The sequence below is a fragment of the Notothenia rossii genome (assembly GCF_949606895.1).
Source record: "Notothenia rossii genome assembly, chromosome: 2".
Classification (NCBI taxonomy): domain Eukaryota; kingdom Metazoa; phylum Chordata; class Actinopteri; order Perciformes; family Nototheniidae; genus Notothenia; species Notothenia rossii.
Window position 1 is genome coordinate 94977822 of NC_136904.1, and position 60000 is coordinate 95037821.

The following is a 60000-nucleotide window of genomic DNA, read 5'->3' on the forward strand; positions in this document are numbered from 1 at the left end:
GTCTTCTTTTATTGTATACACTACTCGTGTGCTGCTGTGCTCTGCTGTTGATTATTTACCACGGAGATAGAGACCGCAGCTCTAATCACTCTCTCAGGCTTTTCTGGTGTTTCTAAAGTAGATGACGGTGTATGTGAGTCGTTTAAGAGGAAAAGATGGTTTTGTTGTTCTTATTACTGTCAGGAAATGTCCTACCTAACCCTGGTCCGCCCAGTAGCAGTAGTCAGATCTCTACTCCTGCTGATTTTAAAGCTAGGTCTGGGCTGGGTTTCATCCACTTGAATGTACGCAGTCTGTTAGGTAAACTAGATTTTGTCCGCATCTGGGCGAGCTCGACTGAGGCTAACCTCATTGTTTTATCAGAAACATGGCTAGATGAATCTATGTTGGCCTCTGACATCGCCTCAAATGGTTATAATGTGCTCTGACATCGCCTCAAATGGTTATAATGTGCTCTGACATCTCCTCAAATGGTTATAATGTGCTCTGACATCTCCTCAAATGGTTATAATGTGCTCTGACATCTCCTCAAATGGTTATAATGTGCTCTGACATCTCCTCAAATGGTTATAATGTGCTCTGACATCTCCTCAAATGGTTATAATGTGCTCTGACATCTCCTCAAATGGTTATAATGTGCTCTGACATCTCCTCAAATGGTTATAATGTGCTCTGACATCTCCTCAAATGGTTATAATGTGCTCTGACATCTCCTCAAATGGTTATAACGTGCTCTGACATCTCCTCAAATGGTTATAATGTGCTCTGACATCTCCTCAAATGGTTATAATGTGCTCTGACATCGCCTCAAATGGTTATAATGTGTATCGTACCGACCGGCCTAATGAAGGTGGTGGCGTTGCCATTTATGTTAAGAATAAGTTCAGTGTAACCACATTGGTTTCCAAATCCCTCTGTAAGCAATTTGAATTTTTAGCCTTAAATATAGAAGTGGCAAAGGGTCAACAGGTCATGGTTGTGGGCTGTTACAGACCCCCCTCAGCTGGCAAGGACTCCTTGTCTTCACTAGCAAATCTTTTATCACAACTAGACTAAAGGTCATAGTGCTACTTGGAGATTTGAACTGGGACTGGTTAACTGCAGTGTCAGAGGATTTAAAATCCTTTGTATCTCTCTGAATGTTACTCAGATTGTTGACAGTCCTACTCGCCCTAACATTAAGTCACCTAATAAATCCTCCTGCATGGTCTTATTGTTATCTTGGTGTTATGGAGATCATTGATAGACATGCACCCCTGCGTACATTTAGAGTGAAGGGACGAGACAATCCTTGGTTTCCTGCTGAACTGTCCAGTCTCCTTCATGAGAGAAACAAGGCCTGGGCAAAGGCTAGGAAATCAGGCTGAGAGGAAGAATGGCTGCGTTTCAGGCAGCTAAGGAATAGCTTCACTTCACAAATCAAAAGTGCTAAGTCAAAGTACTATCTGTCAGTAAACACAGAAAACCTGAATAACCCTATGACATTTTGGAAAGCCATAAAATTGGAGGGGCGTGATTAGTGCTGCGTGCCGGTACGCCGAACCGGTACTAGACTTGTAAAAGGTTTCGGTTCAATTCCGGTTAAAACCGGAACGTTGGGAACCGGTACTTGCACTCGCAAAAAAACTAGCACTTACGTATATTCTCCTTTTTGTTCTAAACCATCTAAAACCTTCCATAGATCGAGAAATTTGCGCTGAGAAAAGACGAAAAACATTATGTCGGCTTCTGATATGGCGGCCATTACTGAACTCACGAAGTCTCGCAAAATATCGCAACTGCTCGCGAGATCTGTGTGACGTCAAGGGAAGCTAGCGATGTGATTGGCTTAGACATAGTGGACAGCGTAAAATAGATGATAGATGCTTAAGTTAACTATGTATGTATGTACATCACTATGTATGTACTGTATAATGTACACATGTAGAGTTGTAGAAAAGACATGGTGTACAGACAGTACACTCTGACTGTACTGTCACTACAGTGTATACTGTATAGTAGGTGTGTAGCAGTGTAATGCCTATAGTCTACTCTACCTTTCAGCAACGTCTTAGGGATTTAGGCTCAGTCAGCTCAGGGACTGTTTGGTTACTTTAGTTTGGTAAATGAAATAAATGTTTGAACTTTGTAGTAGTTCACTGTAGTTGCTGTCATAAGTCATTTGTAGACTAAGTGGCAAAAAGTGTTTTTTTTACATTTGTACTTTGTAGAGAAATGTAGACCCAAGTTGGAAGGGAGCACAATAAACCTGACGAGTTTGAATTTGAGTTGATTCTGAGTTTATTTTCAATTAATAATTAGCTCACAATAAGTTCACTTTAGTTTTAGCTCACACAACTTGACACAAGCCATGGGTTCAGGTCCGGACTTATAAGTACTTCAGTAAAGTCGACGGGAGGGGGCTAGTGGAGTACTGTTTTAACGCAGTTCTCCAGTGAAAGGGGCGGGGGTCTCCCTCCGCAGCCGTTTGGCGTAGTTTTGGCACAATTCCGTTGTACAGAACGACGTTAACAGCAGCCCTGTCTGTGCACACGGAGACCGACTCTGTCGTCCGGTGATCTAACCGCCTTCTGGAAAAGCTTCACAAGTACGTCGGTACGCAAATGCGCTTTGTGACACAAGTGACGGTACACATTTCAGATTGTTCCCGCACATGCGTGCCTGTGTATTAGTTATGTGCACCCCTGTCTATATGAATGCACCTGATCAAGTTAGATGCCGCCTATCACAGTGCACTGAGATTTGTTACTAACTGTAGAGCACTTACTCATCACTGTACCACTGTACACACACACACACACACACACACACACACACACACACACACACACACACACACACACACACACACACACACACACACACACACACACACACACACACACACACACACACACACACACACACACACACACACACACACACACACACACACACACACACACACAGACCTGTGATATGGAGAGTGTGTGTGACGGTGTGTGTGATACTGCAGTAAATAACCCCCTCACTTCCTCCTGTGTGTTCATCACATATTCTATAAAACAGATATTCCTCAAATGTTCTGACCACCGTTTATCTAGATTCTAAATAACGCAAACACTGTCTTGTGATACTCCAGCTACAAGCAGCAGACACGGCACACAACAACAGCTTTGTTGGTCTAGAGTCATGCAGAATATTCTGAGTATTCTGGACATATAATAAATACAAAGTTCACAAATTTTCAATGTTAACAGAATCAGTGTTCTCCGTAGTGATTGAGCAGGGTATTTTCACACTCATGACATCTATTGTATTCATTTGGACCATCTTCCAGTACACAAGTCGTTTCTTAGGCCCTGTCCACACGGAGACGATATCAGTTGTATCCGCGCATTTCCACTGCAGCACGGAGCTCGCTTTAAGCGTGCCGTGCCCGGCCCGTTTTTGGTTGCGTTTCCACTTGGCGTAGTTCCGGCTAGCGGGCAGTATTTCACAGTTTTTCTGGCCCCATAAAATCGAGGTTCTTTCCGGGCCAAAAACCGGGCTGAGTCGCGCTGAGTATGCTAAACTAGAGAGAGAATCGCTGGCAAGGGGGCTATAACTACAACAAGATGAACATATTTGACCGTGATATAATTGTAATACACGTTTCTAAATGATGCTGAAGTAACAACATACTAATACCGGTTAGTAAAAACCATGAATTAAGGCTTTGACAAGTCTTTAGACAGACAGCGGGCGAAACACCTTTTAAAATGCGTGTTGTCTAAATGGAGCTTGGCTAAGCTAACGCAGTATATGCTCCGACCGTCCACACTCACAACAACGGCCTACAGACAAAAATAAAGCAGCGACTGTATTCTCCATGACACAGACAGTCTGTGGTTTGGACTATATGAGTGAGCTCTGAGGGCTTACAGCTAACGGCTGATGTTGGTTTTGTGGTTCTCATTGAAGATGACGTCACGGCTCCGCCTACACTGCGTTACTATAGTTACTACCCCAGCTACTAAACTGTAATGGAAACGCAGCATAAAGTAAGCCAGGCCTAACGAGGCCTAACTATACCGTACTAAGCCGAGCGAGGCCCTGCATGGAAATGCGCCATATGTATAGACGGCTCGTCCACACGAGGCCGAAGCAGAGCCGCGGCTTCGGAGCCCGAATCCGATGAACTACATGAACTACCTTGTTGGTTTTTTTATGCCTTATGTCCATGCTCAGGGGTGACAATTACTGTTGGTATTCACTGCTTTTGGTGTATTTTGTGGCGGAAGTACAGCGCCACTTACAGGCCCGGCATCTGTACTACAGCGTCTCCAGCGTTTCCTGAGCCGGTTCCGTGTGGACGGGAGACTTTTTGGAAAACTGTTTCGGTTTGTTTTCGTCTCCGTGTGGACGGGGCCTTAGTCTTTTCTAAATGGCAGTCTCTCCATCTGATGAATTTCTGAATTGATTTTAATCCAATGAGTTGGAGGATCGGCTTGTGTCCACTCATCAGTGATTGCTCACTCCTCCTCTGGTCGCCCACACAGAGGACAACCTGAGAAAGGGATCTGAGAGCCCAACATGGTTCTCCTACTGTCAATCCAAAACTGGTTTATTTTTGGGCAAAACATTTCCAAAAAACAGTGAGGTGACTTCTAGATATTCTGATGATCTTTGTCAGATATTGAGACCTTTCTCCTGGTGTTCCAGCTTTTATCTGAACATGTTCGGGCTTTTTTCTCCTCACATCTTGTTTTCCAAAAAATACAGTTTTGTGATATTTCCAATATTTTTTCTACGTGTTTTTGTGATGAATCAGCATTTATTTTGTACATGTTCTGCCTTATATTCCTAACTCCCGCTGCTCTCATATCAACAGTACCCTGTATCTGAGCATTATAATACCCCCCCCTCCATGTCTCTCTCTCTCTCTATTAGCTCCCGGTTCAATACCCCCCCCCCCCCCAAGTGGATTAATTCGATGTGAAACTGGAGCCTCAAATAGCATTGACTTAAAGCAATGCATGCTGGATTGATACACACACACACACACACACACACGCACACGCACACACACACACACACACACACACACACACACACACACACACACACACACACACACACACACACACACAATGAAAAACCACAAACAATTAGCTAAAAACAGCCAACATATATTTATTTTTCCAGGATTTCACAAACCACCATGAATGCCATAAAGTAAGCTTTACAGATCAATAAAGAGTAATAAATGTAATCAGTGGTGAGTAAACAAGCTCCTGACTGACGGACAGTAATGTGCGTTTTGGTCTCTGTTAATCACCGCTTGTCTGCAGCCTCTTTAGAAAACGGCTAATTATGAGTCTTTTTGAGGGGGGGGGGGGGAGTAGAAAACAGAAAACAAACACTGAGGCGTCCAGAGGAACAGCTGGAGAAATAAATAATAATATCTGTCAGGTGTTCATTCAGCGCAGACTCTCAGGCCCCGTCCACACGGAGACGATATCAGTTGTATCCGTTAAAGTATAGACGGTTCGTCCACACGAGGCCGACACGGAGGATGCACTTTGATAACGGCTCCCAAAGTGGGTAAGTCTGGGGACGAAACACTTGCGGCTCCGTGTGTACGCACAAACGATCATAGCCCCGCCTCTCCTGCTCACCCCCGCGTCACCCGGGTCATTGCTTATAAGTTTCGACAACAACAACAACAACAACAACAACGACAACAACAACAACAACAACAACAACAACGGTGGATCACAGGGTTGCGTTCGTGCTCCAGACGCTACTGACCATGATACAGATGTTAATGAAAACTATACAGCTCCTCGACCACAACCATCAGAGAACTACATGAACTACATACGTGGGGGTTTTCCTTCTCTGGAAGTTTTTCCTTGTACGATGTGAGGGTCTAAGGACAGAGGGTCTAAGGACAGAGGGTCTGAGGACAGAGGGTCTAAGGACAGAGGGTCTGAGGACAGAGGGTCTAAGGACAGAGGGTCTAAGGACAGAGGGTCTGAGGACAGAGGGTCTAAGGACAGAGGGTCTAAGGACAGAGGGTCTGAGGACAGAGGGTCTGAGGACAGAGGGTCTAAGGACAGAGGGTCTAAGGACAGAGGGTCTAAGGGCAGAGGGTCTAAGGACAGAGGGTGTCGTATTGTCATACTGATATTCTGTACAAACTGTGAATTCCACTGAGACAGATGTAACGTTTGTGATATTGGGCTATATAAATAAACATTGATTGATTGAAGTGGACATGGAGAACTACGTGAACTACATGTTGCTAAATCCACTCGGAGAATAAACAGAAGGGCAACCGGGGGGTCTTCTTTGCTGCTTTTGGTGTATTTTGTGGCGGAAGTACAGCGCCCCTTACAGGCCCGGCATATGTACTACAGCGTTTCCAGCGATTCCGTGTGGACGGAAGACTTTTTTTAAAACGGCTACGGTTCGAAATCAGTTTTGTCTCCGTGTGGACGGGGCCTTAGTCTGTAGAGCTGAGAGTAATTATGTACTTTTGTAAAAGTAGAAGTACTCAGATCTTGTTCTTGAGTAAAAGTAGAAGTACTCAGATCTTGTACTTGAGTAAAAGTAGAAGTACTCAGATCTTGTACTTGAGTAAAAGTAGAAGTACTCAGATCTTGTTCTTGAGTAAAAGTAGAAGTACTCAGATCTTGTACTTGAGTAAAAGTAGAAGTACTCAGATCTTGTTCTTGAGTAAAAGTAGAAGTACTCAGATCTGGTACTTGAGTAAAAGTAGAAGTACTCAGATCTTGTACTTGAGTAAAAGTAGAAGTACTCAGATCTTGTACTTGAGTAAAAGTAGAAGCTCCCTAGAGATGTTTCACATTAAAAGCCTGATAAGGAAGAAATGGATTGGGCTTTTATTGTGAAAAACAGCACATTTTCTTAGACTGATTTAAACGGGAAACTAAACTTTTGGCACCAAAGCTTTGCAGGTTTTTCAATCCAATTACAACTCCAATCAATACGACTTCCTGCAGATGTTTCACAATGAAAGCATGATTGAAACAACATCGATTAACCCTTTCTAAGACTTCTTGTCTTAGCACATTGTGAAGAGCTGCTGCTGTTCTCCCTTTCATTCTTGTTCTTTTTAAACCGTCCAGAAGCTGCCAGCATGTTCTCTGTTGCAGCCGTTCCTATGCTAAGTGCTATTCAGATGCTAAATGCTAAAGCCCCTGTGAGACCTTGGGGGTCCCGGGTGTTCCTCTGCAGCTGATTGGCTCTCGTCCGCTCCTCGTTGTGTGTAATGGCGCCGCTCCGAAGGCTTTATTAGCAGTCATTTGCTGCTCGGCGCTGAGCGATCTCCGGGCCGCGACCCTGTCTCTCAGCCGAGGAGAAACAGACCGCTCAGCTGATTGCTCTCTACTCTGATTACTCTGCTCAGACAGGAAGTGACAGGCCCACTGAGCGGAGTCAGAGAGCTGAACCAGAACGACTTCAGACGTGACGGCCGTCCAATCAGAGTGAAGGGTTTCATCCGCGTCTATGAGGCAAATGAGACCCCTAAATACCTGCATTGTAACTGTGAGTGTCTGCAGGTAAAACTGTTTGAAGAAGCAGCGTGGGCTTTAAGTAAAGACCAGATATACAATTATCAGTGTCTCTTCAGTGTCTCCGTCCCTTCAGTGTCTCTTCAGTGTTACCGTCTCTTCAGTGTCTCCGTCTCTTCAGTGTGTCTTCAGTGTCTCCGTCTCTTCAGTGTGTCTTCAGTGTCTCTTCAGTGTCTCCGTCTCTTCAGTGTCTCCGTCTCTTCAGTGTGTCTTCAGTGTCTCCGTCTCTTCAGTGTGTCTTCAGTGTCTCTTCAGTGTCTCCGTCTCTTCAGTGTCTCTTCAGTGTCTCTTCAATGTCTCCGTCTCTTCAGTGTCTCTTCAGTGTCTCTTCAGTGTCTCTTCAATTTCTCAGTCTCTTCAGTGTGTCTTCAGTGTCTCTTCAGTGTCTCTTCAATGTCTCCGTCTCTTCAGTGTCTCTTCAATGTCTCCGTCTCTTCATTGTCTCTTCAGTGTCTCTTCAATGTCTCCGTCTCTTCAGTGTCCCTTCAGTGTCTCTTCAGTGTCTCCGTCTCTTCAGCGTCTCTTCGATGTCTCTTCGATGTCTCTTCAGTGTCTTTTCAGTGTCTCTTCAGTGTCTCCGTCTCTTCAGTGTCTCTTCAATGTCTCCGTCTCTTCAGTGTCTCTTCGATGTCTCTTCAGTAACTCTTCAGTGTCTCCGTCTCTTCAGTGTCTCTTCAATGTCTCCGTCTCTTCAGTGTCCCTTCAATGTCTCAGTCTCTTCAGTGTCTCTTTAGTGTCTCTTCAGTGTCTCTTCAGTGTCTCCGTCTCTTCAGTGTCTCCGTCTCTTCAGTGTCTCTTCAGTGTGTTTTCAGTGTCTCTTCAGTGTCTCCGTCTCTTCAGTGTCTCTTCAGTGTGCCTTCAGTGTCTTCATCCCTGGTGTTTTTGTCCCCTCAGCGCCTCCAGAGACGCTGCTATATAAGGAGGTCATGCATATTCATGAGGAATTATAAAAAGGTCTGCAGCTGAATGTGAGAAGAGAGCGCGGCACGCTGTTCAGTTTCCAGAGACACACGCAGGACACTGAGAGGAGGACACAGAGACACACGCAGGACACTGAGAGGAGGACACAGAGACACACGCAGGGACACTGAGAGGAGAACACAGAGACACACGCAGGGACACTGAGAGGAGAATACAGAGACACACGCAGGACACTGAGAGGAGAATACAGAGACACACGCAGGACACTGAGAGAACACAGAGACACACGCAGGACACTGAGAGGACAACACAGAGACACACGCAGGACACTGAGAGGAGAACACAGAGACACAAGCAGGGACACTGAGAGGAGAACACAGAGACACACGCAGGGACACTGAGAGGAGAACACAGAGACACAAGCAGGGACACTGAGAGGAGAACACAGAGACACACGCAGGGACACTGAGAGGAGGACACAGAGACACACGCAGGACACTGAGAGGAGAACACAGAGACACACGCAGGGACACAGAGGAGAACACAGAGACACACGCAGGGACACTGAGAGGAGAACACAGAGACACATGCAGGGACACTGAGAGGAGGACACAGAGACACACACAGGACACTGAGAGGAGAACACAGAGACACACGCAGGACACTGAGAGGAGAACACAGAGACACACGCAGGGACACAGAGGAGAACACAGAGACACACGCAGGGACACTGAGAGGAGAACACAGAGACACATGCAGGGACACTGAGAGGAGGACACAGAGACACACACAGGACACTGAGAGGAGAACACAGAGACACACACAGGGACACTGAGAGGAGAACACAGAGACACACGCAGGGACACTGAGAGGAGGACACAGAGACACACGCAGGGACACGGAGAGGAGAACACAGAGACACACACAGGACACTGAGAGGAGAATACAGAGACACACGCAGGACACTGAGAGAACACAGAGACACACGCAGGACACTGAGAGGACAACACAGAGACACACGCAGGACACTGAGAGGAGAACACAGAGACACAAGCAGGGACACTGAGAGGAGAACACAGAGACACACGCAGGACACTGAGAGGAGAACACAGAGACACACGCAGCACACTGAGAGAACACAGAGACACAAGCAGGGACACTGAGAGGAGAACACAGAGACACACGCAGGGACACTGAGAGGAGGACACAGAGACACACGCAGGACACTGAGAGGAGAACACAGAGACACACGCAGGACACTGAGAGGAGAACACAGAGACACACGCAGGACACTGAGAGGAGAACACAGAGACACAAGCAGGGACACTGAGAGGAGAACACAGAGACACACGCAGGGACACTGAGAGGAGGACACAGAGACACACGCAGGACACTGAGAGGAGAACACAGAGACACACGCAGGACACTGAGAGGAGAACACAGAGACACACGCAGGGACACAGAGGAGAACACAGAGACACACGCAGGGACACTGAGAGGAGAACACAGAGACACACGCAGGGACACTGAGAGGAGGACACAGAGACACACGCAGGGACACTGAGAGGAGGACACAGAGACACACACAGGACACTGAGAGGAGAACACAGAGACACACACAGGGACACTGAGAGGAGAACACAGAGACACATGCAGGGACACTGAGAGGAGGACACAGAGACACACACAGGACACTGAGAGGAGAACACAGAGACACACACAGGGACACTGAGAGGAGAACACAGAGACACACGCAGGGACACTGAGAGGAGGACACAGAGACACACGCAGGGACACGGAGAGGAGAACACAGAGACACACACAGGACACTGAGAGGAGAACACAGAGACACACGCAGGACACTGAGAGGAGGACACAGAGACACACACAGGACACTGAGAGGAGAACACAGAGACACACTCAGGACACTGAGAGAACACAGAGACAAACTCAGGACACTGAGAGGAGAACACAGAGACACATGCAGGGACACTGAGAGGAGAACACAGAGACACACACAGGGACACTGAGAGGAGAACACAGAGACACATGCAGGGACACTGAGAGGAGAACACAGAGACACACACAGGACACTGAGAGGAGAACACAGAGACACACGCAGGACACTGAGAGAACACAGAGACACATGCAGGGACACTGAGAGGAGAACACAGAGACACACGCAGGACACTGAGAGGAGAACACAGAGACACACGCAGGACACTGAGAGAACACAGAGACACATGCAGGGACACTGAGAGGAGAACACAGAGACACACGCAGGACACTGAGAGAACACAGAGACACATGCAGGGACACTGAGAGGAGAACACAGAGACACACGCAGGACACTGAGAGAACACAGAGACACACGCAGGGACACTGAGAGGAGAACACAGAGACACACGCAGGACACTGAGAGAACACAGAGACACACGCAGGGACACTGAGAGGAGAACACAGAGACACATGCAGGACACTGAGAGGAGAACACAGAGACACACGCAGGGACACTGAGAGGAGAACACAGAGACACACGCAGGACACTGAGAGGAGAACACAGAGACACATGCAGGGACACTGAGAGGAGAACACAGAGACACACGCAGGACACTGAGAGGAGGACACAGAGACACACGCAGGACACTGAGAGGAGAACACAGAGACACACGCAGGACACTGAGAGGAGAACACAGAGACACATGCAGGGACACTGAGAGGAGAACACAGAGACACACGCAGGACACTGAGAGGGGAACACAGAGACACACGCAGGACACTGAGAGGAGAACACTTGAGCGTTTGGGAAACACGTCCTGAGCGTTTGGGAAACACGTCCTGAGCGTTTGGGAAACACGTCCTGAGCGTTTGGGAAACACGTCCTGAGCGTTTGGGAAACACGTTCTGAGCATTTGGGAAACACGTCCTGAACGTTTGGGAAACACGTCCTGAGCGTTTGGGAAACACGTCCTGAGCGTTTGGGAAACACGTCCTGAGCGTTTGGGAAACACGTTCTGAGCATTTGGGAAACACGTCCTGAACGTTTGGGAAACACGTCCTGAGCGTTTGGGAAACACGTCCTGAGCGTTTGGGAAACACGTCCTGAGCGTTTGGGAAACACGTTCTGAGCATTTGGGAAACACGTCCTGAACGTTTGGGAAACACGTTCTGAGCGTTTGGGAAACACGTCCTGAGCGTTTGGGAAACACGTCCTGAGCGTTTGGGAAACACATCCTGAGCGTTTGGGAAACACATCCTGAGCGTTTGGGAAACACGTTCTGAGCGTTTGGGAAACACATCCTGAGCGTTTGGGAAACACGTCCTGAGCGTTTGGGAAACACATCCTGAGCGTTTGGGAAACACGTCCTGAGCGTTTGGGAAACACGTCCTGAGCGTTTGGGAAACACGTTCTGAGCGTTTGGGAAACACGTCCTGAGCGTTTGGGAAACACGTCCTGAGCGTTTGGGAAACACGTTCTGAGCGTTTGGGAAACACGTTCTGAGCGTTTGGGAAACACGTCCTGAGCATTTGGGAAACACGTCCTGAGCGTTTGGGAAACACGTTCTGAGCGTTTGGGAAACACGTCCTGAGCGTTTGGGAAACACGTCCTGAGCGTTTGGGAAACACGTCCTGAGCGTTTGGGAAACACGTCCTGAGCGTTTGGGAAACACGTCCTGAGCGTTTGGGAAACACGTCCTGAGTGTTTGGGAAACACGTGTCCGACTCTAGAGAAGCACTGGCTGTTATTCTGATTGGTCCCCGGCCTTCAGATGAAACCATTCAAAAGGAACTCCTGCTGCTTTCTGAGAAGACTTTTTCCACATTGTTCCTCGGCTACTATCTCTGAAGTCCATCTCTGGTGATATCCTTCTGGTAGTATTTACTTTTTTATAATCTTTAAAGATACAAATGACGATTATGGATCTTTTAATTTTTCAAGACTCTGGACATCCTGAGTATAAGTTGTGACTCACTAGAAACCCGTGTGTCAGACTTTAAAGAGCTCCAGCCTGTTTCAGCGCCTCAGAAGCGCCTCACTCACGCTGTTGCAAACACGATATCACAAACTGACTTTTTGCTCCACGGATTCTCTGAAGTCCCTCCTTAACGTTCTCCTTCAATGTCACAATCCTAGTTTTCTGTCACATCTTAGTTTTTTCTGTCTTGTCATGATTTTCTGTTGAAATTCTGTTCTCCACGTGTCTGGCCTTCCTTCCTGTGTTCTCCCTCCTGTGTCTGATTGTCTGATTGTGTTCACCTGTTGCCCTTGTGTGTCTGCCTCTCCTGCCCAGCTGTGTCTTGTCCAGTGATTACCCCTCTCTGTATTTAGTCTTGTCTTCCCCTGTGCTCCGTGTCGGTTCATTGTCTTTCCTGTCTCCCTCCATCTTGTCACGGTCAGTTTTGTCTGGATGCTACCTCGTGTTACCTACTCTTTGGATTCATGGTTTTGTTTCAGTATTTTTCATTCTCAACAGCTTTTTTTGTAAATGAAGCTCGCTTTTTGTTACATTTTGAAACCCGCTTCCCTTTTTAAATTTGGGTCCAACCTTTTCCCGAATCATAACATTCAAGGCATTATGACTCACATTCATTTTGATCTTTAAAGATACAAATGACGATTATGGATGAACCAGTGAAACCTGGGTTATACTTGGCCTGCGTTGATGCACCTGTCTTTGTTTACTTCGCACTAACACTCCAACACATTGTACGTGATAGGCTAAGGGGGCGGGACATCTTTAAGCTGGATAACCAATCACAACAGAGCCGGCCAGCTAACCAATCAGAGCAGACTGACTGTTTCTGCTCACTTTCACCGACATTAAATATTCACAGCTGAACGATGTCCTGTTTATTATTCATGAGATCACTTGAGATCTCTGAATCATCCACACACACACACACACGCACGCACGCACGCACGCACGCACACACACACACACACACACACACACTTGTTAATCATGATTCCAGTAAAGGGTGGGCATCTGGAATGTTTAAGAGTTTCTTCTCTAACATGACTCAGCATATATTACCATGAAGTCAAACACTGCATTTAGCGTGTGCATAATGCTCTGAGACCCTCTGAGACCCTCTGTGCTCTCGTGCGTCTGCAGAACACTATCATCATGTGGATGTGATACTGGAGAAGAGAAGTTCTGCTGCTGCCTCTCATTTCTATCGACTGGAGGCAGCACAGGGATCTCAGCCTCTGCAGACCATTTACTGAAACCAATAGAACCAAGGAATGAGTTTTGATATTGCACCAGTCCATATTGTGTTTGGAGATAGATGTGATATCTTATGGCTGCACACAAAGATCATTAAATGAGCCAAATAAGAAAGACAAAAAGCACCAAAGATGTATCTATAGAGTCAGGTAAGATCTACAGAGAGGAGGAACAGCAGCTGTTCAGCTCCGAGCCGCTGCACAGAGAACACTCTTTATATCTGTGATGGTACATTACACACACACACACACACACACACACACACACACACACACACACACACACACACACACACACACACACACACACACACACACACACACACACACACACACACACACACACACACACACACACACACACACACTCAGAAAGCGGCAGGATGCGAGCAGTTGAGCAGGTTCAGCTGCAGGTGTTTCTGTTTGTTCAGATTTCAGGCCTGCTGAGGCCCATTACACTCTTACCAGTGTGTGTGAGAGAGTGTGTGTGTGTGTGTGTGTGTGTGTGTGTGTGTGTGTGTGTGTGTGTGTGTGTGTGAGTCTGTGTGTCTGTGTGTGTGTGTGTGTGTGTGTGTCTGTGTGTGTGTGTGTGTGTGTGTGTGTGTGTGTGTGTGTGTGTGTGTGTGTGAGTCTGTGTGTGTGTGTGTGTGTGTGTGTGTGTGTGTGTGTGTGTGTGTGAGTCTGTGTGTGTGTGTGTGTGTGTGTGTGTGTGTGTGTGTCTGTGTGTGTGTGTATGTGTGTGTGAGTCTGTGTGTCTGCTCTTTGAAAGCTGCCATGGTTTCAGAGCTATTGTAGGAAAGAACGTAATAATGAGAGATGACGATGCTGCATCTAAGAGCAAAAGCAGTCTGTTGTGAGATGAGTTTCATCCAGTTTAGAGTCGATTGGTTTTATTGTATATACCCCAAATTAGGTATAAATCTTCGCATATCAAAATATAATAAAACAAATATAATATATAAACATTTTATAAAACGGGCAAGTCAAATCAAGCACTCTGATTGGTTCTTAGCCGTGATATACTGAGCGTATCTCACGGGTAGAATAGTAGTTACTTTTCTCAACAAGTCAGTATCCCTCCGCGTCTGAGAAACAGCTACAACCGTTACAGCTGTTACATTACGTCCTTTACGAAACTAACTAACTAACTAACGATGGAAGATGGAAATGGGTTAGCTTGGACCTCCGGGGGGGTCTCACTATGGAGGAGTGGATTGAGCAGTGCCTATCTCCAGAGAGCACCTAAACGACGACATGCAGAGCTACGTGAAGAGCAGGTAGACCAACTGGGAAAGTAGCACCATTCAAAAGCTTTCTGATGCGGGTCTTGAAACAAAGCAGAGACATGATGAGCGTTAGTGGCCACAGGTGCGAGTGGAGCAATATCCTCGCCACGTGTTTTCTTGCATGTTTTTTATTTAAACTGCGTTGACTTGTGGTATCTTAAAAAATGTATCACAAAATAATTTCCTGTTTTCTTTTTCCGCTACATGATGACTTGATATCTCAGAGTATGACCATTTCTTCTGGTAAATATCCACACACACACACACACACACACACACACACACACACACACACACACACACACACACACACACACACACACACACACACACACACACACACACACACACACACACACCCACGCTCTCAGACGTGTCGCCCTGTGTGACCTCGGGCTGCAGAATAATTGACGCTGCCGCAGCTGAGCTCAGAGCCCCGTCACTTTGTGCTCTGATGTTTTCCAGCAGCGGGGTGGGAACTGGTAATGAGCAGAACAGCCTACACACACACACAGACACACACACACACACACACACACACACACACACACACACACACACACACACACACACACACACACACACACACACACACACACACACACACACACACACACACACAGCTGTGTGTTGTCGAAGATTAAAAATTGCTGCTGCAAAGTTGAGACAGTGTGCAGGATGCAATGTGTGTGTGTGTGTGTGTGTGTGTGTGTGTGTGTGTGTGTGTGTGTGTGTGTGTGTCTGTGTGTGTGTGTGTGTGTGTGTGTGTGTGTGAGTGTGCATGTGTGTGTGTGTGTGTGTGTGTGTGTGTGTGTGTGTGTGTGTGTGTGTGTGTGTGTGTGTGTGTGTGTGTGGACTTCTTAATTACCTTCATATTTCTCTGGTTTCTGCTCCATGAATCATGGTCGCTCTGAGGGATTTGGATCATCTCATCTTTTTAACTCTCTCCCTCTCTGTTTCTTCCTCAGGCGCAGTGTATGTGTGTGAGATTTTGTGTGTGTGTGTGTGTGTGTGTGTGTGTGTTGCTGAGACTGGATGAAGGTGTGTGTTCACACGTCCATCGCTCCGTCGGCCCTCCATCTCCCCAGCAGCCAGAGGAAGGATCTGATGAGAGAGGAGGAGACGCCCTGCTATGGCCAGCGGTAAGAAAATACTTAAATATCCTCAGGAGATATTACACAGTCCTGTCAGGGCGTAATGATGATACAAGCTTGGAGAGAAATACAAAAAATTGATAAAACGAATCAATTCAAGGTTAAATATATAGTTTGTATGATAGAAAATTAACAGTAAAGTAACCTGTACATAATTCTAAATCTGTCTATGTGTACTTTACTTCCTATTTCTGCTTCTTTTTACGTCTACTTCCCCAAATCTCAGAGGTAAATATTCTACATTTTACGTAAAAAATATAGTTATCCTGTGTGATGCATTACAATGTGAAATAAAAAACCTACTTTATTGCCATTGCACAGTAAAAGTATTTGCAGAAAATACTTTAGTTTAGTTCAGCACGATAATCACCACATATTAACAACACGTTTTGATTTCTGAAATGAAAAGCTACTGTTGGGCTATAAAGGTACTACAGCACGGTCACATGACTTCACGTCACCACCGCTAAGCTAAAGGAGGCTAATGTTGGGCTATAAAGGAACTACAGCACGGTCACATGACTTCATGTCACCACCGCTAAGCTAAAGGAGGCTAATGTTGGGCTATAAAGGAACTACAGCACGGTCACAAGACTTCAGTTCACCACCACTAAGCTAAAGGAGGCTAATGTTGGGCTATATAGGAACTACAGCACGGTCACATGACTTCACGTCACCACCGCTAAGCTAAAGGAGGCTAATGTTGGGCTATAATGGAACTACAGCACGGTCACATGACTTCACGTCACCACCGCTAAGCTAAAGGAGGCTACTGTTGGGCTATAAAGGAACTACAGCACGGTCACATGACTTCACGTCACCACCGCTAAGCTAAAGGTGGCTAATGTTGGGCTATAAAGGAACTACAGCACGGTCACATGACTTCACGTCACCACCGCTAAGCTAAAAGTGGCTAATGTTGGGCTATAAAGGAACTACAGCACGGTCACATGACTTCACGTCACCACCGCTAAGCTAAAGGAGGCTACTGTTGGGCTATAAAGGAACTACAGCACGGTCACATGACTTCACTTCACCACCGCTAAGCTAAAGGAGGCTAATGTTGGGCTATAAAGGAACTACAGCACGGTCACATGACTTCACGTCACCACCGCTAAGCTAAAGGAGGCTACTGTTGGGCTATAAAGGAACTACAGCACGATCACATGACTTCACGTCACCACCGCTAAGCTAAAGGAGGCTACTGTTGGGCTATAAAGGAACTACAGCACGGTCACATGACTTCTCGTCACCACCGCTAAGCTAAAGGAGGCTACTGTTGGGCTATAAAGGAACTACAGCACGGTCACATGACTTCACGTCACCACCGCTAAGCTAAAGGAGGCTACTGTTGGGCTATAAAGGAACTACAGCACGGTCACATGACTTCTCGTCACCACCGCTAAGCTAAAGGAGGCTACTGTTGGGCTATAAAGGAACTAAAGCACGGTCACATGACTTCATGTCACCACCGCTAAGCTAAAGGAGGCTAATGTTGGGCTATAAAGGAACTACAGCACGGTCACATGACTTCATGTCACCACCGCTAAGCTAAAGGAGGCTAATGTTGGGCTATAAAGGAACTACAGCACGGTCACATGACTTCACGTCACCACCGCTAAGCTAAAGGAGGCTAATGTTGGGCTATAAAGGAACTACAACACGGTCACATGACTTCACGTCACCACCGCTAAGCTAAAGGAGGCTAATGTTGGGCTATAAAGGAACTACAGCACGGTCACATGACTTCATGTCACCACCGCTAAGCTAAAGGAGGCTAATGTTGGGCTATAAAGGAACTACAGCACGGTCACATGACTTCACGTCACCACCGCTAAGCTAAAGGAGGCTAATGTTGGGCTATAAAGGAACTACAGCACGGTCACATGACTTCACGTCACCACCGCTAAGCTAAAGGAGGCTACTGTTGGGCTATAAAGGTACTACAGCACGGTCACATGACTTCATGTCACCACCGCTAAGCTAAAGGAGGCTAATGTTGGGCTATAAAGGAACTACAGCACGGTCACATGACTTCACGTCACCACCGCTAAGCTAAAGGAGGCTAATGTTGGGCTATAAAGGAACTACAGCACGGTCACATGACTTCACGTCACCACCGCTAAGCTAAAGGAGGCTAATGTTGGGCTATAAAGGAACTACAGCACGGTCACATGACTTCATGTCACCACCGCTAAGCTAAAGGAGGCTAATGTTGGGCTATAAAGGAACTACAGCACGGTCACATGACTTCATGTCACCACCGCTAAGCTAAAGGAGGCTAATGTTGGGCTATAAAGGAACTACAGCACGGTCACATGACTTCACGTCACCACCGCTAAGCTAAAGGAGGCTAATGTTGGGCTATAAAGGAACTACAGCACGGTCACATGACTTCACGTCACCACCGCTAAGCTAAAGGAGGCTAATGTTGGGCTATAAAGGAACTACAGCACGGTCACATGACTTCACGTCACCACCGCTAAGCTAAAGGAGGCTAATGTTGGGCTATAAAGGAACTACAGCACGGTCACATGACTTCATGTCACCACCGCTAAGCTAAAGGAGGCTACTGTTGGGCTATAAAGGAACTACAGCACGGTCACATGACTTCATGTCACCACCGCTAAGCTAAAGGAGGCTAATGTTGGGCTATAAAGGAACTACAGCACGGTCACATGACTTCACGTCACCACCGCTAAGCTAAAGGAGGCTAATGTTGGGCTATAAAGGAACTACAGCACGGTCACATGACTTCACGTCACCACCACTAAGCTAAAGGAGGCTAATGTTGGGCTATAAAGGAACTACAGCACGGTCACATGACTTCACGTCACCACCACTAAGCTAAAGGAGGCTAATGTTGGGCTATAAAGGAACTACAGCACGGTCACATGACTTCATGTCACCACCGCTAAGCTAAAGGAGGCTAATGTTGGGCTATAGAGGAACTACAGCACGGTCACATGACTTCACGTCACCACCGCTAAGCTAAAGGAGGCTAATGTTGGGCTATAAAGGAACTACAGCACGGTCACATGACTTCATGTCACCACCGCTAAGCTAAAGGTGGCTAATGTTGGGCTATAAAGGAACTACAGCACGGTCACATGACTTCACGTCACCACCGCTAAGCTAAAGGAGGCTAATGTTGGGCTATAAAGGAACTACAGCACGGTCACATGACTTCACGTCACCACCGCTAAGCTAAAGGAGGCTAACGTTGGGCTATAAAGGAACTACAGCACGGTCACATGACTTCACGTCACCACCGCTAAGCTAAAGGAGGCTAATGTTGGGCTATAAAGGAACTACAGCACGGTCACATGACTTCACGTCACCACCGCTAAGTTAAAGGAGGCTAGTTTGTTAGCAACCACTCTTTAACTCACCAATGGGGTATTTACTGACGTATTTTATGTGGTAGAAAAAAATATTACAATCTCTTCGGCTCGTCTTAACCACAGACCTTATTCCAGGGTAAAAACCAAAAACACATTCAGGAAACTATTGACCTCCAGACCAGGGGACAGGAAGTGAAGAAATGCTTACTCATGTCAGGGTTTTAGGACTCATTCCTGCATCAACAGCAACATTTGGTCTTGATCTCCAGCTGTATTTCTAGTTTAAACTCAATAAGAACTCACTGTCTGTGTTTGCTCCTCAGCTGATGGGTGTCTCTCGGAGCTCAGCATCCCCGTGTCGGAGCACGGAGCCTGGGCCACGGCCATGAACAACCTGGGCATCCTGCCTGTGGGGCTCAGAGGACCCCCGCTGCTCTCAGGTAACTTTAAACACCTCACCTTAAAGACTCAAAGGCTTTATCCCTTAGATTAACAGCAGCGTCAGTGTATACAAGAACACCTGAAGTCCCAGGCTCCTCCCACAATGCAACATCAATATATAAGACAATACTAATGTGCAAGTAATGCAATAGAATGTATTTAACATTGAAATGCTCAACGTGTTACTGTGATGTCTTGTTTCAACAGTTACTTTATCACTTCATCACTTTTTTTTGTATTATTATTTTTAAAAATGTAAATACTTTATTTGTACCTTGTGTGAATCCTGTTTTTAACTCTGACCCTGTTGCTGCTATAAAGGCCTGCATTTCCCAAAGGGGATAAATAAAGTTTCATCTTAGAAGTGAAATATAAGTAAAGTAGAATAAGATGTACCTCGACCTGAAGATGGAGCTGCCTTCAGGAGATACTGAGAGGTTTGGCTCAGAGGCTGGTGGTGGAAACAACCAGTTAAACTCTGTTTCTATGGTTACCTCCTATGCTAGCCTGCGCTGCTACATACAGCTGTCTTCTGATTGGTTGCACATCCACAGGTCAGCGCTAACGAGGTCAAAGTTGATTTAATTTGAACTTTGATCGCAGCACTACAAATGTGAGCCTCAGTGAAAACATTGAACTTCTTCCGATTCTTCCTCTTTCCACGACCATCAACATGTTAAAGCTGACGGCGCTAGTTAAGTCTCTTCAGCTTGTGTTAACCACAGGCCTTATTTCAGGATTACAAACAAAAACTCATTCAGAAAACCATTGACCTCCAGACCAGGGGACAGGTTAAGGTTTAGGACTCATTCCTGCACTAGAGCAGGTGAGAACGAAAAAGAGTCTGGTCTGAATGAGGCTTCATGTCAGTGTTTGTATTGAAAAGAACTGATAGACTGTTCCGTTATCGCAAATCACTTTCAACATTATTAGTCCGTAAAACAATTTTTCTGCCGAGGGAGAGAGGGAGAGAACAGATCTCATATCAGCGCTATCGTTCACATTATTTGTGTGTGTTATCTGTGTGTGTCTGTGTGTGTGTGTCTGTGTCTGTGTGTGTGTGTGTGTGTGTGTGTGTGTGTGTGTGTGTGTGTGTGTGTGTGTGTGTGTGTTGTGCAGTATTACCATTCAGCAGCACTTTACAGAGAATGGGGGGGAAGAATATCTAAGTTCAGCAGACGTTATGCAAATTTATGGACTTCGTAATAAGCAGACAATGTCAGTTTTACTTCAGGCTCTTTAGTCTCAGAGCTTAGGTTTGACTGTGTGTGTGTGTGTGTGTGTGTGTGTGTGTGTGTGTGTGTGTGTGTGTGTGTGTGTGTGTGTGTGTGTGTGTGTGTGTGTGTGTGTGTGTGTGTGTGTGTGTGTGTGTGTGTGTGTGTGTGTGTGTGTGTGTGTGTGTGTGTGTGTGTGTGTGTGTGTGTGCGCTGATGGCTCTAATGGTGATGGAAACTGAGAGGCTCTAAACGGTCTGAAGTGGAAAAGCTTTTAGCTGCTCTTAGGCGACGCTGCAGTAACGTGCAGATCAGAAACTGAGAATACTGCCATGTGATAAGCATACTAATACTTCAGACAGTTCTTCTTGTAGTAGAAATCAGTAACACTATGTGGATTTGATTTTTTATTGTGAGAGTAGTATTATAACCAGCAATTAGCATAGGCTCCTACAAAGTGACCTTCAAATACATTTTAGGATGTTTTGAGTGAAAGGATGAAAGGATTTGTTTTAAAATGAAGTTTTGCATGAGGCTGACGATACTTCTGTTTGATTATAAATGCAGGATCTGTACTTGTAATGGAGTATGTTTTACATGTTCTTCCGTCGGCAGAGATTTATACGGAATAAATGACCATTTAAAAGACTGCACCAGTTAGGTCAGGATTATAATCATGGTATAAAAGCCTATTTCACAGAAGTACCCTTTAATTTAAGGTGCTTTATATTTGGCTGTTCTCGTAACACTAATCCCTGCATGTTTCACATCAATTTAATTTTCTGTTTCCCCTTTTAATCTGTTTATGAATCAGTTTTTGGGGGATTTGTCTGAGCTTTCTGTTTGTTTGTTCAGCTACACAAAGCCTGAGGGGGTATTATTATTATTATTGTTGCTGTTGCTGTTGCTGTTGCTGTTAGGGTTAGGTTAAAGTAATTGAATGCCTGTGTAGCATCAGTGAACATATTAAAATAATGACTTCATTTTGGCGATGCTCTCGTCCTTTTGAAGTGTGTGTATGTGTGTTTGTCTTTATTACATGGTGGGGCTCCTGTTAGCACAGTGTGGGGTCCAACATTTTAGTGGGGTCCAAAGACCTGGTTTTGTTCGTGTTAAATCATCGATAGCGTGTACAACTCACCTCAAAATAAGAAAACAAAGCATTTTTGAAAGGACGTTAACCTGTTAAAGTAATTGAATGCCTGAGCTGCACTGTGCAGCATCACTGGACATATTAAAATATTAACAAACCTGTTCTACACCGCACCCCCGAGACCGGGGGGAAAAACAGCGTTTAATATTCGATAAACTATGAATGTTTTATATCCATGTAACGGGAAGAAACCCAGCTAACTGATCATTTTTTTCCCTTTTTTTTAAAACCCACAAAGCTAGCGCTGAGCCTATGAATTAGCCACAAGCGAAAAATGCTAACGGCGTTTTGCACAAAAACTCACTCATAACACCCTTATTACTTATCGTAGCTGCACGCCCAGCCCATCGCTCTGATCGTGAGAAGACACAGAATCAATCGGTACATACATCATCACTCCATGAAAAGAACTAGTGAAGCTATTAGTAAGAACAGACATCAAAACATGTGGCGCTAGGTAGCTAGAAACGGCAACATGGCTCACCTTGGTCGTTGTCTGGTCAAAAGTGGTCTTCAATGGCATTAAAACGATAAAAACGCTGCTGAAGTTAATCCATAGGTTAATCCAATGTGTCTGTGTCCCTTTTAAATGATTTCTGATAATCCATAAGCAATAAACCTGCTTTCCCGTTTCCAGATGTCAGAGCGAGAGATAGCTTCACTCTGATGCAAAATGCATGCGCAAAGCCCCCACCTTTTTTTGTTAACATGTGTGTATGTGGAAATACCCCTTCAATTCTATTGGCTCTAACGGTCAAAAAGAGATGTCAATCACCAAAATTGACCAATGGGTTCCAGAGAAACGGTAAAAACGCCCATGTCCACCCAAATCACCTCAGAGGTGGAGTTCTTTTTGCTAAACCTCTCTAAAAAGGTCAAATGTCACTTGTTTTGAATCAATCTTGATACAGGGTACTTATTATATGTTGGACTTTGGATTTTTAAAGCTTTTAGTCTACCTTACCATCATCCAAGGCTAGTTTTCAATATAAGTAAACAATTATGTTTGGACGGACACTATAATTTACAGTTTTTTTACCATGTTCAATCTGAATTTACTTTAAAATAAAAACATCTATATTTATTCTGACTTTTCTACATCCACCTCACATGTTTATCATTACTTTGAGAAACTAGATTATTAATGTAACCCTTTTAGAAGGGAAGATATGGTCATTTGTTCTGGGAATGTCATTTTCGAGCCTGAGACCTGAAAAACAGACTCAGCACTTAACAGGTTAAAGCAATGTCATTTTGGCGATGACTTGTCCTTTTGAAGTGTGTGTGTGTGTGTGTCTGTCTTAATGACATTGTGGGGCTCCTGTTAGCACAGTTGCATTGCAGGGTCCAACATTTTATTGGGGTCCAAAAACCTGGTTTTGTTCGTGTTAAATCATCGATAGAGTGTAAAACTCACCTCTAAATAAGAAGAGAAAGCTTTTTTGAAAGCATCGTATGTTTGCTGGTAAATTATTCCCATTCTTCTCTTTCTGTGGTTTTCCTCCTGCTTCCAGATGGATGTTAATGGTTTTGTTTCTCTGAGAAAATCCTGCCGCTGCCTGTGTTGATGATGATGAATGTGAGGCGGAGGAGGGGGTGTAATTTACCTGTCGGGGTTATCTCAGACAGCGCTTTAATGAGTTTTCCTAAGACCTGAGGAATGTGTGGAGGCAGCCGGCCGCGGACGCTCAGATTTATGGAAGATTAACGCTTTTTCCTCCAGATCTGCAAAAAAGAGCTTCTGCTTCTGTCAGAGGGTTTCTCTGCAGGATACTGATGCTGCAGGAAAAGCAGAATATGTTGGGAATTTATTCAAGAAAACCTGCTTTAAACATTTAAAGAAATGCATTTATTTATAAACGTACTACAAATTCAGATTAAAATGCATTATTGAGCACATATGGAAAATAGCGTGCTAAATAATCTGCATCTATTATGCTAATCGTTTAATCGTCTGAGTCATTTTTTTATGCAAAGCTCTTTATTGTTCTCATACTGCCTGTGCTGCAGCACCTCTTTTCACCCTCTGTCTGAAAACAGAGCTGCTCTGATTGGTTAGCTGGCAGCCTCTGTTGTGATTGGTCAACCACTTGGAGATGTCCCGCCCCTTAGCCTATCACGTACAATGTGTTGGAGCGCTAGCCAATAGGAGCGCGAGTTTCAAACAGTTCAATGTTTCTTATATAATGTTTATTATTTTCACAAATAAAATCCAGAGTTATAAGAAAACATTGGGACCCGAAAACCTGAAATCCCCACAAAATTCACCAAAAGATGACATTTTGTGGTGATTTTAACTCACACAGCTGACCTCTGAGAGCCGAGCAGCAGCGAGGACAGAGAGGACACTGTCAGGAGACACATAATAAATCCCTTCTTCTTCTGCTCCTCTGTATAGAGAGGCGAAGTCACGCCCATCTATCCCATGGGACCTTATTTCTGAAAAATAATGTATTGAAGTCAATGGAGAGAGAAAACGTATCTTTCGATCCCGTTTTGAATTGTGTGATGAATTACACATGTTACACATTACACTCGTGTTACTCACCGAAACCTTGTAAAGCCGTCCCGCATGCTGGCTCTCACGGAACCGACTCACTCCCCTTGTGTGTGTGTACAGCTCTCAACATGCCCAGACTTGGAGTGATTTTCACCTCTTTTAATACTTTCCGCCTCATTCTGAAAGAAAGAAGTGAAATGTGCCAACATGACGGCCGTCTGGGTGCGTGGTGCGAGACGGGAGATTTAGTTCATTGAGTGTTTCAGTTTTACGACACATTTATATTTTTTTGACTTGCAAAATTATCTTTTAAATTGACAAACGTGTAATTCGTGGCACAATTCGAACGGGATGGAAAGATAATCTTTCTCTCCCCTTTGACTTCAATACATAATTTTTCTGAAATAAGGTCCCATGGAGCTCCCCCGGAAAGGGAGGGACTTCGCCTCTCTATGAAAGAGCACAGAGCGCCTCACTTCCTGTGTGCAGAGAGAAGCTCTCAGTGTGAATCAATGCTGCTCTCCATCACACACACACACACACACACACACACACACACACACACACACACACACACACACACACACACACACACACACACACACACACACACACACACACACACAGGATGAGATGATTCAGTGTACAGGAGACGCTGTCACCCTCTGAAAGGACAAACGTCAGTTACTGAAATAAATGTTTCAGTGTGTGTGTGTGTGTGTGTGTGTGTGTGTGTGTGTGTCTGTTTGTGTGTGTGTGTGTGTGTGTGTGTGTGTGTATGTATGTTTCTGATTGTTTGTGTGTGTGTGTGTGTATGTGATTGTGTGTGTGATTGTGTGTGTGTTTGTGTGTGTGTGTATGTGATTGTGTGTGTGTTTGTGTGTGTGTGTGTGTGTGTGTGTGTGTGTGTGTGTCTTCTCTGTCCTGCTCCCTCCTCTCATTTGTATTCTCGTATCTCCCTCCTGTCTGATAGAGATGTTTTATTTCTTTCCTTTGCTTTTGTTTTTATTCCTCTTCCATCTCCTGCTTGTGTGATTTCTTTATGTGTTTCTGATGAATCACCGTTTTGCTGCAAGCTCCATCACTTTATCTGGAATACCAGAGGAGCAAATACTGTAAACCACTATTCTGGGAGCAGGAAAAATAAAGACCTCTCTGAACACTTATATATAAATATGACCCATTTTGTGTGTGTGTGTGTGTGTGTGTGTGTGTGTGTGTGTGTGTGTGTGTGTGTGTCATTATGTGTGTGTGTGTGTCCTGCAGACTCGGTGTGTATCCAGAGGTTCGACCCCGGGCTCCTCCCTCCCATCAACCCTCTGATGGGGGGTGCCCTCAGCCTCCTGCCCCCCCCGCCCGGCCCCCCCGACATGCCGATCATCAAAGAGATCATCCACTGCCCGAGCTGCACACTGTTCCCCCAGAACCCCAGTGAGAACACACACACACACACACACACACACACACACACACACACACACACACACACACACACACACACACACACACACACACACACACACACACACACACACACACACACACACAAACACACACATTTGTTACATTTCTATAAAAACCTGTCTGAAAATGAGCTGATCAGATTTTGGCCACTTTATGATTTCATAACGATGTGTTGTCTTGTGTAACCATTAGCCAATCAGCAACAAGGTAACACCCCCCCCCCCCCCCCTTATCACCTGAATCTCCTCTAGAGCTCCATTGAGTTCTTTGTAACCAAATGAGGGGCGTGGGGAGGGGCTCCTTATCTTCATCTAAAGTAACAGACATATGTTTGACACCCCTAGTTTGAGCTCTTAGTCCTAACGTTGTGATGCCGGTTATCCCTCAGACCTCCCCCCCCCTTCGATGCGGGAGCGCCCCCCCGGCTGTAAGACGGTGTTTGTGGGGGGGCTGCCGGAGAACGCCACGGAGGAAGTCATCCGGGAGGTGTTCGACCAGTGCGGAGAAATCCTGGCCCTCAGGAAGAGCAAGAAGAACTTCTGCCATCTGAGATACAGCGAGGAGTTCATGGTGGACAAGGCCATGTACCTGTCAGGTACACACACACGCACGCAGGCACGCACGCACGCACGCACGCACGCACGCACACGCACACGCACGCGCACACACACACAGATCAGGGTACAAATTAAACCCTATGTCTCCCCTCAGGTACAGATGTTTGAACCCTATATGTCCCCTCAGGTACAGATGTTTGAACCCTATATGTCCCCTCAGGTACAGATGTTTGAACCCTATATGTCCCCTCAGGGTACCGGATGCGTATCGGGTCCAGCACGGAGAAGAAGGACTCAGGGAGGATCCATGTGGACTTCGCTCAGGCACGGGACGATCTGTATGAGTGGGAGTGTCAGCAGCGCCTTATGGCCCGTGAGCAGCGACACCTCCGATTCGTCCACGAGGACAGACTCCTCCCCCCCTCTCCTCCTCCCATAGTGCACTTCTCCGAACACGAGGCGGCCATGTTGGCAGAGAGACTGAAAGGTGAGGATGGGCAGAGGGGGGAAGTAGTGGAGTACAAATAATAGTACAAATAATTCCTGTACTTAAGTACATGTTTCTGGTATCAGTACTTTACTCCACTACTTATTTTTCTGACAACTTTTTACTTTGACTTCTTATATTTTGAACCCAAATACCTGTACTTTCTACTTCTTACATGTTGAACTCAAATACCTGTACTTTCTACTTCTTACATGTTGAACTCAAATACCTGTACTTTCTACTTCTTACATGTTGAACTCAAATACCTGTACTTTCTACTTCTTACATGTTGAACTCAAATACCTGTACTTTCTACTTCTCACATGTTGAACACAAATACCTGTACTTTCTACTTCTTACATGTTGAACTCAAATACCTGTACTTTCTACTTCTTACATGTTGAACTCAAATACCTGTACTTTCTACTTCTTACATGTTGAACTCAAATATCTGTACTTTCTACTTCTTACATGTTGAACTCAAATACCTGTACTTTCTACTTCTTACATGTTGAACTCAAATATCTGTACTTTCTACTTCTCTCATTTTCCAAACAGCCTGGTTCCTTTAGTCTGAATGTGTGTTTGGTGGCGTGATCATTATTATTTAGAGTCATTGCGTGCCTATTGATTTGAACACGATCCGTGTATCCATCATTTCCTGGTCTTCTCTAAAGAACAGGGACCAATGGAAACGTTGTCATGTTGCCGTTGGTCACCATGGAAACATTCATTAGCTAACAATGACATTATTGTTCTATTAATATAAAGGGAGGTCAGGTACTCTTTAAAACAGCTGCTAGTTATGGGTACTTTTTACTGAAGTACATTTTGTTGGAGCTCCTGTCCCCCCCCCCTCCCTGTGAGCCCAGTGGCCGTCTGCGAGACAGCGAAACCCAGCCCGAACACACACCCGCAGCCTTGCTGGGAGTTTGTGTGTGCTCACACACCGACTCACAGCCTCGCCGCGTCACGCCGTCTCAGGCAGGAGAAATCAGCGGAGCTGCAGCTGAGAAAAGATTGAATGTGTGTTTGAGGAAGTCCGTGGATTGGTCCATTTGGACTAATCCACAGACTTAACCTAACGGCTCTGCGGACGTAACGTAACAGCTCCACGGATTGGTCCATTTGGGTATGGGCACGTCACTGTACCCTGGAAGAAAGAGAGAAATGTCCATCGAGGCGTTCTGGGGCAGACAGGTCTTCTCTGTGTCAGAGTGTTACTCCTACAGGGTGTGAGACTCTGCAGAGCGTTCACAGGCAGAAGCTACAGAACACAAGGGGACGGGTCAGAACCAGAGAAGCAGGACATGGGACCTTTAATGCTCATTCTCTAGCTTCTTTTATCCCTTTAATTGTATTCAACTGTCGCCCTCTCTGCCCATTTCCATTCCGGTTAAACCACTACAGTGTTTTCTTTTATGTGTACAACCAAATATAAACACATTTTTGTAAGAGAACTGAAAGAAGCATGCTAGCTCTGAAGCTACCCCCTTCCTTTCCTCTCAGCGGGTGCGCAGTAGACCTAACAATCAACATCGGCACCTCTGTTGTTTCCCCGACTCAGACTGCAAGGAATCTGGGTGTGGTCCTAGATAACAAACTGTCCTTCACTGCAAACATCGCTGCTACAACCCGCTGCTGCAGATACACTCTTTACAACATCAGGAGGATACGTCCCCAGCTGACCCAGACATCAGCGCAGATTCTGGTCCAGGCTCTCGTCATCTCACGCCTAGACTACTGCAACTCCCTCCTGGCTGGTCTACCTGCATGTGCCATCCGACCTCTGCAGCTCATCCAGAATGCAGCGGCTCGTCTGGTCTTCAACCTTCCCAAATTCTCCCACACCACACCGCTCCTCCGCTCCCTTCACTGGCTTCCAGTAACTGCTAGAATCCACTTCAAGACACTGGTACTTGCGTACCATGCTGCGAATGGATCTGGCCCTTCCTACATCCAGGACATGGTTAAACCGTACACCCCAGCACGTGCACTCCGCTCTGCATCAGCCAAACAGCTCGCTGCACCCGCACTGCGAGGGGGACCCAAGTTCCCGTCAGCAAAAACACGTGGGTTTGCTATCCTGGCTCCAAAATGGTGGAATGAGCTCCCCATTGAAATCAGGACAGCAGATAGCTTACACATCTTCCGACGCAAACTGAAAACTCATCTCTTTAGACTCCACTTCGAGCAATAGAATTACTAACAAAGCACTTATATACTAATAAAGGACTGGCTTATCTAAATGCCAGTTGAGTAGCACTTGAAATGTTTGGCTCTATGAAACCTGATGTACTTATATGATTCTGTTTTCTTAAAGGTTGTATCTTCCTGGTCGAATGCACTTATTGTAAGTCGCTTTGGATAAAAGCGTCAGCTAAATGCAATGTAATGTAAAAAGTAGACCTCTAGAGCAGTGGCAGGCTTTGAACAGTTGGATATGGCAGAAGACTGTCATATAAAAGCCTCTTTTCCAACAACCCGCCCTCTGACGCTCCTGCAGGAGGAGTCTGCAGCTGTAGCCATGGATACAGGGATGTAGAAATAAAAAAGCAATCACTTTTCATCCGATATGTTCTAAAATCATGATCTAGGAGCAGATCTAGAGGTCGCTGTTAACAAATGTGATTGTTATTGTGTGTGTGTGTGTATGTGTGTGTGTGTGTGTGTGTGTGTGTTTGGTGTGTGTGTGTGTGTGTGTGTGTGTGTGTGTTTGGTGTGTGTGTGTGTGTATAATCCCCCGCTGCCCCCCGCTGTGAGAGCTAATCACAGGTGGAGCTCAGAGAGAGGAGTTATTGATATTCTTCATGAACAAACCTCTCTCTCCTGCAGAGAGGAAGTGATGTTCTGACAGATGTGTGTGTCTCTGATGATGAGGATGATCTGTGTGTGTGTGTGTGTGTGTGTGTGTGTGTGTGTGTGTGTGTGTGTGTGTGTGTGTGTGTGTGTGTGTGTGTGTGTGTGTGTGTGTGTGTGTGTGTGTGTGTGTGTGTGTGTGTGTGTGTGTGTGTGTGTGTGTGTGTGTGTGTGTGTGTGTGTGTGTGTGTGTGTGTTATGATTCCTGCTTACATGCAGCAGTGGATACTCAGCTAAAAGAAAAGTCACAGACACTGATTTACAAAATGATTAGTTTACATTTATATAAATATTTAAAAGAGTAATAACTGTCCCCTCCTGCAGCCAAATGGAATATAAATGATGTATAATAATACAAAGTACTGCTTACTGTGACGCAGCGTCCACACGGCGGCGTGTGTTGAAGCTTGCCGGCGGGCGTGTCTGAAACTCGACCAACAACCAATCACATGAATCTCCCGCCCCGGACACACAAGCACGCGGTTCGATTGGCTAGAGCTTGTACTGGCATATGATTCGATTGGCTGGCGCTTCCATTGACGCTTGAAATGTTGAACTTTTCTCAACTTTCAGCGCGAGCAACGGAGCGACCACAATGCAGTTCGGCAAAGCGTCACCCCATTCAAAGTGAATGGGCAGCGTCTCCGTTGAAGCTTCAACGCACGCCGCCGTGTGGACGGGCCGTGAGGAGACTATAACTCCATGGGGCTTTTATTTTGAAAAACATGCCTCTTCCTGAGCAAACATAATACTCCATATTATATATATATAAGCATTATATTATGAAATATTATTATACCTTTGTTTATAAAGCACCTTCCTTGAAACGGGAAAACAGGAAATAGCTTTACAAAAAAATCTTTAGGACCAAAAACACAAAATGCCATGAAAGGCTCAATAAAGGAGAGACTGGGGAGAGATGTGGAGTGCAGTCAGAGATAAGGGCTGTTGTAGAGGAGACTCTGAAGGTCACTCTCCCTCCTCTCACTCCTCCTCCTCTTCCTCCTCCTCCTCCTCCTGCTCCTCCTCCTCCTCCTCCTCCTCCTGTAGTTTTACAGTAGAAAACGTTTAATCTCCTTCACTTCCAGCACACTATCCTCACTGTGAGGATACAAAGCTCAGCTCTGTTAGCGTTACGCTGCTTCTAGATTAAATCAATATGCTTTAATGCGTATTGGAGAAAATCCAGACACAAAATAATCCCTTCTGTCAGGATGAAACCCAGCCCACCTCTACGGCAGCACGTCTTACACAACAACATGTCATACAGAACTCTATAGGACTTTTATTTTGAAAGACACGCCTCTCCCTGAGCTTCCTGATAGGATAAAGTGACTCTGGCTGAAACACTACTCAAGCCTTTACACGTGTGTGATTGTGTATGATGTAAAAGCTTGTGGTTCATGGAGCGTTAGCATCTGTTAGCACCTGTTAGCACCTGTTAGCACCACAGGAATAATAAAGATGCAATATAATAATTCTCCACCTCTGATAGAAGCAGCACTGTGTCGCTCTGCTTTGTTAACATTTGCTCCTGAATCCCCAGTTTAGCTCCCTAACCTCCGCCCATCCGTCCCCTAATACCCAACATAAACAGCCATGTTTTTGCTCTGAAGAACCCTTTATGAACCCCCCCCCCTCACACGGCGGCTCATTGTGCTCCCTGTAATGTGACTGTAATCTGCTGCAGAGCCTGAATGGAGCTTTATCAGCAGAGGAAGACTCTTCTTACCGGTTGTGTTGCGCCGGGTATTGAGCTCATTAAACGCTCTCTAATTCACTCTGTTCTGCACTCACATTATTATTCAAATGGGTTGGAAAGCGCTGCTCAGAGCGCTCAGAGACTCTGAGAGCAGGGCTGGGTAGAAAGTGGAAATCAGAAATGCAGTTTGTGCTCACTGCCGTGAACAGAGAGCGCCCCCAGAGAGAGATTTCTGGATCTCTCTCCACGTCTCACTCCTCAGAAGCTTCTGTTGTTGGATTAGCCCCACTGAACGCTAAAGGTCCCGTGAAACGACTTCCTGTGATCTGCACCCCCCGTTAGCTGCGATGGGCCGTGAGGCAGGAGGCACTTCTCTCTTCTGACGGATGGAGAAATACTCCATTACAAGCAGAGTGTCAGCAGTAAAAGTACACCAGTCTGTTCCTTTCATGCAGTAAGATTACATTTAGTTTATCTGGATATAGTCTGGTGTAATTGTCTGTTTAGTTTGGGGGTATTATTGCTTAGAGTTGGTTATATTTTGGGGCTTTAAGTGTGCTTAGTTTGGGGTATAGTTTGAGGTATAGTTGGTTATATGTGGGGTATAGTTTGGGTATTGTTGGTTTTATTTGGGGTTTTAAGTTTGCCTAGTTTGGGGTATAGTTTGTGATATAGTTGGTTATATGTGGGGTATAGTTTGGGGTACAGTTTGGGGTATAGTTTGGGATATAGTTTGGGGTATAGTTTGGGGTATAGTTTGGGGTATAGTTTGAGGTATAGTTTGAAATATAGTTGGTTATATGTGGGGTATAGTTTGGGGTATAGTTTGGGGTATAGTTTGGGGTATAGTTTGGGGTATAGTTTGGGGTATAGTTTGAGGTATAGTTTGAAATATAGTTGGTTATATGTGGGGTATAGTTTGGGGTATAGTTTGGGGTATAGTTTGGGGTATAGTTTGGGGTATAGTTCGAGGTATAGTGTGTGGTATAGTTTGAAGTATAGTTGGTTATATGTTGGGTATAGTTTGGGGTATAGTTTGGGGTATAGTTTGGGGTATAGTTGGTTATATGTGGGGTATAGTTTGTGGTATAGTTTGGGGTATAGTTTGAGGTATAGTTGGTTATATTTGGGGTATAGTTTGGGGTATAGTTTGAGGTATAGTTGGTTATATTTGGGGTATAGTTTGGGGTATAGTTTGTTATATTTGGGGTTCTAAGTTTGCCTAGTTTGGGGTATAGTTTTCGGTTTAGTTTGGGGCATAGTTTGGCGTATAGTTTGGGGTATAGTTTTCGGTTTAGATTGGGGTATAGTTTAGGGTATAGTTTGGGGTATAGTTTGGGGTATAGTTTGGGGTATAGTTGGTTATATTTGGGGTATAGTTGGTTATATTTGGGGTTCTAAGTTTGCTTAGTTTGGGATATAGTTTGGGGTAGGTTGTGGTATAGTTGATTATATTTGGGGTTTTAAGTTTGCTTAGTTTGGGGTATAGTTTGGGGTAGGTTGTGGTATAGTTGATTATATTTGGGGTTTTAAGTTTGCTTAGTTTGGGATATAGTTTGGGGTATAGTTTGGGGTATAGTTGGTTATATTTGGGGTTCTAAGTTTGCTTAGTTTGGGGTATAGTTTGGGGTAGGTTGTGGTATAGTTGATTATATTTGGGGTTTTAACTTTGCTTAGTTTGGGATATAGTTTGGGGTATAGTTTGGGGTATAGTTTTCGGTTTAGTTTGGGGCATAGTTTGGGGTATAGTTTTCTGTTTAGTTTGGGGTATAGTTGGTTATATTTTGGGGATGTTTTTTTTATACTTTAGGGCTATAGTTGGGGGTTATTATTTGGTTATTATTTGAGGCTATGGTTGATTTTATTTTGGGGTTATTTGTTATTATAATTTTGGGTTAGGGTTGGCTGTAGTTTTAAAGTAATAGTTGCTTATAGTTTGAGGTATTAGTTGGTTTTAATGAGAGGTTATACTTGGTTATAATTTGGGATTTGGTTGGTAATAATCTGGGGTTATAGTTAGGGATAGGGGTTGTATCAGGTGGTATTTTGGGGGTATGTAATTACTGTTAATAGTTAGTTACAGTTGGTCATCATTTGGGGTTATAGTTGGTTTTGGTTTAGTGGTCATAGTTCAGTGAATTGTTGGGTTAATGTCAGTGTAGTTAGAGTTATATATTGTGATCATTTGGGGTTATGGTTGGTAATGTTTTGGGATTGTAGTTGGTCATAGTTGTGGTTTTGATCGTCTAGGTGGGATTTAGTTCAACTAAAATTGTTCTTCTCTCCAAAACGTATTTATAGACATATTTCCAGAGCAGAGAGCAGGAGAGACTCTGACTGCGCTCCAATAGAAACATTCAGAGAACATGAAACTCTTATTCTGAAATCTGGATCTGCTGAGTGATCGTGGAAGAACTGTAAATCTGGTTCTGATTACCGACACTGTCATCTTGCAATATACTTATTAAATAAATAGCTATGAATGCAATAAATCGTATTTAATTTAGTTTAAATGTGCATTATTTTATATCATATTCTATTTACCCTCTGCTCCCAGTACTAGAGCAGAGAACACATGTCACTGTGTGTGTGTGTGTGTGTGTGTGTGTGTCTGTGTGTGTGTGTGTGTGTGTGTGTGTGTGTGTGTGTGTGTGTGTGTGTGTGTGTGTGTGTGTGTGTGTGTGTGTGTGTGTGTGTGTGTGTGTGTGTGTGTGTGTGTGTGTGTGTGTGTGTGTGTGTGTGTGTGTGTGTGTGTGTGACCATTAAAGAGGGTCTCATCCTCCAATTGCCTAATTTACATATACAGTTGAAAGAAAAAGTTTGTGAACCCTTTGGAGCTTCCTGGATTTCTGCATAAGTTGGTCATAAAATGGAGGAAGCCACTGCTGTCCAGAAAAAACATTGCTGCACGTTTGAAGTTTGCAAAAGAGCACCTGGATGTTCCACAGCACTACTGGTTAAATATTCTGTGGACAGATGAAACCAAAGTTGAGTTGTTTGGAAGGAACACACAACGCTATGTGTGGAGAACAAAAGGCACAGCACACCAACATCAAAACCTCATCCCAACTGTGAAGTATGGTGGAGGGAGCATCGTGGTTTGGGGCTGCTGCCTCAGGGCCTGGACAGATTGCCATCATCCACGGAAAAATGAATTCTCAAGTTGATCAAGACATTTTGCTGGAGAACTTAAGGCCATCTGTCCACCAAGTGAAGCTCAACAGAAGATGGGTGATGCAACAGGACAACGACCCAAAGCACAGAAGCAAATCAACAACAGAAGAAAATAGGCCTTCTGGAGCGGCCCAGTCAGAGTCCTGACCTCAACCCAATTCAGATGCTTTGACCTCAAGAGAGCGATTCACACCAGGCATCCCAAGAATATTGCTGAACTGAAACACTTCTGTAAAGAGGAATGGTCCAAAAGTCCTCCTGACCGTTGTGCAGGTCTGATATCAACTATAGGAAACGTTTGGTTGAGGTTATTGCTGCCAAAGGAGGGTCAACCAGTTATTCCATCCAAGGGTTCACTTACTTGTTCCACCCTGCACTGTGAATGTTTACATGGTGTGTTCAATAAAAACATAAACACATATAATTGTTTGTGTGGTTCTGAGCATGTGACCATAACACCTTTGAATCTTTGAATCTTTTGAATCCTCCCAGCAGACGACCAGACCTTCGGCGAGGCCACGGCGGTGCTCTTCACCTGGATGGACCGCGGAGAGGTGAACCGCCGCACCGCCAACAACTTCTACTCCATGATCCAGTCGGCCAACGGCCACGTGCGCCGGCTGATGAGCGAGAAGGCTCAGCACGAGGAGGAGATGGAGCGCGCCAAGGAGGCGTTCAAGAGCGCCCTGCTGGCCATCCTCAACCAGTGTAAGCACTCTTTATTATCTATGACCAGCAGGAAGTCAGGCCCATGGCGGGGACGTCTTCCACTGGGACGTCTTCACCGAGAGACATCAGGTGAGCTCCTCTCACTGCGGGTTCATAACCACTCATCGTCCTCAGGAGGTGCATCAGAACAAGCGTGAACAACATGTGTCCCCTCTTCTCCATGTCTCTTCTACATCACCATGTGTCCCCTCTTCTTCATGTCTCTTCTACATCAACATGTGTCCCCTCTTCTTCGTGTCTCTTCTACATCAACATGTGTCCCCTCTTCTCCATGTCTCTTCTACATCAACATGTGTCCCCTCTTCTTCATGTCTCTTCTACATCAACATGTGTCCCCTCTTTTTCATGTCTCTTCTACATCAACATGTGTCCCCTCTTCTTCATGTCTCTTCTACATCAACATGTGTCCCCTCTTCTTCATGTCTCTTCTTCATCAACATGTGTCCCCTCTTCTTCATGTCTCTTCTTCATCAACATGTGTCCCCTCTTCTTCATGTCTCTTCTACATCAACATGTGTCCCCTCTTCTTCATGTCTCTTCTACATCAACATGTGTCCCCTCTTCTCCATGTCTCTTATTCATCAACATGTGTCCCCTCTTCTTCATGTCTCTTCTCCATCAACATGTGTCCCCTCTTCTTCATGTCTCTTCTACATCAACATGTGTCCCCTCTTCTTCATGTCTCTTCTCCATCAACATGTGTCCCCTCTTCTTCATGTCTCTTCTACATCAACATGTGTCCCCTCTTCTTCATGTCTCTTCTACATCAACATGTGTCCGCTCTTCGTCATGTCTCTTCTACATCAACATGTGTCCCCTCTTCTCCATGTCTCTTCTACATCAACATGTGTCCCCTCTTCTTCATGTCTCTTCTACATCAACATGTGTCCCCTCTTCTCCATGTCTCTTCTACATCAACATGTGTCCCCTATTCTTCATGTCTCTTCTACATCAACATGTGTCCCCTCTTCTCCATGTCTCTTCTACATCAACATGTGTCCCCTCTTCTCCATGTCTCTTCTACATCAACATGTGTCCCCTCTTCTTCATGTCTCTTCTACATCAACATGTGTCCCCTCTGTGTAAAGAGACTCTGAAAGTTTCAGGAACAAAGATTCTCTCTCTTTTTGATCCATTTCTATAAAAACCTGTCTGAAAATGAGCTGATCAGATTTTGGCCACTTGATGATGTCATAACGATGTTTTGTCTTGTGTAACCATTAGCCAATCAGCAACCAAGGTAACCCCCCCCCCCCCCCTTTATCACCTGAATCTCCTCCTAGAGCTCCATTGAGTTCTTTGTAACCAAATGTCTCTCAGAGGGGCGTGGGGGAGGGGCTCCTTATTTTCATCTGAAGTAACAGACAGAGAATCAGCACTTTGGAAACAGGGCTGAAACAGAGGGGATTATGGGTAATGCTGCAATGATCTGTTTGGTGTTTCAGCCAATCAGAGACAGGCTCTGGGTATATCTGAGACATATTGATGAAGAAGAGGATGATAGGGGACCTTTAAAACTCGTGACCCGCTCAGATGTCGGAGCTTCAGACCGTGAAGCCCCTCTCTCACCCCTCGTCCATTTTAAAGCTTCTTTCCTCCATGCAAGTCGAGGGTCTCAGTCTCCATGACAACCCTCCCTCCCCCCGTCCATCGTCTCGCATCAGCTGCTCATCTGAAGCTCTGCTGAAACAGCTCTATTTAGGCTTTATATTCTCTGGAACGAGGAATTTGACTTGGTGTCGTGGTGCATACATAAAAGTAAAACAACACAGATAGAGAAATATAAAAATATAAAAAATAACCTAAAAACATAGTGAGATATAAATGTGTTAACATAGACATGGAATACAAATCGGCAGTAGTAAAAAAAGAAAGCATAAATTGTCGTACATTGTGTGCAGACAACAATATCTGTTTCTTTTTGTTATTACTGCCGATCATCCTCATCTTCATCTTCATCATCTTCCTCTTCATCTTCGTCATGCATGCTGTTGTTTCAGAGGTGAGTAGTTCAGGGTGTGTTTCTGTGATGATCAGAAAGTCTGCAGAAAAATGAAATGGATTTAACTTTGATGGAAATGTGAAAGCAAAGACAGAAATACTGTAAAAAGGCAGCATCAGCGTCAGAACAAATGCTTTGGGAAAGTTATACTCTGACAGTAATCGAGTACTTCACTAACCTACGCTTTAATATGTGACATAACAAAGTGAAATCTGAGCAGTTATTGTGCGTTGATGCTGCCTGTGAGCCCTGAGGTGCAGCTGCAGGGGATGTAAGTACACACAGCAGCAGAGACACACATGACCTCTTATTATAAATATATATTAAGTTCTACAATTCTGCTGGTATCAATAATATCAGTGTAGGGACCTTTAAGTATAGCGTGTTGCATTGTTAGAGTTAGACCTTAGACTCTCATACCTCATTCACACCAACGCAACTCCGGCTCAGGATCCGTGCTAGAGCTTTTGAGGTTCAGAACCGGTTCTTCGGTTTAGCTCCGGCTCTTTTCCCACCGCCCAGAGTCCAACTGGTGCTGCGTCATTGCGTCATCGTTTGCGTCATGACGTAACCGTTTGCGTGCCTGCTTCATAAAGCCAAACCGCGCGGAAACCCCTCACAGCTCACACCAACAACAACAACAACAACAACAACAACAACAACAACAACAACAATGGCCGATTGTGCTCCAGCTTCCTCTGTACCTCTTCAGAAGACCAGATCCCCAGCAGGTAGCTGGTCTCTTCAGTGGACCACTGCTGCTTTTTAACTTTCTCCATCGTTGTGTACAAAACGTGGGCTTGTTGTTGTTGTTCAGGAGTTGATCCCACCCCTGCCCCTGCCCCCGCCCCCACCTCGACGTAAGCGTGACGTATGCGGTGCTTTTGCTCTGGCCGGACAATTTGTTGGTGCTTGAAACGAACCGGATTCCGGAGCTAAGAGGCTGCTCCGCTGCGGTGTGAACAGGAAAACCCGGTGCTTTTCAAGCTCCGGCTCCGAACCGGCCCTGAAGCACCGTTGGTGTGAATGAGGTTTGAGAGGTCAAACTAAAGTAGATGTTTTGCGTAATGAAAAATAAAACCCTTGAATATTTACATAGTTGTGAGCAGAAACATTCAACAACTCCCATTTAGAAAGCTCTATTAAAGTAAATATATACGATCAGACCTCGATTAAAAGACCCGCTTCACATCCTTAGCATGGACTTCACTGAATTAGACCCGAGCAAATGCTGACAGGATTTAAGTTGAGGAGTGATCGGTCCCTGAGGTCAGTGTGTCTCCTCTGCTGTATGAGCCTCAGTCAGTGCTACAAGGCTACATAAACGTCCTGTTTTCTCCTCCTCTTCCTCCTCTTCCTCTTCTTCCTCCTCTTCCTCTTCTTCTTCCTCCTCCTCTTCCTCCTCCTCCTCCTCCTTCACCCCAAAGTCGAGCAGATCACAGGCGTTTTCACCGCCGCCACGAGGCAAAAGGCATGGGACCATTTCTCAAAAGCTCAGCGCAAGAACATAGACATTTGGCACAAGCAGTGTGAGGTTGGTATCAAACTGGAGACGCTTTCATGTACACACTGATGACATTACAGGCATCGCCTCCTCTCCCTGGGAAGCGTGAAGCGCTGCCATGGAAACAGCCTGTGTGATAGATTATTCATGAGGAGTCAGATCTGGGTAACGAGGACCAACAGGAGGAGGGCCGCTGGTTAGAGTCTGATCTGAGAGGGGCTCAACATGATGGTTAGATATCACTGTATGTGTCAGCTGCTCTGAGGTGATAGGAGGTGTTACAGCTTCCTCTGTTAGAGGCTGCAGGAGGACACAGGACAGTAGCTGCTCTGAGGTGATGGGAGGTGTTACAGCTTCCTCTGTTAGAGGCTGCAGGAGGACACAGGACAGTAGCTGCTCTGAGGGGATGGGAGGTGTTACAGCTTCCTCTGTTAGAGGCTGCAGGAGGACACAGGACAGTAACATCTGTAACTCTGTGGAGTCTTGTGCTGTAGATGCTCTGCTATGAAGAGCTGAGAAGAACCAGAACATGTGAGACTGCAGAGATCATGAGGACACTTTAGAATAACTCTCACTGACAGAAGACAAACGTTGATGTTCAAAAAAGTCAGAATTTGGCAAAGTATTAAGAATTATGGGGGGAAAAAATCTGTATTTTGAGATTGTGAAAAAAGAATCATCAATTTGAGGATTTAAAAAAGCCTAATTAGAAGGATCAACACATAACCCGAAGCATCGGACCGACTCAGCTTCAGGAGAAAAGCAAACACTGTTTCCCGTGAGGTCCTGAAGAAAAATTCTGAATCCAAAAGCTGTGAATCAACTATTACGCTACCAAGGGGAAAGTGAAGACAGGAAGAGAGGACGTTCATGTAGAGACAGGAGGACGTTTTGAGACGCTGTGTCTGCTGGAAGAAAGCATGAGGAGATCTCCGTGTATATCATATATTAATATGTGACTGTCTGGGTGCAGGAGCTGAGGAGCGCTCACAGCGAGGAGGTCATGGGCATCCGGAGGGAGGAGGAGATGGAGATGTCTGAGGACGACTCGGAGGAGAGTCCCTGCAAGAGGCTGCGCAGCGAGCTCAACGGTATCATGTGATCACTTTGAGGCCTCAGAGTGTTTCCTCACACCTCTCTTGCTAATTCCAATGTCTCTGCATCATTCTGCTGTATGAAAGAGAAGGGACTTTTTCACATTCTGGGATATAAATATTTTTATATGTCAAACCAGGAAAATAGTGAATAATTGGTTTAAAAAAATGTATATTGTTATATTTTACATTTGTTTGACCTTTATGTATTAATAAAGTTGTTCCAATCGTCCACAGCGTAAATCTTAATACCATTTTAACTTTGTGAAAGGACATCTCGTCTCTTCCTTGCATCTTATATTGGCGACACACAGATCCTACTGTAGTTTATCATAGGTCCCCATATTGCCTTAAAACAAGAATAACCTCCCCTCCCTCCTGCAGGAGTGTGTGACCCCCCCTCGCTGAAGGAGGAGAACGACTCCCTGCGGTGGCAGCTCGACGCCTACAGGAACGAGGTGGAGCTACTGAGGAACGAACACACGCCCGCGCACACACACACTCACACACACAGCGCTGAGGCTCAGATCCAGCTGCTGCAGCAGAACATGCTCTCCATGCAGCAGGTACGCCCTGACTCGTGTTTAATCCTGAACCCAGAGGCTAAACGGTGTTGAGACAAAGTTCTTATTTAGTGAGAGATCTAAACGTTCTTCTTGCAGCAACTGCTGGTCCTTCAGGAGAAGCTGTCGAGCAAAGAGGCCGAGCTGCAGGAGGCGAGGGAGGAGAGGAGGGAGGAGAGGAGCAGCCTGCAGGGGGAGGTGAGGACCCTTTCATCTTATATTTATATATATATTACTGTTACGACGCCAAGCCGATTGAGTTTGAAAATATATGTTTTATTTCACATTTTGATTCAAACTAACTTAAATGTTAGAAGTCTGGAGGAGCCGCACCGCAGCTTTATTTATTAGATTAGCCATTTGCCAAACGGAGACGAAACCGATTTCGAACAGAAACCGATTTAAAAACAGTCTTCTGTCCAAACGAAACCGCTCGACCCGCTGGAGGGGCTGTAGTACATATGCCGGGCCTGTAAGTGGCGCTGTACTTCCGCCACAAAATACACCAAAAGCAGCGAAGAAGACCCCCGAGCATGGGCATAAGGCACAAGCAAACAAACTGTAGATTTTGCACTAACATCTGTATCATGGTCTGTAGCGTCTGGAGCACGAACGCAACCCTGTGATCCGCCTTTGTTGTTGTTGTTGTTGTTGTTGTTGTTGTTGTTGTTGTTGGCGAAATGCATCACCAATGAAGCGGGGTGAGCAGAAGAGGTGGGAAGAGGCGGGGCTATGGCGTCATCCATTCAGGAAATGGTCGTATAATGCGTACACACGGAGCTGCAAGCGTGTGGTCCTCAGCCCGACCCACCTTGGGAACCGGTTTCAAAGTGAATCGGATTCGGCCTCGTGTGGACGGGGCCTGAGAGGTTGAGCTAAACTAATACATACCCCTCCAGGGTAGAGGACCCCTCAGAGACCCCTGAGCAAAGAGTAGGACAGAGACCCCTGAGCAAAGAGGAGATCAGAGACCCCTGAGCAAAGAGGAGGAGATCAGAGACCCCTGAGGAAAGAGGAGATCAGAGACCCCTGAGGAAAGAGGAGATCAGAGACCCCTGAGGAAAGAGGAGATCAGAGACCCCTGAGGAAAGAGGAGGAGATCAGAGACCCCTGAGCAAAGAGGAGATCAGAGACCCCTGAGGAAAGAGGAGGAGAACAGAAAGGGGCGTTACATCAATCACCTTGTTACATGTTGTTTGATTTATTAACACAAACCAGCAAATCTGAATTAATCTGAATTAATCTGAATTAGACGCCTAACCCTAAAAAATGTAAGATTAATTACATTTTTATGCAAATAAATACATATTTTTTAGGGGGGACACTAAAGAGTGACGCACAGGGTTATAAAGCTGAACTGACGTATTGACCAGGGGACACTAAAGAGTGACGCACAGGGTTATAAAGCTGAACTGACATATTGACCAGGGGACACTAAAGAGTGACGCACAGGGTTATAAAGCTGAACTGACGTATTGACCAGGGGACACTAAAGAGTGACGCACAGGGTTATAAAGCTGAACTGACATATTGACCAGGGGACACTATAGAGTGACGCACAGGGTTATAAAGCTGAACTGACATATTGACCAGGGGACATAAAGAGTGACGCACAGGGTTATAAAGCTGAACTGACATATTGACCAGGGGACACTAAAGAGTGACGCACAGGGTTATAAAGCTGAACTGACATATTGACCAGGGGACACTAAAGAGTGACGCACAGGGTTATAAAGCTGAACTGACATATTGACCAGGGGACATAAAGAGTGACGCACAGGGTTATAAAGCTGAACTGACATATTGACCAGGGGACACTATAGAGTGACGCACAGGGTTATAAAGCTGAACCGACATATTGACCAGGGGACACTAAAGAGTGACGCACAGGGTTATAAAGCTGAACTGACATATTGACCAGGGGACACTATAGAGTGACGCACAGGGTTATAAAGCTGAACTGACATATTGACCAGGGGACACTATAGAGTAACGCACAGGGTTATAAAGCTGAACTGACATATTGACCAGGGGACACTAAAGAGTGACGCACAGGGTTATAAAGCTGAACTGACATATTGACCAGGGGACACTAAAGAGTGACGCACAGGGTTATAAAGCTGAACTGACATATTGACCAGGGGACACTACAGAGTGACGCACAGGGTTATAAAGCTGAACTGACATATTGACCAGGGGACACTATAGAGTGACGCACAGGGTTATAAAGCTGAACTGACATATTGACCAGGGGACACTATAGAGTGACGCACAGGGTTATAAAGCTGAACTGACATATTGACCAGGGGACACTAAAGAGTGACGCACAGGGTTATAAAGCTGAACTGACATATTGACCAGGGGACACTAAAGAGTGACGCACAGGGTTATAAAGCTGAACTGACGTATTGACCAGGGGACACTAAAGAGTGACGCACAGGGTTATAAAGCTGAACTGACATATTGACCAGGGGACACTAAAGAGTGACGCACAGGGTTATAAAGCTGAACTGACATATTGACCAGGGGACACTATAGAGTGACGCACAGGGTTATAAAGCTGAACTGACATATTGACCAGGGGACATAAAGAGTGACGCACAGGGTTATAAAGCTGAACTGACATATTGACCAGGGGACACTAAAGAGTGACGCACAGGGTTATAAAGCTGAACTGACATATTGACCAGGGGACACTAAAGAGTGACGCACAGGGTTATAAAGCTGAACTGACATATTGACCAGGGGACATAAAGAGTGACGCACAGGGTTATAAAGCTGAACTGACATATTGACCAGGGGACACTATAGAGTGACGCACAGGGTTATAAAGCTGAACCGACATATTGACCAGGGGACACTAAAGAGTGATGCACAGGGTTATAAAGCTGAACTGACATATTGACCAGGGGACATAAAGAGTGACGCACAGGGTTATAAAGCTGAACTGACATATTGACCAGGGGACACTAAAGAGTGACGCACAGGGTTATAAAGCTGAACTGACATATTGACCAGGGGACATAAAGAGTGACGCACAGGGTTATAAAGCTGAACTGACATATTGACCAGGGGACACTATAGAGTGACGCACAGGGTTATAAAGCTGAACCGACATATTGACCAGGGGACACTAAAGAGTGACGCACAGGGTTATAAAGCTGAACTGACATATTGACCAGGGGACACTAAAGAGTGATGCACAGGGTTATAAAGCTGAACTGACATATTGACCAGGGGACACTAAAGAGTGACGCACAGGGTTATAAAGCTGAACTGACATATTGACCAGGGGACATAAAGAGTGACGCACAGGGTTATAAAGCTGAACTGACATATTGACCAGGGGACACTATAGAGTGACGCACAGGGTTATAAAGCTGAACCGACATATTGACCAGGGGACACTAAAGAGTGACGCACAGGGTTATAAAGCTGAACTGACATATTGACCAGGGGACACTAAAGAGTGACGCACAGGGTTATAAAGCTGAACTGACATATTGACCAGGGGACACTATAGAGTGACGCACAGGGTTATAAAGCTGAACTGACATATTGACCAGGGGACACTATAGAGTGACGCACAGGGTTATAAAGCTGAACTGACATATTGACCAGGGGACACTAAAGAGTGACGCACAGGGTTATAAAGCTGAACTGACATATTGACCAGGGGACACTAAAGAGTGACGCACAGGGTTATAAAGCTGAACTGACATATTGACCAGGGGACACTACAGAGTGACGCACAGGGTTATAAAGCTGAACTGACATATTGACCAGGGGACACTAAAGAGTGACGCACAGGGTTATAAAGCTGAACTGACATATTGACCAGGGGACACTAAAGAGTGACGCACAGCGTTACAAAGCTGAACTGACATATTGACCAGGGGACACTAAAGAGTGACGCACAGCGTTATAAAGCTGAACTGACATATTGACCAGGGGACACTATAGAGTGACGCACAGGGTTATAAAGCTGAACTGACATATTGACCAGGGGACACTATAGAGTGACGCACAGGGTTATAAAGCTGAACTGACATATTGACCAGGGGACACTAAAGAGTGACGCACAGGGTTATAAAGCTGAACTGACATATTGACCAGGGGACACTAAAGAGTGACGCACAGGGTTATAAAGCTGAACTGACATATTGACCAGGGGACACTAAAGAGTGGACGCACAGGGTTATAAAGCTGAACTGACATATTGACCAGGGGGACACTATAGAGTGACGCACAGGGTTATAAAGCTGAACTGACATATTGACCAGGGGACACTATAGAGTGACGCACAGGGTTATAAAGCTGAACTGATTGTAGAGAATGAATGGAGGATGGTTTCCTGCCGTCTGCTCACAGGGACTTTCATTCATCATGCATGTTTACTGATGTCATGTTTAATGATTCATCAGCTCAGTGGTCCTCCTGTGAACACATGTAACACACACACACACACACACACACACACACACACACACACACACACACACACCCTGCAGTGTTGTATTGACTCCTCTAACAGACATCTATAAAACAACAGCAGAGACAACAAGCCTCTGACCAGTTATCTGTGTGTGTGTGTGTGTGTGTGTGTGTGTGTGTGTGTGTGTGTGTGTGTGTGTGTGTGTGTGTGTGTGTGTGTGTGTGTGTGTGTGTGTGTGTGTCTCTGCAGCTGTGTAATGGGGAGACGGAGGGTCCCGAGGCAGAGCTGCACAACAAGGTAAACACAGCAGAGCAGATTTTAAATTGAGAGAAAATGTATTGTATTTCTGTCCACCGAGCTCTCCATGACTCCTCGCTCAGGAGCAACGTGTGGAAGCTGTGTTTGAGCTTTCCTTCAGATTCCAGTAAACTGCAAAGAAATGGTTTCGAATGTATTCTTTATTTCACTAAACAGCGCAAATAATATTTTGAAGAATATAAAGTTTCATAATATTATTAATATTATTAGACACACACACACACACACACACACACACACACACACACACACACACACACACACACACACACACACACACACACACACACACACACACAGACAGACAGACAGACAGACAGACAGACAGACAGACAGACAGACAGACAGACAGACAGACAGACAGACAGACAGACAGACAGACAGACAGACAGACAGACAGACAGACAGACAGACAGACAGACAGACACACACACACACACTAACCCCCTGATCTGTAAAGTATTATCTCTCAGAAAGACCCAGATTCATAAGACATGTTCTACTGTCCTCACACTGAGTGCTTTACATTCTATATGTTGTGTGTGTGTGTGTGTGTGTGTGTGTGTGTGTGTGTTTCCAGGTGAACGGGGGAGTACCCTCCCTGTTCCTGAGCAGAGAGAGGAGGAGGGAGGTGCTGAGAGGGGGGGTCGCCTCGGAGAAGGAGGCGCTTCTGCTGGGTAAATAATATCTGCAGAAATATTTTAAATATTCTTGAGTGATTCCTCCGGATCGTTGGGTATATATATATATAGTATATATTAAATGTTGACTCCATAGAATATAAATGCAGTAACTTTGTCGGTAAAATGCGTATTTTTAAGGCTCGACGCACGAGATATCTGGATGTAATGTTTATAAAGAAGAGATCAGGCAGCAAAGTGTTCTGGAACAGATCAGCGTGATACATGCTGAGTCATGTCCTGCGTAGAGACTCATTCCTGCACCTCTCTATCAAAGAGACGGGCAGTGTGTGCCTCTTTGTCCCCCCCCCCCCCCCCCCCCCTCCTGTTGGCTGTAAACACACTCTGTGTTATTCTCAGTGAGCCTGCTTTGTCCGGAGCAGCAGCACATTCATCTCTCTTAGTGCAGAGAAAACACAGAAGTGAGGGGGGCGGGGGATCTGTCTTCTGCTGCTGGAGCTCCCTGCTGCTGGAAACACATCACAGGTTATACAGGGAACACATCACAGGTTATATCCTACAGGACACACATAACAGGTTATACAGGACACACATCACAGGTTATATCCTACAGGAAACACATCACAGGTTATACAGGAAACACATCACAGGTTATACAGGAAACACATCACAGGTTATACAGGAAACACATCACAGGTTATACAGGAAACACATCACAGGTTATACAGGAAACACATCACAGGTTATACAGGAAACACATCACAGGTTATACAGGAAACACATCACAGGTTATACAGGAAACACATCACAGGTTATACAGGAAACACATCACAGGTTATATTCTACAGCAGGGGTCGGCAACCTTTTTGATATGAAGTGCCATTAAAAAATGTTTTTGTTATCATCGTGCCAACGATCGAGAATTATCAACGGGGGGGGGGGGGGGGGGGGGGGGTTGAGGAGCTTGACGCTCGTCAACTATCAGCAGGAGGGCGGGGGAGCCTCGCTGCGGGGAAGCAGTGTGTGGACCTGTCAGCGCAACTTACATGATGCAGAATTTAAAAAACACATTTAAATAATTGGTTTAAACGGCATAATAATAAGGACGATCGTCCGTTCTGTGATTCTCCAGAGCACACATGTTATGATATTAGGGTCATGTTTTACTGTTTGTGAAATGAAGTCCACTGCAGAGCAAACAGAGTGCGGCTCCTATTCCATACCGTGCATGTTTCTTTTGCCTGTTCACCTCAGTTAGTGTTCATGGTGCAAGAATAAACACACACACACACACACACACACACACACACACACACACACACACACACACACACACACACACACACACACACACACACACACACACACACACACACACACACACTCTGTTCAAGTGAGCAGGTCTGCTGGAAGGAATTGCATCAGCCTGTCTGTAATGGGCAGCGTTTCGCCACATAAATCAGGGAAATAAATATCAGCCGTGCAGGGTCCTCCGTGGGGGAGCCACTCTGCACACACACACACACACACACACACACACACACACACACACACACACACACACACACACACACACACACACACACACACACACACACACACACACACACACACACTACCTCTCTGTTGATCTGCAGCAGCCATGTGGTTATTGTGCAGCCTGTCGGATGCTATCTTTAGTGCATGCATGACCTCTGATGAAAACACATTTATAAAAGCAGCTCAGATTGTCTCTGGCATGCTAACGCGTTTAGAAAAGATCAAGCTAGTAAGGTTGTGTGTGACAGTGAGAGGTGTTGCTTCTCTCTGAGTCTGAGCTCTTTGTGCCTCCTCCTCTCTGCAGGAGTCATCTCCACCTTCCTCCACGTTCATCCGTTCGGAGCAAACCTGGAGTATCTGTGGTCGTACATCCAGAGGCTGGACTCCAAGGTACATCTCTACACATGTATATATTTCATATTTTCTGATTTTGGGATATTTATCTCCCATAACAAGCCTTAGTGGAAGGAAAGCATCCAAAACATCCAAGAGTTTATTTCACTAACTCTGTCTGTGCAGATTTCTCCTAAACTCACCAACAGTTAGCGTTAGCCTCGTTATTATATTTAAAGATGACGTGTTGTACCCTATTCGCCTGTAGTGTGTGCAACATGTATGCATTTTACAATTCATTATTTTGACAGTTTTGATATGGCACATTTTAAAACTACAGAGTTGAAAAAAGCAGCATAAAAACTAATAGGACAAAAAGAAACTGAAGTAAAAGCACGAGACGATAAAACCAAACTTATACTACAGACTGAGAAACTCTCATACATGATTTAAAAACATTTAAAAACAGAATAGAGAATAGAAAACCCCAATTAAAAAAACACAGACGGATATGTCTTATACGTGGTCTGCAGAAGCACGGGAGAACAAGTAGGACTTTAACAGAGAGGGCCGAAGTACACACACCCTGTACTCAAGTAGAAGTACACACATCCTGTACTCAAGTAGAAGTACACACACCCTGTACTCAAGTAGAAGTACACACATCCTGTACTCAAGTAGAAGTACACACATCCTTTACTCAAGTAGAAGTACACACATCCTTCACTCAAGTAGAAGTACACACATCCTTCACTCAAGTAGAAGTACACACATCCTTCACTCAAGTAGAAGTACACACATCCTGTACTCAAGTAGAAGTACACACATCCTTTACTCAAGTAGAAGTACACACATCCTTTACTCAAGTAGAAGTACACACATCCTGTACTCAAGTAGAAGTACACACATCCTTTACTCAAGTAGAAGTACACACATCCTTTCCTCAAGTAGAAGTACACACGTCCTTTACTCAAGTAGAAGTACACACGTCCTTTAGTCAGGCAGAAGTACACACATCCTGTACTCAAGTAGAAGTACACACATCCTTCACTCAAGTAGAAGTACACACATCCTTTACTCAAGTAGAAGTACACACATCCTTTACTCAAGTAGAAGTACACATCCTTTACTCAAGTAGAAGTACACACATCCTGTACTCAAGTAGAAGTACACACATCCTGTACTCAAGTAGAAGTACACACATCCTTTACTCAAGTAGAAGTACACACATCCTTTCCTCAAGTAGAAGTACACACGTCCTTTACTCAAGTAGAAGTACACACGTCCTTTAGTCAAGTAGAAGTACACACATCCTTTACTCAAGTAGAAGTACACACATCCTGTACTCAAGTAGAAGTACACACATCCTTTACTCAAGTAGAAGTACACACATCCTGTACTCAAGTAGAAATACACACATCCTGTGCTCAAGTAGAAGTACAGATACTCGTGTTTAAAAATACTCTGGTGAAAGTAGAAGTACTGACTAAACTTCTTTACTCAAGTGAAAGTAAAGAGGCTTTGAAATGTACTTCAGTAAAAAGTACCCATAACTAGTAGCTGTTTTAAAGAGTACCTGACCTCCCTTTATATTAATAGAACAATAATGTCATTGTTAGCTAATGAATGTTTCCATGGTGACCAACGGCAACATGACAACGTTTCCATTGGTCCCTCTTCTTTAGAGAAGACCAGGAAATGATGGATACACGGATCGTGTTCAAATCAATAGGCACGCAATGACTCTAAATAATAATGATCACGCCACCAAACACACATTCAGACTAAAGGAACCAGCCTGTTTGGAAAATGAGAGAAGTAGAAAGTACAGGTATTTGAGTTCAACATGTAAGAAGTAGAAAGTACAGGTATTTGTGTTCAACATGTAAGAAGTAGAAAGTACAGGTATTTGAGTTCAACATGTAAGAAGTAGAAAGTACAGGTATTTGTGTTCAACATGTAAGAAGTAGAAAGTACAGGTATTTGAGTTCAACATGTGAGAAGTAGAAAGTACAGGTATTTGAGTTCAACATGTGAGAAGTAGAAAGTACAGGTATTTGAGTTCAACATGTGAGAAGTAGAAAGTACAGGTATTTGAGTTCAACATGTAAGAAGTAGAAAGTACAGGTATTTGAGTTCAACATGTAAGAAGTAGAAAGTACAGGTATTTGAGTTCAACATGTGAGAAGTAGAAAGTACAGGTATTTGAGTTCAACATGTAAGAAGTAGAAAGTACAGGTATTTGAGTTCAACATGTAAGAAGTAGAAAGTACAGGTATTTGAGTTCAACATGTAAGAAGTAGAAAGTACAGGTATTTGAGTTCAACATGTGAGAAGTAGAAAGTACAGGTATTTGGGTTCAACATGTAAGAAGTAGAAAGTACAGGTATTTGGGTTCAACATGTAAGAAGTAGAAAGTACAGGTATTTGAGTTCAACATGTAAGAAGTAGAAAGTACAGGTATTTGGGTTCAACATGTAAGAAGTAGAAAGTACAGGTATTTGAGTTCAACATGTAAGAAGTAGAAAGTACAGGTATTTGAGTTCAACATGTAAGAAGTAGAAAGTACAGGTATTTGGGTTCAACATGTAAGAAGTAGAAAGTACAGGTATTTGAGTTCAACATGTAAGAAGTAGAAAGTACAGGTATTTGAGTTCAACATGTTAGAAGTAGAAAGTACAGGTATTTGAGTTCAACATGTAAGAAGTAGAAAGTACAGGTATTTGAGTTCAACATGTGAGAAGTAGAAAGTACAGGTATTTGAGTTCAACGTGTAAGAAGTAGAAAGTACAGGTATTTGTGTTCAACATGTGAGAAGTAGAAAGTACAGGTATTTGTGTTCAACATGTAAGAAGTAGAAAGTACAGGTATTTGTGTTCAACATGTAAGAAGTAGAAAGTACAGGTATTTGAGTTCAACATGTAAGAAGTAGAAAGTAATAATTCGTGGAGTAAAGTACTGACACCAGAAACATGTACTTAAGTACAGTAACAAAGTATTTGTACTCCTCTGAGTCTCTGATCTTTAAATAGCTAAATGCTGTCCCCCCCCCCCCCCCCCCCCCCCCCAGGTGTCTGCGGGGGAGCTGGAGCGCCTCATGCTGCGTCTGCCCTCCATGTTCCTGCAGGAGCTGAGCGGCGTGGGGGCCAACCTGGAGAAAAGATGGAAGTTTTGCGGCTTCGACAGCCTCGGCTCGGCGTGACCCAGGCAGCACACACACACACACACTGATGTGAACTGATAATCAACGTGTGTGTGCGCTCCCAAACTGCTGGACTCTGAACAGGAAGCAGATGTTGTGCAGAAGACACAGAGAGGACGGTTAAACCAAAGTTCATTCTTTACACGTTTGGTTAGAAGCTATTTTCATCCAGAGTTATCGTGATGGAAACACAGAATGTGTTTGTTTGGAGGTTTCAAAGCATCAAAACCACCTGTAGACATTTGCTGCAAACATTATATAAAGGTGTAACAAGGAGGATAGTATCATCATCTTCATCATCATCATCATCGTCATATTGTTTGGACACGTTAGATATTATATGAGAGAGACTTTTAAGTGACGAGAAGAGAACAATCAATCATTCCACTTGATTTGCTCGTGTGGTACGCACTGTACTCAAAGTGATGAGAACGCTCTTCTGTTTGTAAGACTTTGTTCTGGAGAGAAGAGGAGGAGCTGTGTGATGAAGAAGAAGAGGAGGAGCTGTGTGATGAAGAGGAGGAGCTGTGTGATGAAGAAGAAGAGGAGGAGCTGTGTGATGAAGAGGAGGAGCTGTGTGATGAAGAAGAAGAGGAGGAGCTGTGTGATGAAGAGGAGGAGCTGTGTGATGAAGAAGAAGAGGAGGAGCTGTGTGATGAAGAGGAGGAGCTGTGTGATGAAGAAGAAGAGGAGGAGCTGTGTGATGAAGAGGAGGAGCTGTGTGATGAAGAAGAAGAGGAGGAGCTGTGTGATGAAGAGGAGGAGCTGTGTGATGATGAAGAGGAGGAGCTGTGTGATGGTGAAGAAGAGGAGGAGCTGTGTGATGAAGAAGAAGAGGAGGAGCTGTGTGATGAAGAGGAGGAGCTGTGTGATGAAGAAGAAGAGGAGGAGCTGTGTGATGAAGAGGAGGAGCTGTGTGATGAAGAAGAAGAGGAGGAGCTGTGTGATGAAGAAGAGGAGGAGCTGTGTGATGAAGAGGAGGAGCTGTGTGATGGTGAAGAAGAGGAGGAGCTGTGTGATGAAGAGGAGGAGCTGTGTGATGGTGAAGAAGAGGAAGATACTGATGAAGGTTTTGTGATTTCCTCCAGATGCTGTCAGAACGTAAATGCTGATTCAGTGATTTTGTATCGAACATGAAGGGAATCATTTCTTTGTGTTTTTCTTATTTTAATAAAGTTTCTGTCAGTGAAAAACGAGTCTCATTTCAAACCTTTATTTCCCCAGGCGTCTCCATGGAGACCAATGATCTCTTTTTCAAAGGAGACCTGCTCAAGTAGGTTCCACATGAAACACAAACAGAAGGACATCATACAGCTTCATTACAGAGATTACAGTTTACATACTGTCCACATGAGCAGGGACCGACAGCTTCTGATGGAGTAGAATCCAACCCAGCTCTAAAAACATTTAGTGAAACCAGATCGCTCAGTTTACATTTTAATTGCAGCTAGCAGTTTGCACATTTAATAAAACCCCAGCATGCGATCTCAGGCAGTAGCCTCTTACACTTCACCGTGAGATCAGGGAGCAGATGTAGGATGGAAGTGTTCCTAACATGGCGTTGTGTATAAAGGTGTACCAGTGACTGAGCCTCCGTACAGGAAGTGAAGGCAGACCAGCCCTTACACACAGGGTACAGTGATGGGTTCATGCTTTACAGTTAGTCACACATCTCAGAGCGCTGTGATACACATACTGACTAGCCTCTGCTTCAAGGAGCGGTGATCAAACACTTAAAGTCCTTTTCTCTGTTGCCTTTGAATGCTTCTTCTCTTCTGTGTGTTGTCATGGTGATAACCTGGTGGTCTGCTGGACATTCAGAGGAGACACATCCTTGTTGTTGTTTTTCTTTGCAGCTAACATTAGCAGCTAATATAAGTAGCTTATCGAGCGGCGCAGGGAGGACGAGTTTGTGTAGTTCGACCCTGAAGGAAGCTGCTGTTCCCTCGACAACAAAGCAACAGGATTCCTCCAGAGGATTTAGGAAAACAGCTGAAAACAAGGTCTGTGAGAAACGAAGCTGTTTGATGAATGTTTTGTTCAGCTGGATAATCTCCACACGTCTACTTTTATAATGTTCTAATCATAAATCTAATGTCCAGAAGCTAAATGCTAACGTGATGCTATAAAGGAACTACAGCGAGTCCAGCAGCACGACTTCAACGTCACGCCAACTTCAGATCCATATTCAAACACACAGATTCTAGATGGAAGGAGTTGAAGCGTTTGTTTGAACAGTCTGCAGGAGGCAGGGACTTGCTTTCAAGCAGAACAGAAACTAACTTAGAGGAGTGTTTACGTGTTCGGGGTAATGACGTACAACGACCTCCACGACTTCTGTAGTCCTATTCAGCCACTTGGTAACAACCATCGTTTCTCAGACACGTCCACTCTTCAGAGATCACCAGTGGGGTCACTGCTGATGATTTAATGTAGAACAAAACGTGATCCGTCTCTTCAACGTGTCTCAACCACAGACCTTAGTTCAGATACTTTCCTAAACCCTACGGAGAGATCCCATTGGCTCTGAGACCAGGGAACAGGAAGTGGTGACATGCTGACTCACTTCCTGGTTTTAGGACACGTCACTGCACCGCTCTATAATAACAGCTAAGAGCAGCTAATGGGAGTTTCCTGTTTTGACTGCTTGTATTAGATGCTGTTTTTAGCTGCTAACATCCAACCCGGTCTCACGGCATTTCGTGTCATAGTCACGAAAGTAATCTATAGATTCGTGTTCACCATTTCCACATTTTTTTCGTGTCACACAGAACGACTTAAAAAGCAATGTATTTCTATCGTTAGTATGTTTCGTGCCTGCATCAAATAATAACATATTAGAAGGAAAAAAAGATTTATAAAATACAGATGTCAGTATTCTGAGGCTCTGAGCCATTTCTTTTCCTCACTGACGGAAACAAAAGTCTGACATTATACAATTTAAAATAAAAACAATAATGGTGGCTTGATATCGAGTAAGAAGATGTTTTTATGAACCCCACAGCTTCCGGTCTTCAAAGACCCGACCGGACAAAAAGACGCAGGCACGAAACACACTACCAATAGAAATACATTGCTCTTAAAGTCGTTCTTTGACACGAACAAAAGGGGAAATGGTGATGGTGAACACGAATCAATAGATTACTGTGATTTCGTGACTATTACACAACATGCCGTGAGACTGGGTGGATTTGAGTAGCAACACGTCTGCACTATGAGAAATGATAAAAGGAAAAGTGGCTAACGCTGAGCTGTGACTGTTTTATATTTGCTCAGACAGCCTGAGGAACGTTTCCTGTGTGATTACCGGACTGACGGGACCAGCACTATCATGATAGCTGCCTGCATTCTCCACAAACACCTGTTGGCTATGAAGACAGCAGGAGTGACATAAGAGCCTGACGTGAAGCCAGTTGGAGGCTCAATCTGTCATTCATACAGAGACTGACAGAGAGTGGAGTGAGTCATGGACATTGTGTTCACAACGAAGGCCAGAATGCCAGGATGTAGACATTAGCAAGCATCTCTGGGTACGGTACCACTTGTTCTCCAGTTTTCACTCAGTATTCCCACTTTAAGGCTCACAGGATGATGTAAGAACCTGCTCACACCCAGAGCTGCTCCTCAGGAAACCCACACATGTGTGTGTGGTACCTCAGTACCTCAGTATCTAGGGCAGAGCCTCACAGTGAGTTTAAACCTACACACTGAACGCTTCCTGCTTCATAATCTCTTTCTGCAGGAGAACAATCTGTTCCACAGAGAAACCACACAGTCACTGAAGTTCAGAGGAATTCAGGCTTCAGGATGTATTTGTTATGAATCTAATAAGAACTCAAATACAACCCCTTACAGTTCGCTTGCAGAGGGACGTCAGCTGGACCAAAAGCGCTTTTCTAAGTACCAAGAGGGCGACTTCGAAAACAGGGCCAACAAAAGGGCAAGGTATAAAAGATGCAGGGTTCTTACATCTTTTCCAAAGTCAAATTCAAGCACCTTTCAAGCATTTTCAAGGTGTATTTTCAAGCTGCGTACTCAAATGATTATTTCCCTACCTCACAAAAATCAGATGTTCTTTATGCTATAAACAACGTGTTAGCTAAGTGTAATGTTTTAGACTGAGTGACCCGTCTGGACGTAGACTGGGCCTCCCATAACACCTGGCTGAGCAGCAGCTCTCCAGAGGGTCACTTTATTCTGTCAGCAGCTCATTCCTTAAAGCAGGAGCTTCAGACTGATTATAATTACAGGAAATATTTCACGCGTAAAATTTCACGTATAAAGTAAGTTATTGGTCTTTTTTCTTATCGAGTTAGATTTGTTAGAACATGTTTTCATCTTTAATTGAGTGCATTTATTATTTATTATGGGATTATTAACACATGAATACTACTGTGTAATACATGTGTACATATATATTTAAGAAGTCAAATACAAGACAAGCACAAGTTTCATGTGTGGGTCATATTTCATTAGACTTTCAGAATTAGCTGAGGGCCGCATTTGGCCCCCGGGCCGCAGTTTGGACACCCCTGGTCTAAACTAAAAACATCCCATTAGAACAGACCACCTCCCCACTCTTCTGTAAAACCCCACATGTCTGTTAGAGAGCTGATACTAAGTGTGGCTTTGCAGGTTCAGCTGTTCTTCTATAGCTGATGGCAGAATGGACGCCCTGCAGTCAGTGGGTCACATCACTGATCTGCTTCCCCAGAGAGAGAAACACCTCCCTGAGTTTCATCCTGCTGAACCAGCAGAGACCCCTCACTGACCTGAGGGTCTCCATTCTGCAGTCTGGACTCTCAGCAGCTCCTCTCCTGAATCCTGCAGAGCGTTGAGACCCAGGTCCAGATCTCTCAGATGGATGTTGGACTTCAGAGCTGAGATCAGAGCAGAACAGCTGATCTCTGACAACCTGCAGCCCCTCAGTCTGAATACAGAAAACATGATGTCAGTTTAGAAAACAAAGTTCCTGTTTGAAATAACTCCAGGTTTAATAATCTGTTCAGAGTTCAACAGGGTTTCAAAGGTCTCCTATCTTTAGGCAGATATTATAGATTTATAACAATATATAAAAACATGTCTCTGATGTGTTTTGCTCCAAATACCAAACAGATCATGCATTTTAGAAATCCCTCATGACCCTCTGTTCCAGCTGTTAGAGAAGAGCAGGTTCGGGTCCTTAGCTTGAAAAGAGGAGATGGAGCTAATGCCTGATCAGAACTCTCCCAGCAGAAACTCAGCTGAATGCTGTCGTGATGAAACTCCACATCATGTTCCAAACCACATCAAGGATCCTCTCTGAAACAGGAAGGAGCTCAAACTCTCTCTCTCTCTCAGGTTTACCACAAGGTGACTTCCTTTTGATTTCCTGCTTCTTCACACACTCTCTCCAGTACAGGTTAGCTCTGAGTGTTAGCATGCTAATGTAGACACAGACCATATTACTTCAGAACACGTCTCATTGTTTCTGACAGCAACGTTTCTGATTGGCCCGTGGGGGTAAAGCCCGCCCACATTTTAGTAATGTGGTCATGACGCAGCAAATCTGGATCAGCTCCGTTGTTCCCCCATTTTTAGAGATGTGGGTACGGAGGAGAAGAGGGGGGGTTTATTTCCTGACACTTTGTGAGTCTCCTGACACACCGGGGACACACCGGGGACACACCACGGACACACCGGGGGACACCGGGGACACACCGGGGACACACCACGGACACACCGGGGGACACCGGGGACACACCAGGGACACACAGGGACACACCGGAGACACACCAGGGACACACCGGGGACACACCGGGGACACACCGGGGACACACCGGGGACACATGGTGATGTATAAGAGACATCAGAAAGTGCATTTTGCGTGATAGGAGAGCTTTAATATCAGAGATGATGCAGAAACAATCCATTGATAATCTGGAACTTTAACTTTGATCATATTTTTAACAACTCCAGCACCGTACGAACCCTGAAGATGGTAACGGCCAGAAGCAAAGGTTGGGACATCTAGAGATCGGAGACAACAAACAGTGGCAGTGTTTGAAAACCGAGAGGGGACATCGAACACAGAGATGATATGAAGAGAAAACCAAGAGGAGACATCGAACACAGAGATGATATGAAGAGAAAACCAAAAGGGGACATCGAACACAGAGATGATATGAAGAGAAAACCAAGAGGGGACATCGAACACAGAGACGATATGAAGAGAAAACCAAGAGGGGACATCGAACACAGAGATGATATGAAGAGAAAACCAAGAGGGGACATCGAACACAGAGATGATATGAAGAGAAAACCAAGAGGGGACATCGAACACAGAGATGATATGAAGAGAAAACCAAGAGGGGACATCGAACACAGAGATGATATGAAGAGAAAACCAAGAGGGGACATCGAACACAGAGATGATATGAAGAGAAAACCAAGAGGGGACATCGAACACAGAGACGATATGAAGAGAAAACCAAGAGGGGACATCGAACACAGAGATGATATGAAGAGAAAACCAAGAGGGGACATCGAACACAGAGATGATATGAAGAGAAAACCAAGAGGGGACATCGAACACAGAGATGATATGAAGAGAAAACCAAGAGGGGACATCGAACACAGAGATGATATGAAGAGAAAACCAAGAGGGGACATCGAACACAGAGACGATATGAAGAGAAAACCAAGAGGGGACATCGAACACAGAGATGATATGAAGAGAAAACCAAGAGGGGACATCGAACACAGAGATGATATGAAGAGAAAACCAAGAGGGGACATCGAACACAGAGATGATATGAAGAGAAAACCAGGAGGGGACATCGAACACAGAGATGATATGAAGAGAAAACCAAGAGGGGACATCGAACACAGAGTTGATATGAAGAGAAAACCAAGAGGGGACATCGAACACAGAGATGATATGAAGAGAAAACCAAGAGGGGACATCGAACACAGAGATGATATGAAGAGAAAACCAAGAGGGGACATCGAACACAGAGATGATATGAAGAGAAAACCAAGAGGGGACATCGAACACAGAGATGATATGAAGAGAAAACCAAGAGGGCCAAAGACAAACAACGAATTGGTTGCCGTAAACAAAACGAAGTGTAGAGGTTCATAAACCAGGACGATGTTCAAAAGATCGGGACATCCAAAGATCGATGGTGACTTCCAAAAAAATAAGATGCAAACAATGTTAAAGCCTACAGATATAAAACGACACAGACCTCTAGAGCTTACTCTACGGCTCATAGCTTCCTGTTCAGAGCGGTGTGTGAGGCTATGAATAAAGTAAATGAAGAGCGTGTCTCTGCCAGCTGTTGTGTACACACTGCGCCCACAGAGAGCTGCTGTAGACACACACACACACGCACGCACGCACGCACGCACGCACGCACGCACGCACGCACGCACGCACGCACGCACGCACGCACGCACGCACGCACGCACGCACGCACGCACGCACACACACACACACACACACACACACACACACACACACACACACACACACACACACACACACACACACACACACACACACACACACACACACACACACACATCAATACTGCAGCAAGCCTGAGTGTGAAGTGTGTGTTCCCGAGGACACACACTTCCCAGCGCGTGGACAAACAGCAGCGGTGGGGCTGTCTCTGTTAGCATGATATCATTTAGTAATGCTAACGTGCCACGTGGTGCTCATCACAGCCGACAGCAGCCACTGGAACTGAAGTCCTTAATGAAACAAGCCACGCTGTTTTAATGAGTGTCACTGGGTCACACCGGAGGAATGATATTCACTCATAATATTTGATATAAATGATTTCAGGAGTAATTACAAAGACGCTCTCGTGATGACATCATGTCGTTTCACATTAATAAAAACATTATCATTCATTTGGGAATCAGACAGAACTGTTTAGGAGCTGATGTCACATTTCAGTGATTGTTCTCCAGTCACAAAAAGAGGAGAGGAGATTGTTGTTTCTCTTTCCTCTGGTTCCTCCGCCCAGGTGAGCAGTGTTACGGCAGCCAGGCTCAGCACCTGGAGGAGGAAGGGGCTCAAAGCTCAGAGGCAGAAGAGCGGGGGTCTGCCTCTGCCTCCAGGATTGATGTACCCTTCACATGTTTCATTGTAATACCCCTGCTATGGGCTTGATGATTTCAAAGTGTCTTCTGTGTGGTACTGGGGTCAGTGGTGGCATGGTGTCAGCCCCATAGGGCGTAACGAGCCAAATGAAGCTCAGAGTTTTAAAATGTGTTTTTAGACCCTCCAGAAAAACGCGATTCTGCGATCGCAGAATTTACCGCATAATCAGCAAAATGGCGCAGATTTCTAAAAGGCCGCATAATCCCCGCATTTTTCCACACAAAGTTGAGAAAAAAAAAAGTTAACTTGTTAACGTGACGTCATCAGCTCGCGCATCACAGAATGTAAACAACACTGTATAGAGTGAACGTGTGGAGCTCACACGAGAGAGAAAACACCAAGATGAACAAATCTAATCCATCTCATTTACCGACGAACATTTCTACTAAAGACCGGGCAAAAAGTGGGGGGAGACTATTCTGCACCCCGTGAGACTG

The 60000-nt window shown here is 45.0% G+C and overlaps 1 protein-coding gene and 1 long non-coding RNA gene across 4 annotated transcripts; both read left to right on the forward strand.

The window, feature by feature from the left end:
- Nucleotides 1-15959: 15959 nt before the first annotated feature.
- Nucleotides 15960-52187, forward strand: enox1 (ecto-NOX disulfide-thiol exchanger 1). 3 transcript variants are annotated; one of them, XM_079667114.1, is made up of 15 exons: nucleotides 15960-16141; nucleotides 16336-16381; nucleotides 19821-19937; nucleotides 26072-26236; nucleotides 26658-26864; nucleotides 27080-27313; nucleotides 35544-35756; nucleotides 39207-39313; nucleotides 40257-40374; nucleotides 40762-40943; nucleotides 41040-41138; nucleotides 45625-45672; nucleotides 46274-46370; nucleotides 48178-48263; nucleotides 51277-52187. In XM_079667114.1, the coding sequence occupies exons 1-15, from the start codon at nucleotides 15977-15979 to the stop codon at nucleotides 51406-51408; spliced, it is 2016 nt and encodes a 671-aa protein (XP_079523240.1). In that variant the 5' UTR covers nucleotides 15960-15976; the 3' UTR covers nucleotides 51409-52187. The 3 variants fall into 3 exon arrangements, with proteins under 3 accessions (XP_079523240.1, XP_079523239.1, XP_079523241.1); XM_079667113.1 differs by having other exon boundaries at nucleotides 15961-16141; nucleotides 35541-35756; nucleotides 51277-52186; XM_079667115.1 differs by lacking the exon at nucleotides 16336-16381 and having other exon boundaries at nucleotides 16012-16141; nucleotides 35541-35756; nucleotides 51277-52186.
- Nucleotides 46451-47950, forward strand: LOC307030612. Its single transcript, XR_013805720.1, has 2 exons — nucleotides 46451-46859; nucleotides 46962-47950. It is a non-coding gene; the product is annotated as an uncharacterized lncRNA (long non-coding RNA).
- Nucleotides 52188-60000: the final 7813 nt, after the last annotated feature.

Bases quoted from the DNA above. Each gene is read 5' to 3' on its own strand.
- enox1 (XM_079667113.1), top strand. From the start codon at position 15,977: ATGTGTGTGAGATTTTGTGTGTGTGTGTGTGTGTGTGTGTGTGTGTTG. The intron at 16,142-16,335 runs GTAAGAAAATAC...TGTGTACTTTAC, and splicing joins ACGCCCTGCTATGGCCAGCG to TTCCTATTTCTGCTTCTTTT. The intron at 26,237-26,657 runs GTGAGAACACAC...GTTATCCCTCAG, and splicing joins ACTGTTCCCCCAGAACCCCA to ACCTCCCCCCCCCTTCGATG.